Here is a 72,089-nt window from a genome sequence, read left to right as displayed (position 1 = left end):
GGGTAAAGGCCCTGATCCGGGGTCTGTGCTGATTCACTGATAGTTTACTGGGTAAAGGCCCTGATCCCCGGTCTGTGCTGATTCACTGATAGTTTACTCGGTAAAGGCCCTGATCCCTGGTCTGTGCTGATTCACTGATAGATTACTGGGTAAAGGCCCTGATCCCTGGTCTGTGCTGATTCACTGATAGTTTACTGGGTAAAGGCCCTGATCCCCGGTCTGTGCTGATTCACTGATAGTTTACTGGGTAAAGGCCCTGATCCCCGGTCTCTGCTGATTCTCTGATAGTTTACTGGGTAAAGGCCCTGATCCCTGGTCTGTGCTGATTCACTGACAGAATACTGTGAAAAGGCCCTGATCCCTGGTCTGTGCTGATTCAATGATAGTTTACTGGGTAAAGGCCCTGATCCCTGGTCTGTGCTGATTCTCTGATAGTTTGCTCGGTAAAGGCCCTGATCCCCGGTCTGTGCTGATTCTCTGATAGTTTCCTGGGAAATGGCCCAGATCCCCGGTCTGTGCTGATTCACTGATAGTTTACTGGGTAAAGGCCCTGATCCCCGGTCTGTGCTGATTCACTGATAGTTTACTGGGTAAAGGCCCTGAACCCTAGTCTGTGCTGATTATCTGATAGTTTACTGGGGAAAGGCCCTGATGCCCTGTCTGTGCTGATTCACTGATAGTTTACTGGGTAAAGGCCCTGATCACTGGTCTGTGCTGATTCACTGTTAGTTTACTGGGTAAAGGCCCTGATCCCTGGTCTGTGCTGATTCACTGATAGTTCACTGGGTAAAGGCCCTGATCCCCGGTCAGTGCTGATTCACTGATAGTTTACTGGGTAAAGGCCCTGATCCCTGATCAGTGCTGATTTTCTGATAGATGATTGGGTAAAGGCCCTGATCCCTGGTCTGTGCTGATTCACTGATAGTTTGCTGGGAAAAGGCCCTGATCCCCGGTCTGTGCTGATTCACTGATAGTTTGCTGGGAAAAGGCCCTGATCCCAGGTCTGTGCTGATTCACTGATAGATTACTCGGTAAAGGCCCTGATCCCCGGTCTGTGCTGATTCACTGATAGTTTGCTGGGAAAAGGCCCTGATCCCAGGTCTGTGCTGATTCACTGATAGATTACTCGGTAAAGGCCCTGATCCCTGGTCTGTGCTGATTCACTGATAGTTTGCTGGGAAAAGGCCCTGATCCCCGGTCTCAGCTGATTCTCTGATAGATTACTGGGTAAAGGCCCTGATCCCTGGTCTGTGTTGATTCACTGATAGTTTACTGGGTAAAGGCCCTGATCCCTGGTCTGTGCTGATTCACTGATAGTTTACTGGGGAAAGGCCATGATCCCTGGTCTGTGCTGATTCTCTGATAGTTTACTGTGAAAAGGCCCTGATCCCTGGTCTGTGCTGATTCACTAATAGTTTAATGTGCAAAGGCCCTGATCCCTGGTCTGTGCTGATTCACTGATAGTTTACTGGGTAAAGGCCCTGATCCCTGGTCTGTGCTGATTCTCTGATAGTTTACTGGGTAAAGGCCCTGATCCCTGGTCTGTGCTGATTCACTAATAGTTTAATGTGCAAAGGCCCTGATCCCTGGTCTGTGCTGATTCACTGATAGTTTACTGGGTAAAGGCCCTGATCCCTGGTCTGTGCTGATTCTCTGATAGTTTACTGGGTTAAGGCCCTGATCCCTGGTCTGTGCTGATTCTCTGATAGTTTACTGGGTAAAGGCCCTGATCCCTGGTCTGTGCTGATTCTCTGATAGTTTACTGGGTAAAGGCCCTGATCCCTGGTCTGTGCTGATTCTCTGATAGTTTACTGTGAAAAGGCCCTGATCCCTGGTCTGTGCTGATTCACTAATAGTTTACTGGGTAAAGGCCCTGATCCCTGGTCTGTGCTGATTCACTGATAGTTTACTGGGTAAAGGCCCTGATCCCCGGTCTGTGCTGATTCACTGATAGTTTACTGGGTAAAGGCCCTGATCCCCGGTCTGTGCTGATTCACTGATCGTTTACTCGGTCAAGGCCCTGATCCCTGTTCTGTGCTGATTCTCTGATAGTTTACTGGGTAAAGGCCATGATCCCTGGTCTGTGCTGATTCACTGATAGTTTACTGGGTAAAGGCCATGAAACCTGGTCTGTGCTGATTCACTGATAGTTTACTGGGTAAAGGCCATGATCCCTGGTCTGTGCTGATTCTCTGATAGTTTACTGGGTAAAGGCCCTGAACCCCGGTCTGTGCTGATTCTCTGATAGTTTACTGTGTCAAGGCTCTGATCCCTGGTCTGTGCTGATTCACTGATCGTTTAGTCGGTAAAGGCCCTGATCCCTGCTCTGTGCTGATTCAATGATAGTTTACTGGGTAAAGGCCCTGATCCCGCGTCTGTGATGATTCACTGATAGTTTACTGGGGAAAGGCCCTGATTCCTGGTCTGTGCTGATTCACTGATAGTTTACTGGGGAAAGGCCCTGATCCCTGGTCTGTGATGATTCACTGATAGTTTACTGGGTAAAGGCCCTGATCCCGCGTCTGTGATGATTCACTGATAGTTTACTGGGTAAAGGCCCTGATCCCTGGTCTGTGCTGATTCACTGATAGTTCACTGGGTAAAGGCCCTGTTCCCTGGTCTGTGCTGATTCTCTGATATTTTACTGGGTAAAGGACCTGATCCCCGGCCTGTGCTGATTCTCTGATAGTTTACTGTGTAAAGGCGCTGATCCCCAGTCTGTGCTGATTCTCTGATAGTTTACTGGGTGAAGGCCCTGATCCGTGGTCTGTGCTGATTCACTGATAGTTTACTGGGTAAAGGCCCTGATCGCTGGTCTGTGCTGATTCTCTGATAGTTTACTTGGTAAAGACACTGATCCCTGGTCTGTGCTGATTCTCTGATAGTTTACTGGGTAAAGGCCCTGATCCCTGGTCTGTGCTGATTCTCTGATTGTTTACTGGATAAAGGCCCTGATCGCTGGTCTGTGCTGATTCTCTGATAGTTTACTGGGTAAAGGCCCTGATCCCTGGTCCGTGCTGATTCTCTGACAGTTTGCTGGGTAAAGGCCCTGATCCCTGGTCTGTGCTGATTATCTGCAAGTTTACTGGGTAAAGGCCCTGATCCCTGGTCTGTGCTCATTCTCCGATAGTTTACTGGGGAAAGGCCCTGGTCCCTGGTCTGTGCTGATTCACTGATAGTTTACTGGGTGAAGGCCCTGATCACTGGTCTGCGCTGATTCACTGATAGTTTACTGGGTAAAGGCCCTGATCCCTGGTCTGTGCTGATTCACTGATAGTTTACTGGGTGAAGGCCCTGATCACTGGTCTGTGCTGATTCACTGATAGTTTACTGGGTAAAGGCCCTGACCCGTGATCTGTGCTGATTTTCTGATCGTTGACTGGGTAAAGGCCCTGATCCCTGGTCTGTGCTGATTCACTGATAGTTTACTGGGTAAAGGCCCTAATCCCCAGTCTGTGCTGATTATCTGACAGTTTACTGGGTAAAGGCCCTGAACCCTGGTCTGTGTTGATTCTCCGATAGTTTACTGGGTAAAGGCCCTGATCCCTGGTCTGTGCTGATTCACTGATAGTTTACTGGGTAAAGGCCCTGATCCCTGGTCTGTGCTGATTCACTGATAGTTTACTGGGTGAAGGCCCTGATCACTGGTCTGTGATGATTCACTGATAGTTTACTGGGTAAAGGCCCTGATCCCGGGTCTGTGCTGATTCACTGATAGTTCACTGGGTCAAGGTACTGACCCCTGATCTGTGCTGATTTTCTGATAGTTTACTCGGTAAAGGCCCTGATCCCCGGTCTGTGCTGATTCACTGATAGTTTACTCGGTAAAGGCCCTGATCCCTGGTCTGTGCTGATTCACTGATAGATTACTGGGTAAAGGCCCTGATCCCTGGTCTGTGCTGATTCACTGATAGATTACTCGGTAAAGGCCCTGATCCCTGGTCTGTGCTGATTCACTGATAGATTACTGGGTAAAGGCCCTGATCCCCGGTCTGTGCTGATTCACTGATAGTTTACTCGGTAAAGGCCCTGATCCCTGGTCTGTGCTGATTCACTGATAGATTACTGGGTAAAGGCCCTGATCCCCGGTCTGTGCTGATTCACTGATAGTTTACTCGGTAAAGGCCCTGATCCCTGGTCTGTGCTGATTCACTGATAGATTACTGGGTAAAGGCCCTGATCCGGGGTCTGTGCTGATTCACTGATAGTTTACTGGGTAAAGGCCCTGATCCCCGGTCTGTGCTGATTCACTGATAGTTTACTCGGTAAAGGCCCTGATCCCTGGTCTGTGCTGATTCACTGATAGATTACTGGGTAAAGGCCCTGATCCCTGGTCTGTGCTGATTCACTGATAGTTTACTGGGTAAAGGCCCTGATCCCTGGTCTGTGCTGATTCACTGATAGTTTACTGGGAAAAGGCCCTGATCCCCGGTCTGTGCTGATTCACTGATAGTTTACTGGGTAAAGGCCCTGATCCCCGGTCTCTGCTGATTCTCTGATAGTTTACTGGGTAAAGGCCCTGATCCCTGGTCTGTGCTGATTCACTGACAGAATACTGTGAAAAGGCCCTGATCCCTGGTCTGTGCTGATTCAATGATAGTTTACTGGGTAAAGGCCCTGATCCCTGGTCTGTGCTGATTCTCTGATAGTTTGCTCGGTAAAGGCCCTGATCCCCGGTCTGTGCTGATTCTCTGATAGTTTCCTGGGAAATGGCCCAGATCCCCGGTCTGTGCTAATTCACTGATAGTTTACTGGGTAAAGGCCCTGATCCCCGGTCTGTGCTGATTCACTGATAGTTTACTGGGTAAAGGCCCTGAACCCTAGTCTGTGCTGATTATCTGATAGTTTACTGGGGAAAGGCCCTGATGCCCTGTCTGTGCTGATTCACTGATAGTTTACTGGGTAAAGGCCCTGATCACTGGTCTGTGCTGATTCACTGTTAGTTTACTGGGTAAAGGCCCTGATCCCTGGTCTGTGCTGATTCACTGATAGTTCACTGGGTAAAGGCCCTGATCCCCGGTCAGTGCTGATTCACTGATAGTTTACTGGGTAAAGGCCCTGATCCCTGATCAGTGCTGATTTTCTGATAGTTGATTGGGTAAAGGCCCTGATCCCTGGTCTGTGCTGATTCACTGATAGTTTGCTGGGAAAAGGCCCTGATCCCCGGTCTGTGCTGATTCACTGATAGTTTGCTGGGAAAAGGCCCTGATCCCAGGTCTGTGCTGATTCACTGATAGATTACTCGGTAAAGGCCCTGATCCCCGGTCTGTGCTGATTCACTGATAGTTTGCTGGGAAAAGGCCCTGATCCCAGGTCTGTGCTGATTCACTGATAGATTACTCGGTAAAGGCCCTGATCCCTGGTCTGTGCTGATTCACTGATAGTTTGCTGGGAAAAGGCCCTGATTCCCGGTCTCAGCTGATTCTCTGATAGATTACTGGGTAAAGGCCCTGATCCCTGGTCTGTGTTGATTCACTGATAGTTTACTGGGTAAAGGCCCTGATCCCTGGTCTGTGCTGATTCACTGATAGTTTACTGGGGAAAGGCCATGATCCCTGGTCTGTGCTGATTCTCTGATAGTTTACTGTGAAAAGGCCCTGATCCCTGGTCTGTGCTGATTCACTAATAGTTTAATGTGCAAAGGCCCTGATCCCTGGTCTGTGCTGATTCACTGATAGTTTACTGGGTAAAGGCCCTGATCCCTGGTCTGTGCTGATTCTCTGATAGTTTACTGGGTAAAGGCCCTGATCCCTGGTCTGTGCTGATTCACTAATAGTTTAATGTGCAAAGGCCCTGATCCCTGGTCTGTGCTGATTCACTGATAGTTTACTGGGTAAAGGCCCTGATCCCTGGTCTGTGCTGATTCTCTGATAGTTTACTGGGTTAAGGCCCTGATCCCTGGTCTGTGCTGATTCTCTGATAGTTTACTGGGTAAAGGCCCTGATCCCTGGTCTGTGCTGATTCTCTGATAGTTTACTGGGTAAAGGCCCTGATCCCTGGTCTGTGCTGATTCTCTGATAGTTTACTGTGAAAAGGCCCTGATCCCTGGTCTGTGCTGATTCACTAATAGTTTACTGGGTAAAGGCCCTGATCCCTGGTCTGTGCTGATTCACTGATAGTTTACTGGGTAAAGGCCCTGATCCCCGGTCTGTGCTGATTCACTGATAGTTTACTGGGTAAAGGCCCTGATCCCCGGTCTGTGCTGATTCACTGATCGTTTACTCGGTCAAGGCCCTGATCCCTGTTCTGTGCTGATTCTCTGATAGTTTACTGGGTAAAGGCCATGATCCCTGGTCTGTGCTGATTCACTGATAGTTTACTGGGTAAAGGCCATGATACCTGGTCTGTGCTGATTCACTGATAGTTTACTGGGTAAAGGCCATGATCCCTGGTCTGTGCTGATTCTCTGATAGTTTACTGGGTAAAGGCCCTGAACCCCGGTCTGTGCTGATTCTCTGATAGTTTACTGTGTCAAGGCTCTGATCCCTGGTCTGTGCTGATTCACTGATCGTTTAGTCGGTAAAGGCACTGATCCCTGCTCTGTGCTGATTCAATGATAGTTTACTGGGTAAATGCCCTGATCCCCGGTCTGTGATGATTCACTGATAGTTTACTGGGTAAAGGCCCTGATCCCGCGTCTGTGATGATTCACTGATAGTTTACTGGGTAAAGGCCCTGTTCCCTGGTCTGTGCTGATTCACTGATAGTTCACTGGGTAAAGGCCCTGTTCCCTGGTCTGTGCTGATTCTCTGATATTTTACTGGGTAAAGGACCTGATCCCCGGCCTGTGCTGATTCTCTGATAGTTTACTGTGTAAAGGCGCTGATCCCCAGTCTGTGCTGATTCTCTGATAGTTTACTGGGTGAAGGCCCTGATCCGTGGTCTGTGCTGATTCACTGATAGTTTACTGGGTAAAGGCCCTGATCGCTGGTTTGTGCTGATTCTCTGATAGTTTACTTGGTAAAGACACTGATCCCTGGTCTGTGCTGATTCTCTGATAGTTTACTGGGTAAAGGCCCTGATCCCTGGTCTGTGCTGATTCTCTGATTGTTTACTGGATAAAGGCCCTGATCGCTGGTCTGTGCTGATTCTCTGATAGTTTACTGGGTAAAGGCCCTGATCCCTGGTCCGTGCTGATTCTCTGATAGTTTACTGGGTAAAGGCCCTGATCCCTGGTCTGTGCTGATTCTCTGATAGTTTACTGGCTGAAGGCCCTGATCCCTGGTCTCTGCTGATTCACTGATAGTTTACTGGGTAAAGGCCCTGATCCCTGGTCTGTGCTGATTCACTGATAGTTTACTGGGTAAATGCAATGCTCCCTGGCCAGTGCTGATTCACTGATAGTTTACTGGGTAAAGGCCCTGATCCCTGGTCTGTGCTAATTCACTGATAGTTTACTGGGTAAAGGCCCTGATCCCTGGTCTGTGCTGAGTCTCTGTATAGTTTATGGGTAAAGGCCCTGATCCCCAGTCTGTGCTGATTCACCGATAGTTGACTGGCTAAATGCCCTGATACGTGGTCTGTGCTGATTCACTGATAGTTTACTGGGTAAAGGCCCTGATCCCCGGTCTGTGGTGATTCACTGATAGTTTATTGGGTAAAGGCCCTAATCCCCGATCTGTGCTGATTCTCTGACAGTTTACTGGGTAAAGGCCCTGATCCATGGTCTGTGCTGATTCACTGATAGTTTACTGGGTAAAGGCCCTGATCCCTGGTCTGTGCTGATTATCTGCAAGTTTACTGGTTAAAGGCCCTGATCCCTGGTCTGTGTTGATTCTCCGATAGTTTACTGGGTAAAGGCCCTAATCCCCGGTCTGTGCTGATTATCTGACAGTTTACTGGGTAAAGGCCCTGATCCCTGGTCTGTGTTGATTCTCCGATAGTTTACTGTGTAAAGGCCCTGATCCCTGGTCTGTGCTGATTCTCTGATAGTTTACTGGGTAAAGGCCCTTATCCCCGGTCTGTGCTGATTATCTGACAGTTTACTGGGAAAAGGCCCTGAACCCTGGTCTGTGTTGATTCTCCGATAGTTTACTGGGTAAAGGCCCTGATCCCTGGTCTGTGCTGATTCACTGATAGTTTACTGGGTAAAGGCCCTGATCCCTGGTCTGTGCTGATTCACTGATAGTTTACTGGGTGAAGTCCCTGATCCCTGGTCTGTGCTGATTCACTGATAGTTTACTGGGTGAAGGCCCTGATCACTGGTCTGTGCTGATTCACTGATAGTTTACTGGGTAAAGGCCCTGACCCGTGATCTGTGCTGATTTTCTGATAGTTGACTGGGTAAAGGCCCTGATCCCTGGTCTGTGCTGATTCACTGATAGTTTACTGGGTAAAGGCCCTAATCCCCGGTCTGTGCTGATTATCTGACAGTTTACTGGGTAAAGGCCCTGATCCCTGGTCTGTGCTGATTCACTGATAGTTTACTGGGGAAAGGCCCTGATTCCGGGTCTGTGATGATTCACTGATAGTTTACTGGGTAAAGGCCCTGATCCCGGGTCTGTGCTGATTCACTGATAGTTCACTGGGTCAAGGTACTGACCCCTGATCTGTGCTGATTTTCTGATAGTTTACTGGGTAAAGGCCCTGATCCCTGGTCTGTGCTGATTCACTGATAGATTACTGGGTAAAGGCCCTGATCCCTGGTCTGTGCTGATTCACTGATAGATTACTCGGTAAAGGCCCTGATCCCCGGTCTGTGCTGATTCACTGAGAGTTTACTGGGTAAAGGCCCTGATCCGTGGTCTGTGCTGATTCTCTGATAGTTTACTGGGTAAAGGCCCTGATCCCTGGTCTGTGCTGATTCTCTGATTGTTTACTGGATAAAGGCTCTGATCGCTGGTCTGTGCTGATTCTCTGATAGTTTACTGGGTAAAGGCCCTGATCCCTGGTCCGTGCTGATTCTCTGATAGTTTACTGGGTAAAGGCCCTGATCCCTGGTCTGTGCTGATTCTCTGATAGTTTATTGCTGACGGCCCTGATCCCTGGTCTCTGCTGATTCACTGATAGTTTACTGGGTAAAGGCCCTGATCCCTGGTCTGTGCTGATTCACTGATCGTTTGCTGGGTAAATGCAATGCTCCCTGGCCAGTGCTGATTCACTGATAGTTTACTGGGTAAAGGCCCTGATCCCTGGTCTGTGCTAATTCACTGATAGTTTACTGGGTAAAGGCCCTGATCCCTGGTCTGTGCTGATTCACTGATAGTTTACTGGGTAAAGGCCCTAATCCCCGGTCTGTGCTGATTATCTGACAGTTTACTGGGTAAAGGCCCTGATCCCTGGTCTGTGTTGATTCTCCGATAGTTTACTGTGTAAAGGCCCTGATCCCTGGTCTGTGCTGATTCTCTGATAGTTTACTGGGTAAAGGCCCTTATCCACGGTCTGTGCTGATTATCTGACAGTTTACTGGGAAAAAGGCCATGAACCCTGGTCTGTGTTGATTCTCCGATAGTTTACTGGGTAAAGGCCCTGATCCCTGGTCTGTGCTGATTCACTGATAGTTTACTGGGTTAAGGCCCTGATCCCTGGTCTGTGCTGATTCTCTGATAGTTTACTGGGTAAAGGCCCTGATCCCTGGTCTGTGCTGATTCTCTGATAGTTTACTGGGTAAAGGCCCTGATCCCTGGTCTGTGCTGATTCTCTGATAGTTTACTGTGAAAAGGCCCTGATCCCTGGTCTGTGCTGATTCACTAATAGTTTACTGGGTAAAGGCCCTGATCACTGGTCTGTGCTGATTCACTGATAGTTTACTGGGTAAAGGCCCTGATCCCCGGTCTGTGCTGATTCACTGATAGTTTACTGGGTAAAGGCCCTGATCCCCGGTCTGTGCTGATTCACTGATCGTTTACTCGGTCAAGGCCCTGATCCCTGTTCTGTGCTGATTCTCTGATAGTTTACTGGGTAAAGGCCATGATCCCTGGTCTGTGCTGATTCACTGATAGTTTACTGGGTAAAGGCCATGATACCTGGTCTGTGCTGATTCACTGATAGTTTACTGGGTAAAGGCCATGATCCCTGGTCTGTGCTGATTCTCTGATAGTTTACTGGGTAAAGGCCCTGAACCCCGGTCTGTGCTGATTCTCTGATAGTTTACTGTGTCAAGGCTCTGATCCCTGGTCTGTGCTGATTCACTGATCGTTTACTCGGTAAAGGCCCTGATCCCTGCTCTGTGCTGATTCAATGATAGTTTACTGGGTAAAGGCCCTGATCCCCGGTCTGTGATGATTCACTGATAGTTTACTGGGTAAAGGCCCTGATCCCGCGTCTGTGATGATTCACTGATAGTTTACTGGGTAAAGGCCCTGATCCCTGGTCTGTGCTGATTCACTGATAGTTCACTGGGTAAAGGCCCTGTTCCCTGGTCTGTGCTGATTCTCTGATATTTTACTGGGTAAAGGACCTGATCCCCGGCCTGTGCTGATTCTCTGATAGTTTACTGTGTAAAGGCGCTGATCCCCAGTCTGTGCTGATTCTCTGATAGTTTACTGGGTGAAGGCCCTGATCCGTGGTCTGTGCTGATTCACTGATAGTTTACTGGGTAAAGGCCCTGATCGCTGGTCTGTGCTGATTCTCTGATAGTTTACTTGGTAAAGACACTGATCCCTGGTCTGTGCTGATTCTCTGATTGTTTACTGGATAAAGGCCCTGATCGCTGGTCTGTGCTGATTCTCTGATAGTTTACTGGGTAAAGGCCCTGATCCCTGGTCCGTGCTGATTCTCTGATAGTTTACTGGGTAAAGGCCCTGATCCCTGGTCTGTGCTGATTCTCTGATAGTTTACTGGGTAAAGGCCCTGATCCCTGGTCTGTGCTGATTCACTGATTGTTTACTGGGTAAAGGCCCTGATCCCCGGTCTGTGCTGATTTTCTGATAGTTTACTGGGTAAATGCAATGCTCCCTGGCCAGTGCTGATTCACTGATAGTTTACTGGGTAAAGGCCCTGATCCCTGGTCTGTGCTAATTCACTGATAGTTTACTGGGTAAAGGCCCTGATCCCTGGTCTGTGCTGAGTCTCTGTATAGTTTATGGGTAAAGGCCCTGATCCCCAGTCTGTGCTGATTCACCGATAGTTGACTGGCTAAATGCCCTGATACGTGGTCTGTGCTGATTCACTGATAGTTTACTGGGTAAAGGCCCTGATCCCCGGTCTGTGGTGATTCACTGATAGTTTATTGGGTAAAGGCCCTAATCCCCGATCTGTGCTGATTCTCTGACAGTTTACTGGGTAAAGGCCCTGATCCATGGTCTGTGCTGATTCACTGATAGTTTACTGGGTAAAGGCCCTGATCCCTGGTCTGTGCTGATTATCTGCAAGTTTACTGGTTAAAGGCCCTGATCCCTGGTCTGTGTTGATTCTCCGATAGTTTACTGCGTAAAGGCCCTGATCCCTGGTCTGTGCTGATTCACTGATAGTTTACTGGGTGAAGGCCCTGATCCCTGGTCTGTGCTGATTCACTGATAGTTTACTGGGTGAAGGCCCTGATCACTGGTCTGTGCTGATTCACTGATAGTTTACTGGGTAAAGGCCCTGACCCGTGATCTGTGCTGATTTTCTGATAGTTGACTGGGTAAAGGCCCTGATCCCTGGTCTGTGCTGATTCACTGATAGTTTACTGGGTAAAGGCCCTAATCCCCGGTCTGTGCTGATTATCTGACAGTTTACTGGGTAAAGGCCCTGATCCCTGGTCTGTGTTGATTCTCCGATAGTTTACTGTGTAAAGGCCCTGATCCCTGGTCTGTGCTGATTCTCTGATAGTTTACTGGGTAAAGGCCCTTATCCCCGGTCTGTGCTGATTATCTGACAGTTTACTGGGAAAAGGCCCTGAACCCTGGTCTGTGTTGATTCTCCGATAGTTTACTGGGTAAAGGCCCTGATCCCTGGTCTGTGCTGATTCACTGATAGTTTACTGGGTAAAGGCCCTGATCCCTGGTCTGTGCTGATTCACTGATAGTTTACTGGGTGAAGTCCCTGATCCCTGGTCTGTGCTGATTCACTGATAGTTTACTGGGTGAAGGCCCTGATCACTGGTCTGTGCTGATTCACTGATAGTTTACTGGGTAAAGGCCCTGACCCGTGATCTGTGCTGATTTTCTGATAGTTGACTGGGTAAAGGCCCTGATCCCTGGTCTGTGCTGATTCACTGATAGTTTACTGGGTAAAGGCCCTAATCCCCGGTCTGTGCTGATTATCTGACAGTTTACTGGGTAAAGGCCCTGATCCCTGGTCTGTGCTGATTCACTGATAGTTTACTGGGGAAAGGCCCTGATTCCGGGTCTGTGATGATTCACTGATAGTTTACTGGGTAAAGGCCCTGATCCCGGGTCTGTGCTGATTCACTGATAGTTCACTGGGTCAAGGTACTGACCCCTGATCTGTGCTGATTTTCTGATAGTTTACTGCGTAAAGGCCCTGATCCCTGGTCTGTGCTGATTCACTGATAGATTACTGGGTAAAGGCCCTGATCCCTGGTCTGTGCTGATTCACTGATAGATTACTCGGTAAAGGCCCTGATCCCCGGTCTGTGCTGATTCACTGATAGTTTACTGGGTAAAGGCCCTGATCCGTGGTCTGTGCTGATTCTCTGATAGTTTACTGGGTAAAGGCCCTGATCCCTGGTCTGTGCTGATTCTCTGATTGTTTACTGGATAAAGGCCCTGATCGCTGGTCTGTGCTGATTCTCTGATAGTTTACTGGGTAAAGGCCCTGATCCCTGGTCCGTGCTGATTCTCTGATAGTTTACTGGGTAAAGGCCCTGATCCCTGGTCTGTGCTGATTCTCTGATAGTTTATTGCTGAAGGCCCTGATCCCTGGTCTCTGCTGATTCACTGATAGTTTACTGGGTAAAGGCCCTGATCCCTGGTCTGTGCTGATTCACTGATCGTTTGCTGGGTAAATGCAATGCTCCCTGGCCAGTGCTGATTCACTGATAGTTTACTGGGTAAAGGCCCTGATCCCTGGTCTGTGCTAATTCACTGATAGTTTACTGGGTAAAGGCCCTGATCCCTGGTCTGTGCTGATTCACTGATAGTTTACTGGGGAAAGGCCCTGATTCCGGGTCTGTGATGATTCACTGATAGTTTACTGGGTAAAGGCCCTGATCCCGGGTCTGTGCTGATTCACTGATAGTTCACTGGGTCAAGGTACTGACCCCTGATCTGTGCTGATTTTCTGATAGTTTACTGGGTAAAGGCCCTGATCCCTGGTCTGTGCTGATTCACTGATAGATTACTGGGTAAAGGCCCTGATCCCTGGTCTGTGCTGATTCACTGATAGATTACTCGGTAAAGGCCCTGATCCCCGGTCTGTGCTGATTCACTGATAGTTTACTGGGTAAAGGCCCTGATCCGTGGTCTGTGCTGATTCTCTGATAGTTTACTGGGTAAAGGCCCTGATCCCTGGTCTGTGCTGATTCTCTGATTGTTTACTGGATAAAGGCCCTGATCGCTGGTCTGTGCTGATTCTCTGATAGTTTACTGGGTAAAGGCCCTGATCCCTGGTCCGTGCTGATTCTCTGATAGTTTACTGGGTAAAGGCCCTGATCCCTGGTCTGTGCTGATTCTCTGATAGTTTATTGCTGAAGGCCCTGATCCCTGGTCTCTGCTGATTCACTGATAGTTTACTGGGTAAAGGCCCTGATCCCTGGTCTGTGCTGATTCACTGATCGTTTGCTGGGTAAATGCAATGCTCCCTGGCCAGTGCTGATTCACTGATAGTTTACTGGGTAAAGGCCCTGATCCCTGGTCTGTGCTAATTCACTGATAGTTTACTGGGTAAAGGCCCTGATCCCTGGTCTGTGCTGATTCACTGATAGTTTACTGGGTAAAGGCCCTAATCCCCGGTCTGTGCTGATTATCTGACAGTTTACTGGGTAAAGGCCCTGATCCCTGGTCTGTGTTGATTCTCCGATAGTTTACTGTGTAAAGGCCCTGATCCCAGGTCTGTGCTGATTCTCTGATAGTTTACTGGGTAAAGGCCCTTATCCCCGGTCTGTGCTGATTATCTGACAGTTTACTGGGAAAAAGGCCATGAACCCTGGTCTGTGTTGATTCTCCGATAGTTTACTGGGTAAAGGCCCTGATCCCTGGTCTGTGCTGATTCACTGATAGTTTACTGGGTAAAGGCCCTGATCCCTGGTCTGTGCTGATTCACTGATAGTTTACTGGGTGAAGTCCCTGAACACTCGTCAGTGCTGATTCACTGATAGTTTACTGGGGAAAGGCCCTGATCCCGGGTCTGTGATGATTCACTGATAGTTTACTGGGTAAAGGCCCTGATCCCGGGTCTGTGCTGATTCACTGATAGTTCACTGGGTCAAGGTACTGACACCTGATCTGTGCTGATTTTCTGATAGTTTACTGGGTAAAGGCCCTGATCCCTGGTCTGTGCTGATTCACTGATAGTTTACTGGGTAAAGGCCCTGATCCCTGGTCTGTGCTGATTCACTGATAGATTACTGGGTAAAGGCCCTGAACCCCGGTCTGTGCTGATTCTCTGATAGTTTACTGTGTCAAGGCTCTGATCCCTGGTCTGTGCTGATTCACTGATCGTTTACTCGGTAAAGGCCCTGATCCCTGCTCTGTGCTGATTCAATGATAGTTTACTGGGGAAAGGCCCTGATCCCGCGTCTGTGATGATTCACTGATAGTTTACTGGGTAAAGGCACTGATCCCTGGTCTGTGCTGATTCACTGATAGTTTAATGGGTAAAGGCCCTGATCCCCGGTCTGTGCTGATTCTCTGATAGTTTACTGGGTAAAGGCCCTGATCCCCGGTCTGTGCTGATTCACTGATAGTTTACTGGGTAAAGGCCCTTATCCCCGGTCTGTGCTGATTATCTGACAGTTTACTGGGTGAAGGCCCTGATCCCTGGTCTTTGCTGATTCTCTGATAGTTTACTGGGTAAAGGCCCTGATCCCTGGTCTGTGCTGATTCACTGATAGTTTACTGGGTAAAGGCCCTGATCCCGCGTCTGTGATGATTCACTGATATTTTACTGGGTAAAGGCACTGATCCCTGGTCTGTGCTGATTCTCTGATAGTTTACTGGGTAAAGGCCCTGATCCCGGGTCTGTGATGATTCACTGATAGTTCACTGGGTAAAGGCCCTGATCCCTGGTCTGTGCTGATTCTCTGATAGTTTACTGGGTAAAGGCCCTGATCCCGGGTCTGTGATGATTCACTGATAGTACACTGGGTAAAGGCCCTGATCCCTGGTCTGTGCTGATTCTCTGATAGTTCACTGGGTAAAGGCCCTGATCCCTGGTCTGTGCTGATTCTCTGATAGTTTACTGGGTAAAGGACCTGATCCCCAGCCTGTGCTGATTCTCTGATAGTTTACTGGGTAAAGACACTGATCCCTGGTCTGTGCTAATTCTCTGATAGTTTACTTGGGAAAGACACTGATCCCTGGTCTGTGCTGATTCTCTGACAGTTTACTGGGTAAAGGCCCTGATCGCTGGTCTGTGCTGATTCACTGATAGTTTACTGGGTAAAGGCCCTGATCGCTGGTCTGTGCTGATTCTCTGATAGTTTACTGGGTAAAGGACCTGATCCCCGGCCTGTGCTGATTCTCTGATAGTTTACTGTGTAAAGGCCCTGATCCCTGGTCTGTGCTGATTCTCTGATAGTTTACTTGGTAAAGACACTGATCCCTGGTCTGTGGTGATTCTCTGATAGTTTACTGGGTAAAGGCCCTGATCCCTGGTCTGTGCTGATTCTCTGATTGTTTACTGGATAAAGGCCCTGATCGCTGGTCTGTGCTGATTCTCTGATAGTTTACTGGGTAAAGGCCCTGATCCCTGGTCCGTGCTGATTCTCTGATAGTTTACTGGGTAAAGGCCCTGATCCCTGGTCTGTGCTGATTATCTGCAAGTTCACTGGGTAAAGGCCCTGATCCCTGGTCTGTGCTGATTCTCTGATAGTTCACTGGGTAAAGGCCCTGATCCCTGGTCTGTGCTGATTCTCTGATAGTTTACTGGGTAAAGGACCTGATCCCCAGCCTGTGCTGATTCTCTGATAGTTTACTGGGTAAAGACACTGATCCCTGGTCTGTGCTAATTCTCTGATAGTTTACTTGGTAAAGACACTGATCCCTGGTCTGTGCTGATTCTCTGACAGTTCACTGGGTAAAGGCCCTGATCGCTGGTCTGTGCTGATTCTCTGATAGTTTACTGGGTAAAGGCCCTGATCGCTGGTCTGTGCTGATTCTCTGATAGTTTACTGGGGAAAGGACCTGATCCCCGGCCTGTGCTGATTCTCTGATAGTTTACTGTGTAAAGGCCCTGATCCCTGGTCTGTGCTGATTCTCTGATAGTTTACTTGGTAAAGACACTGATCCCTGGTCTGTGGTGATTCTCTGATAGTTTACTGGGTAAAGGCCCTGATCCCTGGTCTGTGCTGATTCTCTGATTGTTTACTGGATAAAGGCCCTGATCGCTGGTCTGTGCTGATTCTCTGATAGTTTACTGGGTAAAGGCCCTGATCCCTGGTCCGTGCTGATTCTCTGATAGTTTAATGGGTAAAGGCCCTGATCCCTGGTCTGTGCTGATTATCTGCAAGTTTACTGGTTAAAGGCCCTGATCCCTGGTCTGTGCTGATTCACTGATAGTTTACTGCGTAAAGGCCCTGATCCCTGGTCTGTGCTGATTATCTGATAGTTTACTGGGTAAAGGCCCTGATCCCCGGTCTGTGCTGATTCACTGATAGTTTGCTGGGTAAAGGCCCTGATCCCTGGTCTGTGCTGATTATCTGCAAGTTTCCTGGGTAAAGGCCCTGATCCCTGGTCTGTGCTGATTCTCTGATAGTTTACTGGGTAAAGGCCCTGATCCCGGGTCTGTGATGATTCACTGATAGTTCACTGGGTAAAGGCCCTGATCCCTGGTCTGTGCTGATTCTCTGATAGTTTACTGGGTGAAGGCCCTGATCCCGGGTCTGTGATGATTCACTGATAGTTCACTGGGGAAAGGCCCTGATCCCTGGTCTGTGCTGATTCTCTGATAGTTTACTGGGTAAAGGACCTGATCCCCGGCCTGTGCTGATTCTCTGATAGTTTACTGGGTAAAGACACTGATCCCTGGTCTGTGCTGATTCTCTGATTGTTTACTTGGTAAAGACACTGATCCCTGGTCTGTGCTGATTCTCTGACAGTTTACTGGGTAAAGGCCCTGATCGCTGGTCTGTGCTGATTCTCTGATAGTTTACTGGGTAAAGGCCCTGATCGCTGGTCTGTGCTGATTCTCTGATTGTTTACTGGATAAAGGCCCTGATCGCTGGTCTGTGCTGATTCTCTGATAGTTTACTGGGTAAAGGCCCTGATCCCTGGTCCGTGCTGATTCTCTGATAGTTTACTGGGTAAAGGCCCTGATCCCTGGTCTGTGCTGATTATCTGCAAGTTTACTGGTTAAAGGCCCTGATCCCTGGTCTGTGTTGATTCTCCGATAGTTTACTGCGTAAAGGCCCTGATCCCTGGTCTGTGCTGATTATCTGATAGTTTATTGGGTAAAGGCCCTGATCCCCGGTCTGTGCTGATTCACTGATATTTTGCTGGGTAAAGGCCCTGATCCCTGGTCTGTGCTGATGATCTGCAAGTTTGCTGGGTAAAGGCCCTGATCCCTGGTCTGTGCTGATTATCTGCAAGTTTACTGGGTAAAGGCCCTGATCCCTGGTCTGTGCTGATTCTCTGATAGTTTACTGGGGAAAGGCCCTGGTCCCTGGTCTGTGCTGATTCACTGATAGTTTACTGGGTGAAGGCCCTGATCACTGGTCTGTGCTGATTCACTGATAGTTTACTGGATAAAGACCCTGATCCCTGGTCTGTGCTGATTCACTGAAAGTTTACTGTGTGAAGGCCCTGATCACTGGTCTGTGCTGATTCACTGTTAGTTTACTGGGTAAAGGCCCTGACCCGTGATCTGTGCTGATTTTCTGATAGTTGACTGGGTAAAGGCCCTGATCCCTGGTCTGTGCTGATTCACTGATAGTTTACTGGGTAAAGGCCCTAATCCCCGGTCTGTGCTGATTATCTGACAGTTTACTGGGTAAAGGCCCTGATCCCTGGTCTGTGTTGATTCTCCGATAGTTTCCTGGGTAAAGGCCCTGATCGCTGGTCTGTGCTGATTCTCTGATAGTTTACTGGGTAAAGGCCCTTATCCCCGGTCTGTGCTGATTATCTGACAGTTTACTGGGTAAAGGACCTGCACCCTGGTCTGTGTTGATTCTCCGATAGTTTACTGGGTAAAGGCCCTGATCCCTGGTCTGTGCTGATTCACTGATAGTTTACTGGGTGAAGGCCCTGATCACTGGTCTGTGCTGATTCACTAATAGTTTACTGGGGAAAGGCCCTGATCCCGGGTCTGTGATGATTCACTGATAGTTGACTGGGTAAAGGCCCTGATCCCGGGTCTGTGCTAATTCACTGATAGTTCACTGGGTCAAGGTACTGACCCCTGATCTGTGCTGATTTTCTGATAGTTTACTCGGTAAAGGCCATGATCCCCGGTCTGTGCTGATTCACTGATAGTTTACTGGGAAAAGGCCCTGATCCCCGGTCTCTGCTGATTCACTGATAGAATACTGTGAAAAGGCCCTGATCCCTGGTCTGTTCTGATTCACCAATAGTTTAATGTGTAAAGGCCCTGATCCCTGGTCTGTGCTGATTCACTGATAGTTTAATGTGTAAAGGCCCTGATCCCTGGTCTGTGCTGATTCACTGATAGTTTACTGGGTAAAGGCCCTGATCCATGGTCTGTGCTGATTCACTGATAGTTTACTGGGTAAAGGCCCTGATCCCCGGTCTGTGCTGATTCACTGATAGTTTCCTGGGTAAAGGCCCTGAACCCCGGTCTGTGCTGATTCTCTGATAGTTTACTGGGTAAAGGCCCTGATCCCCGGTCTGTGCTGATTCACTGATCGTTTACTCGGTCAAGGCCCTGATCCCTGTTCTGTGCTGATTCTCTGATAGTTTACTGGGTAAAGGCCATGATCCCTGGTCTGTGCTGATTCACTGATCGTTTACTGGGTAAAAGCCATGATACCTGGTCTGTGCTGATTCACTGATAGTTTACTGGGTAAAGGCCATGATCCCTGGTCTGTGCTGATTCTCTGATAGTTTATTGGGTAAAGGCCCTGAACCCCGGTCTGTGCTGATTCTCTGATAGTTTACTGTGTCAAGGCTCTGATCCCTGGTCTGTGCTGATTCACTGATCGTTTACTCGGTAAAGGCCCTGATCCCTGCTCTGTGCTGATTCACTGATAGGTTAGTGGGTAAACGCCCTGATCCCTGGTCTGTGCTGATTCACTGATGGTTTACTGGGTAAAGGCCCTGATCCGTGGTCTGTGCTGATTATCTGATAGTTTACTGGGTAAAGGCCCTGATCCCTGGTCTGTGCTGATTCTCTGATAATTTACTGGGTAAAGGCCCTGATCCCCGGTCTGTGCTGATTCTCTGATAGTTTCCTGGGTAAAGGCCCTGATCCCCGGTCTGTGCTGATTATCTGATAGTTTACTGGGTAAAGGCCCTGATCCCTGGTCTGTGCTGATTCTCTGATAATTTAGTGGATAAAGGCCCTGATCCCCGTTCTGTGCTGATTCACTGATAGTTTACTGGGTAAAGACCCTGATCCCTGCTCAGTGCTGATTCACTGATAGTTTACTGGGTAAAGGCCCTGATCCCCGTTCTGTGCTGATTCACTGATAGTTTACTGGGTAAAGGCCCTGATCCCTGGTCTGTGCTGATTCTCTGATAGTTTACTGGGTGAAGGCTCTGATCCCTGGTCTGTGCCGATTCTCTGATAGTTTACTGGGTAAAGGCCCTGATCCCTGTTCTGAACTGATTCTATGATTATTTCCCCAATTGTACAATTTTAAAGTGATTGCAGGAGCTGAGACACCTTGGTGTGTCTGTGCAAAGATGTTTGAAGCTGGCACCTGTTAAAAAGCATCAGGGATCCTGGTCTCGTTTAAAAGTGACGTTGAATGCAAAAGCAAGGTCGTTATGCTATCGTTTAGGAAACACTGGTTATTCCTCAGCTGGAGTATTGCGTTCAATTTTGGGCATTGTACTTTAGGAAGGTTGCCAAGGTCTTGGAGAGGCTGCAGAATATATTTACTTGGATGGTACCAGGGATGAGGGACTTCATTTATGTGGAGAGACGGGACAAGCTAAGGTGGTTCTCCTTAGACCAGAGAAGGTTAAGGGGAGATTTGATCGAGGTGTTCAAAATCATTAATGTTATGATAGAGTAAAGAAGAAGGATCTGTTTCCAGTTGCAGACGGGTCGGTAACCAAAGGACACAGTTTTAAGGTAATTGGCAGAAGAACCAAAGGCGACATGAGGAAATATTTTTTAAGCAGCGAGTTGTGATGATCTGGAATTCACTGCCTGAAAGGACGTTGGAAGCAGATTCAATAATAACTTTCAAAGGTGATTGGATAAATACTTGAAGGGAAAACGTTTACAGGGCTATCCTTGAAAGATCCATCCAATTGGAATCATCAAACCTTGCAGCACAGAAGGAGGGCGTTCGACCCATCGTGCTTGTGCTGGCTCTTTGAAAGAGCTATCCAATTAGTCCCACTCCACCACTCCCACCCCTCTTTCCCCATCGCCCTGAAAATTATTCAAATTTAACTCGATATCCAGTTCCCTACGGAAAGTTACCATTGAATCTGAATCCACCACCTCTTTCAAGCAATGCATTCCAGATCATAACATCTCCATGTGTAAAAATAAATTCTCCTCATTTCCCCGCTGGTTCCTTTGCCAATTACTTAAAGCTGTGTCATTTGGTTACCTACCCTCCTGAGAGGTGAAATGTTTCTCTTTATTTACAATGTCAATGCCCCTCAAAATTTTTGAACTCCTCTATTAAATCTCCGCATAACCTTTGCTTCTCGAAGGAGAATAATCCCAGCTTCACAAACCTCTCTCCATAACTGAAGTCCCTCATTCCAGGTATCAATCCGGCAAATCTCCTCTGCACCTTCTCCAAAGCCTTGATATTCTTCCTAAAGTTTGGGCACACTATTCAACCTGAGGACGAACCAGTGATTTATAAAAGTTTAACCATAAGAACATAGGAATTAAGAGCAGGAGTAGGCCATTCGGCCCCTCGAGCCTGCTCTGCCATTTGATAAGATCATGGCTGATCTGATTGTGACCTCAATCCTACTTTCCCGTCTACCCACTAAAAGCTTTGACTCCCTTGTTAATCAGGAATCTATCTAACTCAGCCTTAAAAATATTCACTGACCCGGCCTCCACCACTCTCTGGGGAAGGGAGTTCCGCAGACTCACGACCCTCTGAGAGAAAAAAAAATCTCCTCATTTCCGTCTTGAACAGGGGACCATTTATTTTTAAACTGTGGCCCTCAGTTCTAGTCTCGCCCACAAGGGGAAACATAATCTCAGCATCTGCCCCTTCAAGTCCCATCGGGATCTTACATGTTTCAATAAGATCACCTCTCATTCTTCTAAACTCCAGTGTATACAGGCCCAACTTGTCCAGCCTTTCCTCAGAAGATAACCCCCTCATCCCAGGAATCAGTCGAATGAACCTTCTCTGAACCACCTCCAAAGCATTTATGTCCTTTCCTCAATAAGGAGACCAAAACTGCACACAGTATTCTCGATGTGGTCTCACCAATGCCCTGTACAACTGTAGCAAAACATCTAAACTTTTATATTCCATTCCCCTTGCAATAAATGACAACATTAAACTTGCTTTCCTAATCAATTATGTGCCTGCAGTCAAACCTTTTTGATTGCTGTACTAGGACACCCAAATCCCTCTGTACCCCAGAATTCTGTCATCTTTCTTCATTTAAGAAATGTACTGCTTTTCTATTCCTCCTGCCAAATTGGACAAGTTTACATTTTCCCGTATTATACTCCATCTGCCAAATGCCAAATTTTTGCCCAGTCACTTAACCTATCTATATCCCTTTGCAGTCTCCTCTTCACAACTTACTTTCCTACCGACCTTTGTGTCATCAGCAAAATTAACAACCATACGTTCGGTCCCTTCATCCAAGTCATTGATTTAGATTGTAAATAGTTGAGGCCCAAACACTGATCCCTGTTGCACTCCACTAGTTACACCTTGCCAACCTGAAAATGACCAATTTATACCTACGCTCTGTTTCCTGTTAGCTAACCAATCCTTTATCCATGCTAATATGTTACCCCCTGCGCCATGAGCTCTTATTTTGTGTAGTAGCCTTTCATGTGGCACTTTTTCAAAAGCCTTCTGGAAATCCAATTACACCACATCCACATGATCCCCTTGATCCACATTGCTTGTTATTTCCTCAAAGGACTCTAATAAATTAGTCAAACACGATTTCCCTTTCACAAAGCCTTGTTGACTCTCCCTGATTTCACTGAGATTTTATAAGTGCCCTGCTATAACCTCCTTAATAATGGATTCTAGCATTTTCCCTGTGACAGATGTTAAGCTAACTGGCCTGCAGTTTCCTGGTTTCTGTGTCCCTCCTTTATTGAATAGAGGAATTACATTCGCTATTTTCCAATCTGATGGGACCCTACCAGAATCTAAGGAATTTTGGAAAATTAACACCAATGCATTGACTATCTCTGCAACCACTTCTTTTAGGGCCCAAGGATGAAGTCCGTCAGGTCCTGTGGACTTGTCAGCTTTTAGTTCTGATATTTTTTCTGAACCCTTTCCCTGGTGATTGTAAATGTTTGAAGTTCCTCCTTCCCTTTCACTAAAAATCACTTCCTAGCTTTTGTACTCTATGCCTCTATTTATAAAGCCCAGGATCCCATATGCCTTTTTAACAGCCTCACCAACTTGTCCTGACACCTTCAAAGATTTACGTATATGAACCCTCTCTGTTCCTGCACACCTTCCCTCATTTTTTTTTTTTTTATTTTACCGCAGATCCTCTCGCAAAACCAAAGTCGATCCTTAATGTCCAGTTGGTCAAGTATTGGAAAGGACAAGTCATGACCATGACATGCCAGGGAGATGTGTGGGAGCAGAACAGTTACTTCTATTTTTACAGAGATGGGCGACTGGCATAAGTTGGGGAGTCCTACAGCTTTCAAACTGTCTGCATTCTGGGTCCAAACAGAACGGGAATCTCCCAGTATAAGTTCATAATGGATGACCCTGGAAATGGTTCGAGTCCCTTTCAGTGATGGTGTGAGAGTGACTGAGATAGGTCAGTGATCATGAGAGAATCAATCCCCAACCTGTTCAACTGTTGGGAAAGAATATATATATATATATATATATATATATATATATATATATATATATATTATTATCAATAATCTTCTGATTCAACCTTGTCCTGCTTTTGTTCCAATTTTTGGTCACACTTTTCAATCACAATTGACCACTGTAAATTGCCTTATCACCATTTTTGGTCACGTTTTTACGTGGGATTACCTAGAATTTGCAGCACAGAAATAGGCCATTCAGCCCAACATGTCCATGCCAGTGTTTATGCTCGACACGAGCAGACTTCGTTCCTGACCTACTTCATCTAACCCGAGCAAGGCACCATTCTATTATTTTCTCCAGGTCGAATTTTGTAAAATTCACTCTGGGGATATGGGCGTCACCTACAAGGCCGGCATTTATTGCCCATCACCTAGTCAAGGTGGTGGTGAGGGGGCCTTCTTTTTGAACCGCTGCAGTCCTGTGTGGTGAAAGTTCTCCCACTGTGCTGTTAGGTCCAGGATTTTGACCCAGCGACAATGAATGAACGGCCGATATATCTCCGAGTCGGGTTCGTGCGAGGCTTGAAGATGGAAATTTGAGGTGATGGTGTTGGAGGAGAGAGTTCAGAGGGAGCTTTACTCTGTATCTAACCCGTGCTGTATCTGCCCTGGGAGTGTTTGATGGGACAGTGTAGAGGGAGTTTTACTCTGTATCTAACCCGTGCTGTATCTGCCCTGGGAGTGTTTGATGGGACAGTGCAGAGGGAGCTTTACTCTGTATCTAACCCGTGCTGTACCTGCCCTGGGAGTGTTTGATGGGACAGTGTAGAGGGAGCTTTACTCTGTATCTAACCCGTGCTGTATCTGCCCTGGGAGTGTTTGATGGGACAGTGCAGAGGGAGCTTTACTCTGTATCTAACCCGTGCTGTATCTGCCCTGGGAGTGTTTGATGGGACAGTGTAGAGGGAGTTTTACTCTGTATCTAACCCGTGCTGTATCTGCCCTGGGAGTGTTTGATGGGACAGTGCAGAGGGAGCTTTACTCTGTATCTAACCCGTGCTGTACCTGCCCTGGGAGTGTTTGATGGGACAGTGTAGAGGGAGCTTTACTCTGTATCTAACCCGTGCTGTATCTGCCCTGGGAGTGTTTGATGGGACAGTGCAGAGGGAGCTTTACTCTGTATCTAACCCGTGCTGGACCTGCCATGGGAGTGTTTGATGGGACAGTGTAGAGGGAGCTTTACTCTGTATCTAACCCGTGCTGGACCTGCCCTGGGAGTGTTTGATGGGACAGTGCAGAGGGAGCTTTACTCTGTATCTAACCCGTGCTGGACCTGCCCTGGGAGTGTTTGATGGGACAATGTAGAGGGAGCTTTACTCTGTATCTAACCCGTGCTGTACCTGCCCTGGGAGTGTTTGATGGGACAGTGTAGAGGGAGCTTTACTCTGTATCTAACCCGTGTTGTACCTGCCCTGGGAGTGTTTGATGGGACAGTGCAGAGGGAGCTTTACTCTGTAGAAACCCGTGGTGTACCTGTCCTGGGAGTGTTTGATGGGACAGTGTAGTGGGAGCTTGATGACCATGTGCAGAAATCACTAAAAGCTAGTGCACAGATACAAAAATGAATCACAGCCTAGTGGAATATTGGTCTTTATCTCGAGGGCTGGAATAGAGAGGAGAAGAAGTGATGCTTCAGTTATACAGAGCCTTCGTCAGAGCCCGTCAGGAGTACTGATCCTCACTAAGGATATATTGGCCTTGAAGGGGGGACGATGCAGATTCATCAGAATGATACTGGGGCTTGAAGGGTTCATTTATGAGGACCGGTTGCATAAACTTGGTTTGCATTCCCTTGAGTTCAGAAGGTTGAGGGATGATCTGATCCAGATATTTAAAATGATAAAGGGATTCGATATAGTAGAAATATAAACTATTTTCTCTGGTGGGGGAATCCAGAACAAGAGGACATAACCTTAAATTTACAGCTGGGGTGTCTCGGATTGAAATCAGGAAGCTCTTTTTCAGACAAGGGTCGTGGAAATCTGCTCAGGCTGATTGAAGTGGACCCTGTGATATAATAGAATTTTCTGTCCTGTCAGACTTGGTCATCTTGTAGATCCATCTTTTAAAAAGGTGGAGGAACTAAGATGGATTCCACTCACTTCATTATAATTCCTCGATCAGCTTCTCTTATCATCGAGATATCAAGGACTAGAAACACTGTGTTTTAAAGAAAGCTGATTTATTTGACACTTGTACAGAATATTAAACTCCAGCCCAGTGATTGGGGTTATTAACATCAGAAACAAACCCCAACTGTCAGAATGAGCATGGTTCAGTCCTGGATGTGATTAACAACAGCAATAACAGCAGAATCCAACCCCTGCAGTCACATGTGAACTCGCTGGTGACTCAGCAGGTGAGATGACCGAGTAAATCCCTTCCCACACACGGAGCAGGTGAATGGCCTCTCCCCAGTGTGAACTCGCTGGTGACTCAGCAGGTGTGATGACTGAGTGAATCCCTTCCCACACACGGAGCAGGTGAATGGCCTCTCCCCAGTGTGAACTCGCTGGTGACTCAGCAGGTGTGATGACTGAGTGAATCCCTTCCCACACACGGAGCAGGTGAACGGCCTCTCCCCAGTTTGAACTCGCTGGTGACTCAGCAGGTGTGATGACCGAGTGAATCCCTTCCCACACACGGAGCAGGTGAATGGCCTCTCCCCAGTGTGAACTCGCTGATGTCTCAGCAGGTGAGGTGACCGAGTGAATCCCATCCCACACACGGAGCAGGTGAACGGCCTCTCCCCAGTGTAAACTCGCTGGTGACTCAGCAGGTGTGATGACCGAGTGAATCCCTTCCCACACACGGAGCAGGTGAGCGGCCTCTCCCCAGTGTGAATACGTTCGTGTCTCAGCAGATCCCCCGTTCTTTTAAAGCTCTTCTCACAGACAGAACATTTAAAGACTCTCTTATCAATGTGAACAATTTGATGTTCAATGAGTTGGGATGACTGAGCGAATCCCTTCCCACACACGGAGAAGTTGAACGGCCTCTCCCCAGTGTGAGTGCTTTGGTGTTTCAGCAGCTCATTTTTGCTTTTAAAATTCTTGTCACAGTCAAAATATTTGAAACATCTCTTATCAGTGTGAACACGTTGATATTCAATGAGGCTGGATGAACAAGTGAATTCCTTCCCACACACGGAGCAGGTGAATGGCCTCTCCCCAGTGTGAACTCGCTGGTGTCTCAGCAGGTGAGATGACTGAGTGAATCCCTTCCCACACACGGAGCAGGTGAACGGCCTCTCCCAAGTGTGTCTGCGTCGATGAGTTTCCAGCTGGGATGGGTAACTGAATCCCTTCCCACAGTCCCTACATTTCCACGGTTTCTCCATGGTGCGGGTGTCCTTGTGTCTCTTCAGGTTGGATGATCAGTTGAAGCCTCGTCCACACACAGAACACGTGTACGGTTTCTCCCCGCTGTGAATGATGCGATGTTTTTTCAGGTTGTGGAACTGGTTAAAGCTCCTTCCACAGTCAGTGCACTGGAACACTCTCACTCGGGTGTGTGTGTCTCGGTGCTTTTCCAGTTACACTGATGTTTGAGATCTTTTCCCACAGACAGAACCGATGAACATTTCTCCTTCTATGTTCAAAGGCCGATGATCTTCAGGTGCTGGTGAATTGAGTGACTGTCAGATCTTGATGTGATGTTTGGTCTGAGTTTCCTGTCTGCAAATCCTCCCCTTGTAATACCCTGTAAAATAGATAACAAAAGTCCTCATTGTGAATACAGGATAGAAATTCAGAACAGGCAAATTGAATTTCTATGGAACATTCTTCCTGCTCATTCCCCCAGACTGTAAATCCCCGTCCCACACATTCACCCTCCTCTCTCTGCTGAAATCCAAACCCATCGCACCATCTCCAACATTTGGGTTGGTTTGGAGGCCTTGAATCTGAGTTGGGAAATACAATTGGAGAAACATGATACAAATTAGAATCGAAACTATTTAAAATCAAAAGCATGGATTGTTGTTTCGCGCCAAGTGGGAAACAAATTGTGTTTGGGCTGTGGGTGAGTGTTTGCAACCGGTTACACAGCGTGTCCCTCTCTCTCCGCTTCAAATGTGCTTCTTTCGGCTCACAGTCTCTTTTACACATCAAACTGACTGGAACCATTTAAAGCTCTTCTCGACCCATCTTTTGTTTCTTTACTTGATCCATTACCACCCTCCTCCCCTTGCACCATCATCCCTTTTGTCGCTTTATCACTCCTGCCCTCCACCCTATCACAGATCTTCCCTTTTGTTCTTTCCCTCCCCCCACCTTTCCCTGGCTCTCTCCTTGCTTAAAACTGTTAAAACTTTAACTTCTTCCAGTTCTGACGATACCTTATCTCTAACCTGAAGCGTTAACTCTGTTTCTTTCTGCACGGACGCTGCCTCACTTGCTGAGGATTTCCAGCATTTTCTCTTTATATTTCACATTTCCAACATCCGCATTATTTTGCTTTTGATTTGACAAACCTCGCCAATCACAGAATTATCAGCAAGAGGGATTTACAATGGCGGATGAGATAACCCAGAATGCCCCGCGCGGTAGAATACAGTCTATCTCCATTCGAAGGGGCGCAATGCGCAGGCGCGGCAAGGGCTGCTGGCCGGTGCAATCAGCGCCTTGGAGAGATAGAGGGGTTTCTGGGGCGCGGTGGATCGTGGGGCCTCCGGCCGCCATTAGTCGCAGGTTGTGGGTCAGTGTTCTATTGCGCGCGTCGCCCACAGAACCGTTTCTGGAAACACAGACTGAGGAATTCAGAGCGGGTTTGCTGAACAGACACTGACCGTACAATGTAGAACAGAGTTTCTCAAACTATTTTTCTCGTGACATAATGGAAGAAAAACACTTCCCCCAGGGACCCCAAACAATAATAACTTCAGACTGGAGTTTTCATCAAATCCCAATAAAGGTCAGTCCATGTTCGCTCTTCACTTCACTTCAAGTAATAACTAAAATTAGACACCGACGTTGCTTGAAAACCATTTTAAATGCAGTATAAATACAGTAAAAGATCAGGTTGAGTTTCACTTCCTTAATGTGAGGGGTGGGTCTGTCAGTTGGTCATGATCTCGTTCCAATCTGGATCACAGGATGAAAGTGCTTCACGCATATCAGGTGCGCTGTTGCGTTTCTTTCTCTTGTTTTTAACCTTGTCAAAGTCGAAAATCCCAGTTCGCACATGTAGGTTGTTGTGAACGGCAGCAACAACAGAGCAGTATTCATAACAGAGGATATTCTTTGAAAGCACTGATCCAAAAAGATGACAAACTGAATGACTTGTGGCCTGTTTTCAGTGTGCTCACAGGTGAGTCGCACCGGCTCGTGCTCTTGCTCAGGCATCAAGTTTAGCCTCATTATTGATTCAGGGTTTTCGAAAGCAAAACGATCTTTCACCCAACGTTTTTCCTTCAAATTTTCAAATCCCTCTGAATGGAAGTAGCGACTAAAATGGTCAGACAGAGCAGCGAGATGTTACTGTGTGACACATTTCATTTCATTCCCTTTTTCTTCATTGATGCTGTTCTCCTCAATGTGTTGTAACAGTGTGAAGCAGTAAATGAGCTCCGCTCCCATTCCTGAGCGTAACTCTTCAAAAACCCTGCAGTTCAGTGAGCTTCCTTTAATGAAAAACCCCTTCTCGTTCCAAGCCATTATAGAGAGTGCGGTGCCCAGAACTGAGCACTGTACTCTAAATGATGTCGAACCAGAGCTCTGTATAACTATGACATAACTTCCACTGCTTTTTATTCCAATTCCCTTGAGATAAAGATCAAAATGTAACCTCCATTTTAACACTTTTTTAGTGATTTAGTAATCACTTTTCGTGATTTCTGGACATGGACCCCTAAATCTCTCTCCTCCCCCACAGTTCCCAGCCTCTTGCCATTTAGAAAATACACTGACCTATCGTTTTATGGTCCAAAGGGATGACCTCACACTTCCCCACGTTGAACTCCATCTGCAACAGTTTCACCCACTCACTTAATCTATCAATGTCACTTTGCAAATTTCTGCTCCCATCTACAATGTTTACTGTGCTACCTAAATTATTGTCAACAATTTTACAACACCAAGTTATAGTCCAGCAATTTTATTTTAAATTCACAAGCTTTCGGAGGCTTCCTCCTTCCTCAGGTGAACGTTGTTGGAAATTTCCAACAACGTTCACCTGAGGAAGGAGGAAGCCTCCGAAAGCTTGTGAATTTAAAATAAAATTGCTGGACTATAACTTGGTGTTGTAAAATTGTTTACAATTGTCAACCCCAGTCCATCAGCGGCATCTCCACATCATAAATTATTGTCATCAGCGCACTTGGAAATAAAGCTCTTTCCATAAGAACATAAGAAATAGCAGCAGAATAGGCCATATGGCCCATCGAGCCTGCTCCGCCATTCAATAAGATCATGGCTGATCTTCGATCTCAACTCCACTTTCCCGCCCGATCCCCATATCCATTGATTCCCCAAGAGTCCAAAAATCTATCGATCTCAGCTTTGAATATAACTCAACGACTGAGCATCCACAGCCCTCTGGGGTGTAGAGAATTCCAAAGATTCACAATCCTTTGAGTGAAGAAATGTTTCCTCATGTCGGTCCGAAATGGCCGACCCCTTATCTTGAGACGATGAGCTCTCGTTCTTGACTCTCCAGCCAGGGGAATCAGACTCTCAGCATCGACCCTGTCAAGCCGTCTAAGAATTTTATACAATTCAATGCGATCACCTCTCATTCATCTAAACTCCACCGAAAATTGGCCAATTTTACACAATATTTCCTCATACTACAATTGCAGCAAGACCTCCTTACTCTTATATTCCAACACCCTGACAATAAAGGCAATCATATCATTTCCCTTCCTCACTCTCATTAGACCCGTGGTAACTCAGTATTTCCAGCATGTTTTTCCTCTTTTCCTTCTATGGGGAAAAGAAATGAAGGTTGAAAACATTTTACTATAATTACACCCGATTATGTTTTGGAAACAATATCCAACTGAACTGCATCAAATTCGATTATAAACTTCAGAGTTTCTGATGGAAATAAACTAATAAGCACACTTAATTGCGATGGCCGGGAATCGAACCTGGGTCAACTGCTTGGAAGGCAGCTATGCTCACCACTATACCACCATCGCTGAAAACAATCAACAATAAAATAGTTCCCAAGCATCAGATCCTGACCAGACACTGCAGGCTGTTGGATTTTGTTCTTCATTTTCACTGGTTTCTGACGGATCCTTTCTCGCTCTGTTGCAGTTCCTGTTTCCGCCCAGTAGATTTAACCAACCCCCAATCAATGGAAATTCCACACCAGCCAGTAATTCTTCACCTGATATCGGACTGAAGAGACAGTCGATCCCTGCAATACTTGACCAGCTGGAAATACATTTTACCACAGCTCACATCAGCCGTTGAGTAAAGTTAAATAATTACATTAAATCATTACAGAGACCTGACTACCAACTGGACAGGAATGGCAGCTTAATATTCAAGTCTATAAGATGTTTAGAAAGGACAGGGAAATAGGGAAAGGAGGAGGAGCAGCAATATTACTAAAGGACAATATTACAGCAGTTCAAAGATAGAATATCAGTGAGGGTGAGCGGGCAGTGTAAACACTCTGAGAGAGACCCATCACAAGTGCCCCCACTGTAATCCTCCAGAAGGTATAAGAAGGGCGAGTGCGGGAGGATTTCTTCATTCTTTGTGAAAGTGTTTGTGAGATTGTGGAAATGTCTGGAAGAGGAAAAACCGGCGGTAAAGCTCTGTCCAAGGCCAAGTCTCGCTCATCCCGGGGCGGACTGCAGTTCCCTGTTACCCGTGTTCACAGGCTCCTGCGAAAGGGGAACTATGCTGAACGTGTGGGTGCCGGAGCCCCGGTCTATCTGGCTGCTGTGCATCGAGTATCTGACGGCTGAAATCCTCGAGCTGCCCGGCAAAGCGGCCCGGGACAACAAGAAGACCCGCATCATCCCCAGACACCTGCAGCTGGCCATCCGCAACGACGAGGAGCTCAACAAGCTGCTGGGACGGGTGACCATCGCTCAGGGTGTTGTCCGATATCCAGGCCGTGCTGCTGCCGGAGAAAACCAGCATTGTGAGCTCCAAGAGCAAGTAAACCGGCCAAGGCTTAATCTGATAACCCAAAGGACAGGACCAACCTTATTGAAATCTTTGAAGAAGGAACAGAAAGTGTAGACAAGTTTAATGCAGTAGATGTGATATATTTGGGTTTTCCGAAGGCCTTCTATAATGTACCACATTGTAGACTCATGGCTAAGTTCGGAGCACGTGGAGTCAGGTCAGTTGGGTACAAAATTGAAAGCCGAGAATAGATGTTAAGGGTCGCTACTCAGAGTGGCAAAACGTGGGAAGTGGAGTTCCAGGTGATGGGACCACTGTTCTTCACAATTTACATTAACGATTTGGATTCGGGAATCGGAAGTACAATTCCAAAATTTGTGGACGACACCAACTTGGGGGATTTAGTTAATACAAAGGAAGAAAGCATCAAAATGCAAGAGGGCATTAATAAACTTGCAGAATGAAGAATCAGGAGGTCACACACTGCTTGGATAATAAGAGTCTAAACGGGATAGAGGAGCAAAGGGATCTAGTGGTACAGATACACAAATTACTAAAAGTAACGACCCAGGTTAATCAGGTCATAAAAAGACAAATCAAACACTAGGATTCATTTCTAGAGGGATAGAGTTGAAAAGCAAAGAAGTCATGTTAAACTTGTATATAACCTTGTTTAGACCAGACTTGGAATACTGCGAACAGGTCTCGTCTCCATATTATAGACATAGGGGCATTGGAGAAGGTGCAAACAAGATTCACAAGGATGATACCAGAAATGAGAGGATATTCTTATCAGGAAAGGCTGAACAGACTGGGTCTCGTTTCACAAGAAAAGAGAAGGCTGAGGGTTGATCTGATCGAGGTTTTTAAGATAATGATAGGGTTTGTTCGGATAGATGTAGAGAAAATGTTTACACTTGTGGGGAGTCCAAAACTTCAGGTAATAAATATAAAATATTCACTAATAAATCAAATAGGGAATTCAGGAGAAATTGCTTTACCCAGAGAGTGGTTAGAATGTGGAACTTGCAACTACGAGGTTGTATCTGAGGCAAATAACATAGGGACATTTAAGGGGAAGATAGATCAGCACATGAGGGAGAAAGGAACAGAAGGATATGCCGATAGGGTTAGATGAAGTAAGGAAGGAGGAGGCTCATGAGCAGCATAAACGCTGGCATAGATTAGTTGGGCAGAATGGCCTGTTTCTGTGCTGTAGGTTCAATGTAACTCGATGTAAAGGCTCTTTTCAGAGCCACCCTCTGTATCTGTGAAAGGACTGGTGACTGTCTGAAGGGAAACGCGAATATCATGCTACCAGTGTGGCTTTGAGCTGCTTTTGTTTCGTTGTGGACGAGATGAGGAATTAATGGGACTGGAGTCGGGGCAGTGACCACAGTCCGGTACTTTAAACGGTGACTTATAGATCCCAGCCCACACATCACCAGGTTTCTTGTATTTATTTAAACTACTTGCCATGCTGGGCTCGTAAAGAATCACCAGAACTGCTCGAATAACCTTTCTACATCTGTGGAATTCAGCGCTTCGCTCCGTTTCTGTTCTATTTTGTTGGATTATTTACATAACGCATCAAACTCACTGGGGAATCACTGAAATGTAACTCTGTACAGAAACAAATAACAGTGAATTGCCTGGTGCCCAGGAGATCAGGAACATGACTCGCCTTTCGTCCTGTTAACGAGTAAACCGTGTTTAGAGTCCACCGACCCGCTTTGGTTCCATATGGGGGATTAAACAGAGAAATCGGGAGGGGAGGAGACAGTCAGAGTGACAGAGCGGAGAGTGGCCTCTGATCTTCCAGCTCCACCTCCAGTTCTCTCCATTCGACAGTTTCAAACCGTTTATCGATAATAGAACCGAACCTCAGCGCTCCGCACAAACCCTGACAGACCCGGGCTTCATATTCAAGGATTCCCAAAAACCAGAAGCTTTCAAATAATCCCCGTTACAATGAGAAATCGTTAATATTCCTGCCTAAATACAGTCCATTCAACAACAAGTCAACTCGGCTCCTCCATTTCAGTCTGTTTCCCTGTTCTATCTCCCCACACATCCCCTCCCAGACGGGTTCAGCGTTTCACAAACACCTTATTGCAGCTTATTTGGAGAATCTCATGTGTTGGGGTTTGAGTTATGACGCGGAGTTTCTCCGCCAGTGTTACCGTCTCACAGAGACTCTCGACCTGAATCTGTGAAAGGATTATGACCATGAACTGGGACTGGAGCCGAAACATCCCCAGTTACAGTGAGGCCCGGCCCGGACATCTCATTCTCTCTATTTTATATCAGACGGTATCCCACTTTCATGTCCAGCAATAGAGAGAGAGAGAGACAGTATCAGTCTTACACTTCCGATCTGTGTCCAAATCACGCTCAATAACAGTATCCACCTTCATATACAGCACCAGAGAGAGAGAGGGAGGCAGACACGGTGAGAGAGACAGAGAGAGCGGTGAGACACAGTGACAGACAGACGTTAACAGTATTAGTTCCAGACTGACCGGGAAAGTGCGATTTTATCCAGAAAGATCGCGTTGGAGAGACAGAAGATGCAATCACATCTCTCACTGATATTGTACAAGGATCAGAAACACTATTAATCCCACACTCAGGGACAGTACAGAGAGGGACAGAAACAATGGGTCACATTTAACCCTCTAATGCCTGTTGTACTATCTGCAGTTTTACAGCTCAGGGCTGTTCGATATTACTCTCAGTGACCTACAGTTTCACTCCGGTTAAATTAATCTGCGACTGTTGCTGCCTGATATTAACCCTACACGGTCCCAGCAAATACACCGACTCCCACTTTCCTCCCATGTTTCTCCAGGATTGGTTTGAGAAATCCTCTCTCAGTCACACATTATCGGGGCCATTAATGAAGAGAATCCATTGGCTTATTTCACAGCCGCTCACTTTATCTCTGAAAGGCTCTTTACCATCAAAAGACCCCTAGAGAAACAGCAGGGATGGAAACATCTAGTTTAATAGTTGGAGATTGTAAAGTCAGTCTGGATTCCAGCGTTAGGCACTGGTGGAATCCCATCTGTTTCCCATTCGGGTTCCTGTTCCTGCACTGCCTGTGGACCCCATTCCCTCTGACCTTTCCCCCAGTCCCACTTCCTTTGCTCAGACTCGGAAAAATTCCAATTGGGGAAAGTTTCCATCGATTTTTGGATTGGGAATTGTGGGCGCCATTCCCTCAGTGAGCGGAAGAAGATGGTTTAAAACAGCCGGGAATGGAGAGATCACGGCCCCCGGGGGAAGGGAGCAAAGAGCAGCCTCGTTACAGCAGATCATCGCTTCGGGACCGTGTCCGCAGATGGGCTCACACATCGGCATTGAATCCGGGGGAAGGTCAGGGGGAGTCCGGGGGCTGTTTGTAAGAGGCGGAGTGGATCAGGAACTGGTCCCTGAACATGGATTGAGAGGGGGGAAGGGAGAGGTCATTCTCGGGCTGTGTGTGTACAGGGTGTGTCCAGGGGAAGGGAGAGAGAATGGGAAGAACCTGCTATTAAAATCATTGCTGCTTTCTCTCCCCAAACCAGTAATGAATGGCCCTGGTTTATTTCCAGCCTCACCCTATTTATTGTGATTGGATAGTGAAGAGTGGAAACAGAGCCGGACAGTAAGGATGTGGGGAGTTATACAAAGAGCATCTATTGCAGGCTTCAGCTGAGAAGTGTGAAGCTCACATTTTAAACAGCGGCTGTTTGGTTTCCGTTGAACGGTTAGTCCCATGGGAGAGGGGATTAGAAACCTGACCTGGACAAACGTCCCTGCCCCATCGGGTCGTCCCATTCATGGATCGGTGCAGGGGTTGGGCCGTGTCTGGATGTCATTAAATTGTTGTAAAACAGCCCAACACATCTGGTATGCAGAAGCTGAGTGCTGCAGTAATGCAGTGGAGTCAGACACTGACACTGTTTGTATCACTGGATTTCATTTGTGGATATTCAAAATGATCATTAACAGAGATATTAAACTGATCACTTCTGTATTTTCTACCTCACGTGTTCCTGAGTAACAAGAGATAGTTTTCTTTCTCCAGGCAAACCCTTGAACGATCCAGAATAAATGTGATGCTTCCTCCGCCCGAGGCAGAAGGAACAGTGCAGCCAGCTCCTTCTCACACACAGTCGGTATATTATCACTCACAGAGCACAGAGACACAGACAGGTCATCAGTTCCACAGTCTCAGACAGCAGAAGTAGTCAGTCCCACACTGATCACAATTTCCAGAGACACATTTTCAATCCAACAGTCAAGCAGAGTAGGTGAGGCTGGCACTGTTCCATTCCCCCTAACTCAGTCCCGCTGACAGGTAGATACAAAAATCCCAGTCCAAAATCACACTCTCAGAGTGAAAGGCACTGTGTCAATCTCACAATAGAGCAAAATTAGCTACGAATTAAATACCAGATAGAAATCACACATGGTACCCGATTCAAAGGTACAGAATGAATCCCAATAATGTACCCCGAGATTCAAATTGAATACTGGCCCAGAACTCTCACACATGACTTTAATACATGCAATATCCATTCGAAAAGTGTATCATATGATACAAATTGCACACAAGTCCAAAACTCAGGTAGAGTATCAGATTGAGAAATATTGAAAGATAGTAAACCTGAGAAACAAATTAGATACTTGTTCAGAATGTACTCGTAGAATGAGATTTAAAGATAGATTGTCAATTCTATTAGTGCAGACTGAGATACACATTACATACCAGTCCAAAAATCTCATACAATATTAGATTGAAAGATACGGTGTCAATTCTATTTCTACAGACTGATCTACACATTACATACCAATTCAAAAATGTCACCTTCTCAGTTTGAAAGATACATTAATATCCACAACAGTACTCACAGAGATACAGATTTAATAGTACTCTAAAAAGCACACAAATTATCGGATTAAAACCTGCAGCATCATATCCTAAAGTATGTCCATATTTACCAATTAAACAATGAGTAAAACTATTTAAACATCGAGATATTAAAGCTACAATATTGAACGCCATAATGTAATCTGTACAGAATAATTACGTACAGATACAGAATGAATCTCACACTCAGAGACAGTACCAGAGACACAGAGACACAGAATGACTCCAACTCTCACAGATGCAGAAGGAATCCCAAACTCACATACAGTACAAGAGACTGACAGACACACAGTTAATCCCACACTCACACACAGTGCCAGAGACTGACAGGTACAGTATGAATCCCACACTAACATGCATTATGAGTAACTGCATATTTAGGATGAATTCAACTCCCACATACAGTACTGGAGACTGTATATACAGAATGAATCCCACAATCACATGCAGTATGAGTAACTGCATATCTAGGATGAATTCAACTCCCACATACAGTACTGGAGACTGTATATACAGAATGAATCCCACACACACATGGAGTACCAGAGACTGACAGATACCGAAAGATTCCCACACTAACACACAGTTTTATATAAGGAATTAATCACAAACTCTCACACACACTGCTGACAAGATACAGAATCAATTCCAAACTCACACACAGTATCAGAGAGTGACAGATACAGATGAATCCCACACTCACACACAGTACCAGAGACTGACAGATACAGAATGAATCCCACACTCACACACAGTACCAGAGACTGACAGATACAGAATGAATCCCACACTCACACACAGTACCAGAGACTGACAGATACAGAATGAATCCCACACTCACACACAGTACCAGAGACTGACAGATACAGAATGAATCCCACACTCACACACAGTACCAGAGACTGACAGATGCAGAATGAACCCCACACTCACACACAGTACGAGAGACAGACAGATACAGAATGAATCCCACACTCACACACAGTACCAGAGACTGACAGATACAGAATGAATCCCACACTCACACACAGTACCAGAGACTGACAGATACAGAATGAATCCCACACTCACACACAGTACCAGAGACTGACAGATACAGAATGACTCCCACACTCACACACAGTACCAGAGACTGACAGATACAGAATGAATCCCGCACTCACACACAGTACCAGAGACAGACAGATACAGAATGAATCCCACACTCACACACAGTACCAGCATGAAATGGTCCTTATCAAAGTCACAATTGATACCCTATGTGACTAACACCATGATAAACTATCCCTCCTTATCCTTCTCAAATACAATATCTCAACGTGCTGTTTTGCTGTTAGTCTAGTTTCCTCTCTCTGCTCTTATTTGGAATGTGTTGCTTTTCCATCTGATAACACTTGGTATCATCGTATTATGTTAGTCCACAAGAGGAGATCATTCGGCCCATCGTGCCTGTGCCGGGTCAAACACACGTATTCGTTCAAGATTCGTTCAGAGATAGATTGAGTGCTTTGTTATCAGAAAATTGCCTGAACCCCCACAGTCTACAGCTTTCCTCCTCGCTATCAACCACACGGCCTATTTTTGTGTCACCCGCAAATGTCTTTATCATGCCTCCGACTTTTAAGTCCAAATCGTTCATGGATACCACAAAAATCAAAGGACCAAGTACCGAGCCCTGCGGCACCCCACTGGAAACAGCCTTCCATCCGCAAAAACACCCGTCGGCCATTAACTTCCTGCCACTGAGCCAATTTTGGATCCAACAAGCCGCATTCCCTTGTATCCCATGGGCCTTTACTTTTTTGACCAATCTGCCATGTGGGAACTTTTCAAAAGGCTTGCTAAAATCCACGTAGACTGCATCAATTGCGCTACCGTCATTGATCCTGCTTGTCACCTCCTCGAAAAATTCAATCAGGTTCGTCAGACACGACCTCCCCTTGACAAATCCATGTTGACTGCCCTTGATTCATCCGTGACTTTCGAAGTGACAGTTCATCCGATCCCTCAGAATTGATTGCAATAATTCGAAATGGAGTCTTTCTCCTGCTTGCTGCAATGACAGATCAGGCGGTGAACTGTGCTCAGGCCCGGCTTGCTCAGTCGGACAGAGCACGAAGCTCTTAATCGTGGGTTCGAGCCCCACGTTGGGTGAGTAACATTTTAAACTTTTATGATGCTTTCACTGGCCAACAGTGCAGAAATTATGCAGAATGAAACATGAAATCGGTCGTCAGGATGGCCGAGCGGTCTAAGGCGCTGCGTTCAGGTCGCAGTCTCTTCTGGAGGCGTGGGTTCGAATCCCACTTCTGACATTTGTTATCTTTACTGTTACGTGGAAATATTTTATTTGTGGATTGGGCTGCAGCTGATTTTACTGCCAAGTCGATTTGCTCCTCCCACAAAAGCAACTGGCTTTGTCATGGATATGTGACTTGAGAAGTTTCGAACGGTGAAATGTTTGACATATTAATGACCTGGACAAAGAAATAGAACAGCAGTGGGAAACATTTAAAACGGTGATCAATAGAGTCCAGAAGAAATATCTCCCACTAAAAAGCAAGAACAAACGAGCCAGAAATGACACACCAGGGATGAATAAAGAAATAAGGGTAAAATTGAAACGAAAGAAAAAGGCCCACACTGGACAATAAAGGAGAGAGGGGAATGTGAAAAGAATGGGAAAGAAGTCGAAAGAACTATTAGAAAGGCAAAAAGGAATATCAAAAAAAGCAAAGTATTCTGGACACATCAACAGCCAAAGAAAGTTTAGGATAGCAATAGGGCCACTGAGGGATACACACGACAAACTCACAGGCAATGACAGCGAAATGGCAGAAATATTAAATAATCACTTTGCTTCAGTATTTACCAGGGAGACTAATATTGTGGGCATGACAGCAGAAGAAGAGATCAAAAAATATGTAAAGACATTTAAGATCGAAAGTGGGGAGATAATTGATAAACTAATCAAACTTAGAGAGGAAATTTCCTGCCAGGAGCCGAACCAGAGTTTCAAACCGCTCAGCCACGCTAATTTCCGTATTACTGTTCAGGAGCTCATTTCACAGGGACACGATTACTGCGCTCCATTTAGGGAGGCTCAGTGAAAGGAGGAAATTGATCTATTAATCGAATCATAGAATAAGACAGCGCCATACGGATGCCATTCGGCCCATCGTGCCTGTGCCAGCTCTCTGAAAGAGCTGTCCAGTTCGTCTCACTCGCCTGCTGTTTCCCCACAGCCCTGAAAATGTTTCCATCCAATCGTTTATCCAATTCCCCTTTGAAAACTGTGAGTTAAGAAAAACAATATTGAAAGGGGTGCTGGGGCCTCTGCAGCGTCGATGTAGAGTGTGTGATGATTGAAGTTATCAAGATGGTTGCTTTACACATGGTATGTTGTGCAATCATCCTGAAATATCTTCAATATCCAATACAAATTGAATTGCAAACCTGAAGGACAAACACTGGAAAACAAGTCACGAGTGAACGCAAATCATCTGGGACCCGTTTTTAGCCTCACGGCACTTTAAATAAAGTGAAATAACTTTGCATTGAAAATATTTGGAACTTGCATCTGTGCCTTTATCTGTTCCATTTGTAAAAGTTGCTGGTGTCTGATGATGTACACGCCTCTGCTCCCTCCATTGAACAAGAAAGGAGGTGTTTGACGTTGACTGGACCTGTTGCTTATGAGCTCATCCTTTGCATTGAGTGGGTTCGCGTCTTTTTAACGGCGTCAGCTTTAGCCCAGCGGTGAACTTCACAACAAACAAGTTCGACACCGTCTCACCGCGGGCATTGACTGACACGTTTATTGTTATTTCTTTCAGGCCAAAATGAATAGTGACCGTGATTTTAAATTTGCACTAAGTGATTTTTAGGTAGTCGCCTTTAAATGTTTCAAAGGCGACTCCTAATTTATGATAGTCCGGCCATTTCACCAGCCGTGTTGAAAACAAAACATGTCTCTGCTTTTCGCGTCTTTTTTCGAAAGGCAAAAAATATATTTCCCCTGGCCTCTGAAGGATGGACAAGTACATTTCAGAAAGCTGAAGCAAGTTCACCGAGCTTAAATCGTCTGACCACGTTAAAGGCAATGTATACAGATATATATGCAAGTCGTTGCTGCCTGTTTCTGTGGTTCTCTTTTTTCTGTGTGTGTCCATCTGCAAGTCGATTTTGAATCAATACCAGTGTTCGTGTCAGTTTGTTGCATGAAATAAATGAGGGTATCAGGCGCTCCCCTCCCTGCCACTGGGTCGGTGCTGAGTCAGGGTTTAGGCGAAACACCTGTTTCTTTTCTGTGAAAAAGCAATTAAAACCTTCATTCGGGAATTATCCAGTCTCATGTGAGCGGTGAAAGAAACAGTGACCCCGATGTGATGTGAACACGCAGACTTTTGATCTGGAGTCAGACCTTTGCGCCACGCACTCTGAATACAGGATCCAGGATGTTATTCGAAATATGAATGTTTCTCAAACACCGTTTCATTTATCCCACCTTGGTTGAACAGACAGGACTTACCAAATTTCCACCAGGTCCCACCGGGTGTGGGACAGTATTGGAAGCAGCCTTCACCCCCAATATCACAGGTCTTTCATCGCCTGCTCTCAGCGGGCTGCAAGTTATGGACTTTGTTCACATTTAATCAGCAGTGTGAATCGTTAAATATTTATTCATTTTTAATGGGAACAAAGTTTCCGCCCGGTTTCGAACTGGGGACCTTTCGCGTGTTCGGCGAAAGTGATAACCAGGACACGACGGAAACCTGAAGCTTGCAGTCCAGTGTTCGGGACATAACGCCTCAGCCAAGCTGATTGCACAGGGATACATTTACTGCGCTGTATTTCGGAAGGCTGCAGAGAAGGATCGGTGGCGATGATCAGGCAGGGAATCCCAGAGCATCGCGCCCACACAATCATTTCACTGTTTTTCATGTGCCTGATATCCGACGGCAGTGTAAATTATGGCGAATCAGGCATGCTCAGATGACATTGTTCACAGAGTGTTTTCTTGCAGCCAAATCACACATTCGAAAACTTGAAATGAGATTACGAGATCGGAGCCATTTAAAGTGCTCCCAGTGACTGCAGATCAGGAATTAAAACCTGGCACCGGCTTCAGGGCGATCAGAATGAGGCAATGAATCCGAAAGTGGGAAGAAAAAGGTGCAATTTTCGTCCATGGGTGGGCTCAAACCACCAAAGCTTTTGGTTAATAACCGAACGCGCTAACCGATTGCGCCACAGAGACCACCCAATGCATGTGTTTGCAAGATACACTAAAACAGTGTGTCACCTAGCCAAAGTTACAAGTTGCAGCCACAGAAATGCAATTGTCCACTATCAGTGTTAATTTTCCAGAAACAAAGGATGGGACATTGTTTGTGGAAACATGGGAACGGTCTGGTCTCACTCACAGCATCGATATCACCGCCAACCAGCTCTCCTGCAACCGGCGCGCCCACCGGTGCTTTGTCTGTCACTCAGTAGCACTGTGGGAAAACCTTCGCCACACTGACTGCAGCGGTTCAAGGAGGCGGCTCATCACCACCTTCTCAAGGGCAATTAGGGATGGGCAATAAATGCAGGCCTCGCCAGCGACGCCCACATCCCATGAACAAATAAAGAAAAAGTATTCTAAGCGTCCTGATGCTGATGTCAGGTTTTGATCCCTGATCTGCAGTCACTGGGAGCGCTTTAAATGGCTCCGACCTTTGAATTTCATCAGAGTAACTGTTCCAGGGGGACATGCCGACTCAGCTGCGTCTTGGCCGCCTGTCTGGTCAGTCTTTTATTCGCCTCCAATTCCGTTTCCCAAAGCGTATCTACAGATTCACAAAGCTGTTTGTCATTTCGGTTCCTTTCGATTTGTCCAGCTCCCGACTGGCAATAATTTGCAAACCTGGTTGCAAACCTCCGCCTTGCATCCTGTCCAGGGATGGGTTTTGTGGAGAGACTGGACAATCTGGGATTGTTCTCCTTAGAGCAAAAAAAGGTTAAGGGGAGATTTAATAGAGGTATTCAAAATTATGAGGGGATTTTGATAGAATGGATGGGGAGAAGCTGTTTCCATTGGCAGGAGGGTCGATAACCAGAGGACACAGCCTGCATTTGTCGAGCGCCTTTAACGTAGTAAAACGTCACAAGGTGCTTCACGGGAGCGTTATTAAACAAAATTTGACACTAAGCCACATAAGGAGATATTGGGACAGGTGACCAAAAGCTTAGTCGAAGAGGTAGGTTTTAAGGTATGTGTTAAAGGAGAGAGAGGCGGAGAGGTTTAAGGAGGCATTTCCAGAGCGTAGGTAGCTGAAGGCACAGCCGCCAATGGTGGAGCGATTTAAATCGGGGATGCGCAAGAGGCCAGAATTGGAGGAGCACAGAGATTTTTTACATTCGTTCATGGGATGTGGGTGTCGCTGGCAAGGCCAGAATTTATTGCCCAAACCTAATTGCCCTTGAGAAGGTGGTGGTGAGCCGTCTTCTTGAACCGCTGCATTCCGTGTGGTGAAGGTTCTCCCTCAGTGTTGTTCGGTAGGGAGTTCCAGGATCCAACGGCGATGAAGGAACGGCCGATATATTTCCAAGTCGGGATGGTGTGTGACTTGGAGGGGAACGTGCAGGTGGTGTTATTCCCATGTACTTGCTGCCTTTGTCCTTCTAGGTGGTTGAGGTCACGGGTTTGTGAGGTGCTGTGCAAGAAGGCAATCGAGTAACAAGTCGAGCAATGTATTCCGCTCAATCATTGATCATTCCATTCAGATCTTCTGCTTTTCAGCTGCACTTCCCCCCAAACATTGCAAATAATTTTGCTCAGTATTTGTTTCGCTTGTTTAATATTTTGTTCTCCGGCTTAGCTAGATTAATATTTCATTTCAATTATCAATGACAGAGAGCAATGAACAATGAACTGGTGAGCAAAGTTTCGTTTATTATTAAAAAGCAGTGATTCCGAAATTATCCAGGCTGATATGAATGGTATAAGAAGTAGTGATTTCGACATGATTTAAATACGCAGCCTTCAGAATCCAGAGTCAGACGCGCTACCGTTTCACCACGAGGTCCACTGATGGCATAGATTATATATATGTAGATATATATATATATATATATATATACTTATTATATACTTAAATATATATGTTTGATGCAGTGTTCCCTTGTGGTTGGGAATAGTTCATTGCACAAAAATAATTCAAGTCTGTGAGACATTTAATGTTTTTTTAATCGCCATTAATACGTTCTGTTGCACACTGAAGGAAATGCTAACTTGTTTGCCAAGTGACAATTAAAACGTCAATAAATCTTTGTGTTTTGTATGTCATGAACTTTTATCCCTTCCCGTTTTACATACTGTATTTTAGGAGTCTGCTTAAAAGTGTTTAGTGCTTATTATACCAGGAATCTGGTGTAGCCGTTGTTAAATTTAAAAAGGTTTGTCGCCCCTTTCATGCATGAACAAACTCGACCCTGGAGGTTTATGGGGAGCAAGTCCCAACAACATGCTTCCCTCCGAGGTTAAATCGGGGACTTTCTGCGTGTAACTGGTGAACATGATAACCGCTGCACTATGGAAATGAGAAACTTTTCGTTCTTAGCTCTGAAGGAAGTGTCTCGGGAAAACATGAACTGTTGACTCTCTTTGCACTGACTCTTTTCACGAATATTTCATCGATCGAAACTGTCCAAGTCACAGGGAAAAAATGTCAAAGTCATTAAACTCCCGAATTAGCCCCAAAATCTATCAATCTCAGTTTTTAAATTTTCAATTGACCCCCAGCCTCAACTGCTTTTTGAGGGAGAGAGTTCCAGAATTCCACTCCCCTTTGTGTGAAGAAGTGCTTCCTGTCATCAACCCTGAACGGCCCAGCTCTAATTTTAAGGTTATGCCCCCTTGTTCTGGACTCTCCCCACCAGAGGAAATAGTCTCTATCTGCCCTGTCAAATCCTTTAATAATCCAAACACCTCAATTAGATCACCCCTTAATATTCTGCACTCAAGGGAATGCAAGTCTGGTCTTTGCAACCTGTCCTCATAATTGCTTATCAAGGATAGCCAACAAAAAGGGTTTTACGACGGCTGGCTCTTTAATGCGTTGGGTTTTGTCAACGGGCTCGTTGGTCTAGGGGTATGATTCTCGCTTCGGGGTTGTCTGTCCAAATATGTGAGAGGTCCCGGGTTCAAATCCCGGACGAGCCCTTATTTTACTCTTCAACTTCCAAAGACAGAAAAGTACCCAAATCAACCCACATGAGTGAAACAATTCCAATGTTTCATACTGTTACCTAACACAACTGCCCAACGTGGTTCTGATGAAAGGTCATTGACCTGAAACATTAACTCTGTTTCTCTCTCCACAGATTCTGCCTGACCTGCTGAGGGTTTCCAGCATTTTCTGTGTTATCAGAGTATCACTTCCCTCATCACCGAACTACACTCCTCCACTAGATGCAGCCTTGTGGTGCAAACAGGCTCCTTCGGCACAGCCAGGTGTTCTGCTTTAGGCATTAATTATAACTATAACTTTGGAACTTGTTAGTTAAAACATATGGCCTTGCCCATTGACCAGAGAGCAGAATGGTGTTTGTCTCTCACCAGTACAGCCCTTTCCTGCTGCGTCAGCTTGGAACGATACGTAGCAATCATACATATCTCACACCTCTCCTGCTTCCCTGTGAAGCTGGTAAGACGAATAGCACACAATGCTGTCTGACACACATACACACCAGCTCTGAATGATTTAAAGGCCTTGTTATGATTGTCAGAGAATTGTTTATATCAAAAGGATAATTAAACTTATGAGTATTATGATATCAGCTCCGATCCAAGAGTTTCTGGACTTCAGAATCTACTCGTCTCTATATTAAACATATGCATGCATATAAAATGAAGCAAATCTGTCTGATGATTGTAGTTTCATTCTCCCAACAGAGATTTATACTTCCTTACTTAAGAGGCAAATGGTAAAGGTTAATATTAATTCAATATAAAGACTAACTCTTTCCTTACAATACAGATACCCCAAACTAATATAACACCTCAAACTGATAGAGCTTCTCAAATTAAAACAGTACCTCAAACTAATACGGTACCTCAAGCTAATACAATACCTGAAACGGATAGAGAATCTGAAACTAATATAATACCTCAAGCTAATACATCATCTCAAACTAATAAAGAACCTCAAACTAATACAGTACCTCAATCAAATACAACACCTTAAACTAATACAGTACCTCAAACCGATACAGAACCTGAAACATAAATTAATACCTCAAACTAATACAGCATCTCAATCTAATACAGTATCTCAAAGCAATAAAGTACCTCAAACAAATACAACAGCTTTATCCAATACAGCACCTCAAACTGATGCAGAATCTGAAATTAATATTTTTTTTAATTCGTTAATGGGATGTGGGTGTCGCTGGCGAGGCCAGTATTTATTGCCCATCCCTAATTACCCTTGAGAAGGTGGTGGTGAGCCGCCTTGTTGAACCGCTGCAATCCGTGTGACGAATGCTCTCCCGCAGTGCTAACAAGTAACAAACAAAGCAGCGATTAGCGCGCCGGTTGCAGGAGAGCTGGTTGGCGGTGATATCAATGCTGTGAGCGAGATCAGACCGTTTCCATGTTTCCACAAACAATGTTCCTTCCTTTATTTCTGGAAAAGTAACACTGATAATGGACAACTACATTTCTGTGGCTGCAACATGAAACTTTGGCCAGGTGACACGCTGCTTTCGTGTATCTTGCAAGAAACCGCACCGGTTGGTCTCTGTGGCGCAATCGGTTAGCGCGTTCGGCTGTTAACCGTAAAGGCTGATGTTTCGAGCAAGAAAACACTCAATGAACAATATCATCTGCGCATGCCATTCGCAATAGTTTAAACTGCGGTCGGATAACAGGTACATGAAAAAAACAGTGAAATGTTTGTGTCGGCGCGATGCTCTGGGATTCCCTGCCTGACCATCGCTACCTGTCCTTCTCTGCAGCCTTCCTAAATACAGCGCAGTAAATGTATCCCTGTGAAATGAGCTCCTGGACAGTAATACGGAAATTAGTTTGGCTGAGGGGTTATATCCATATCACAGAGCTTGAAGCATCAGTTTTCCGTAGTATAGTGGTTATCACGTTTGCCGAGAAAGCGAAAGGTCCCCGGTTCGAAACCGGGCGGGAGCATTTTGAAACCTTGTCCCCATTAAAAATGATTAAATATTTAACGATTCACATTGCTGAATAATGTGAACAAAGTCCATATCTCCCAGCCCTGTTCATGCAGTCCGTTGGGAGCAGGCGATGAATGCCAGCGTGGCATTGGGGGTGAAGGCTGCTTCCAAGACTGTCTCACACCCGGTGGGATCTGGCGGAGATTTGATAAGTCCTTTCTATTTAACCAATATATGAAACGGTGTTTGAGAAACATTCAAAAAATATAATAACATCCAGGATCCTGTCTTCAGAGTACGTGGCGCAAAGGTCTGACTCCAGATCAAAAGGCTGCGTGTTCACATCACATCGGGGTCATTGTTTCTTTCACCACTCACATGAGACTGGATAATTCCCGAATGAAGGTTTCAATTGCTTTTTCACACAAAACAAAACAGAAGTTTTGTCTAAACCCTGACTCAGTCCCTACCCAGTGGCAGGGAGGGGAGCGCCTGATACCCTCATTTATTTCATGCAACAAACTGACACGAATACTGGTATTGATTCAAAATCGACCTGCAGATGGACACACACAGAAAAAAGACAACCACAGAAACAGACAGCAACTACTTGTAGATATATATATATATATAAAAATATATATCTGTATATATCGCCTTTAACGTGGTCAGACGATTTAAGCTCGGTGAAATTGCTTCTGCTTTCTGAACTGTACTTGTCCATCCTTCAGAGGTCACGGGAAATATATTTTTTGCCTTTCGAAAAAAGACGCGAAAAGCAGAGACATGTTTTGTTTTCAACACGGCTGGTGAAATGGCCGGACGATCATAAATTAGGGGTCGCCTTTGAAACACTGAAAGGAGACTACCTAAAAATCACTGAGTGCAAATTTAAAATCACGGTCACTATTTATTTAGGGCTGAAAGAAATAACAATAAACATGGCATGATGTGGAGATGCCGGGGATGGACTGGGGTTGACAATTGTAAACAATTTTACAACACCAAGTTATATTCCAGCAATTTTATTTTAAATTCACAAGCTTTCGGAGGCTTCCTCCTTCCTCAGGTGAACGTTTGTTGGAAACGTTTGTCATTTCCAACAAACGTTCACCTGAGGAAGGAGGAAGCCTCCGAAAGCTTGTGAATTTAAAATAAAATTGCTGGACTATAACTTGGTGTTGTAAAATTGTTTACAATAAACATGGCAGTCAGTGCCCGCGGTGAGACGGTGTCGAACTTGTTTGCTGCGAAGTTCACCGCTGGGCTAAAGTTGAAGGACGCGAACCCACTCAATGTAAAGAATGAGCTCAGAACCAACAGGTCCCGTCAACGTCAAACACCTCCTTTCTTGTTCAATGGAGGGAGCAGAGGCGTGTACATCATCAGACGCCAGCAACTTTAAGAAATGGAACAGATAAAGGCACAGATGCAAGTTCCAAATCTTTTCAATGCAAAGTTATTTCACTTTATTTAAAGTGCGGTGAGGCTGAAAACGGCTCCCAAATGATTTGCGTTCACTCGTGACTTGTTTTCCAGTGTTTGTCCGTCAGATTTGCAATTCAATTTGTATTGGATATTGAAGATATTTCAGGATGATTGCACAACATACCATGTGTAAAGCAACCATCTTGATAACTTCAATCATCACACACTCTACATCGACTCTGCAGAGGCCCCAGCACCCCTTTCAATATTGTTTTTCTTAACTCACAGTTTTCAAAACGGAACTGGATAAACGCTTGAATGGAAACTTTTTTCTGGTCTATGGGGAAACAGCAGGCGAGTGGGACGAACTGGGCAGCACTTTCAGAGAGCTGGCACAGGCACGATGGGCCGATTGGCATCCGAATGGCGCCGTCCTATTCTATGATTCTATTAATAGGTCAATTTCCACCTGTCAATAAGCCTCTCTAAATGGAGCGCAGTCATCGTGTCCCTGTGAACTGAGCTCCTGAACCGTAATACGGAAATTAGCGTGGCTGAGCGGTTTGAAACTGTCGTTCGGTTCCTAACAGGAAATTTCCTCTCTAGCTTTGATTAGTTTATGAATTATCTCCCCCCTTTCGATCTTAAATGTCTTTATATTTTTTTTGATCTCTTCTTCTCCTGTCATGCCCACAATATTAGTCTCCCTGGTAAATACTGAAGCAAAGTGATTATTTAATATTTGTGCCATTTCGCTGTAATTGCCTGTGAGTTTGTCATGTGTATCCCTTAGTGGCCCTATTTCAATCCTAAATTTTCTTTGGCTGTTGATGTGTCCAGAATACTTCGCTTTTTTGATATTCCTTTTTGCCTTTCCAATAGTTCTTTAGACTTCTTTCCCAGTCTTTTCACATTCCCCTCTCTCCTTTATTGTCTCGTGTGTGCCTTTTTCTTTAGTTTCAATTTTGTCCTTATTTCTTTATTCATCCCTGTTGTATCATTTCTGGCTAGTTTTTTCTTGCTTTGTCGTGGGATATATTTCTCCTGGACTCTATCGATCATTGTTTTAAATGTTTCCCACTGCTGTTCTACTTCTTTGTCCCGGTCATTAATATGTCAAACATTTCACCATTCAAAACTTCTCAAGTCACATATGCATGACAAAGCCAGTTGCTTTTGTGGGAGGAGCAAATCAACTTGGCAGAAACATCAGCTGCAGCCCAATCCACAAATAAAATATTTCCACGTCTTGGTAAAAATGAGCAAGGTCAGAAGTGGGATTCGAACCCACGCCTCCAGAAGAGACTGCGACCTGAACGCAGCGCCTTGGACCGCTCGGCCATTCTGACTACCAATACCATGCTTTATTCTGCATTATTTCTGCACTGTTGGCCAGTGATAGCAGCATGAAACTTAAAAATGGTCCTCGCCTAATGTGGGGCTCGAACCTACGATCCTGAGATTAATAATCTCATGTTCTACCAACTGAGCTAGCCAGGCCTGATCTGTTATTGCAGCAAGCAGGAGAAAGACTCCATTTCAAATGAGGGACAGGATCAACTGTCACTTCGAAAGGCACGGACCAATCAAGGGCAGTCAGCATGGATTTGTTGAGGGGAGGTCGTGTCCAACGAACCTGATTGAATTTTTCGAGGAGGTGACAAGGAGGATCGATGAGGGTAGCGCAATTGATGTAGTCTACATGGATTGTAGCAAGGCTTTTGAAAAATTCCCACATGGCAGATTGGTCGAAAAAGTAAAGGCCCATGGGCTCCAAGGGAATGTGGCTTATTGGATCCAAAATTAGCTGAGTGGTAGAAAGCAATGTGTAATGGTCAACGGGTGTTTTTGCGGCTGGAAGGCTGTTTCCAGTGGGGTGTCGCAGGGCTCGGTACTTGGTCCTTTGCTTTTTGTGGTATAAATTAACGATTTGGACTTAAGCGTAGGGGGCATGATTGAGCAATTTGCGGTTGACATAAAAGTAGGCCGTGTGGTTGATAGCGAGGAGGAAAGCTGTGGACTGTGGGGGTTCAGGCAATTTTCTGATAAAAAAAACACTCAATCTGTCTCTGAACTTATTTTGAACGAATACGTGTGTTTGACCCGGCACAGGCACGATGGGCCGAATGATCTCCTCTTGTGGACTAACATAATACCATGATACTAAGTGTTGTCAGATGGAAAAGTAACACATTCCAAATAAGAGCAGAGAGAGGAAACTAGTCTAACAGCATAACAGCACGGTGAGATATTGTATTTGAGAAGGATGAGGAGGGATAGTTTATCATGGTTGGAGTCACATAGGGCATCATTTGTGACTTTGATAAGGACCATTTCATGCTGCGACAGCGGCGGAAACCTGATTGGAGAGATTCAGCCCGGGCGTGGCCCCATCGTGTGCGGTGAGACGGAGGGGGGCGGGTGGAAGCAGCATAAAAGTTTAAAACGGTACTCGCCCAACGTGGGGCTCAAACCCACTACCCTGAGAGTTTTTAAAGATAAGGGGGAGCAGCCACTGTCTGTGTCTCCAGCTGCAATGGAAAGAACACATTCCAAGTCCGAGCAGAGAGAGCACACCATTCAGCTACCCATTGTGTTACATACCATGCCATCGGTTTCCGTAGTGTAGTGGTTATCACGTTCGCTTTACACGCGAAAGGTCCCCAGTTCGATCCCGGGTGGAAACATTATGTTGGAACTTGGTCTCCACAAACAGACAGATCGATTTTCTTCTCCTGCCAATAAGGGAGACAGTGGCTGTTGCCGTATTCTTTGTCACCTGCATATTTTACTTCATTAAACAGATAATTTTGAGTGAGAGAAAACTGATCCACAGTGACGCTCTTTTCAAGTTTTATTCCCTTCTCATCTGGAAGGATATATTGGCTTTGGAAATAGTGGCTTTTGAAAGGAGTTAGTCGGGTGGGATGGACAAACCTTTTCCAATGGTGGGGGACAATGGAATACGAACCAACCATCCACCAAGTTCTCCCGAATTCTCCGGTTCAATGGGAAACCGGCCAACAAAAGCCCTTTCATTGACCGTGGAGGTTCAGACAATTTTCTGATAACAAAGCGCTCAATCTATTTCTCTTGTCTCTTTCCCGATGTTTCCGGATACTGTCTGCATATCTGCCCTGTGTTTATCTCACTATGTGTCCACCTGCAGGGTGGTTTTTGAACGAAGATGTGTGTTTGTCTTCTGTTATTTGCATTAAATAAATGAGGTCATCAGGTGCTTCCCTCCCGGCCAGAGGCAGACTTTCGAGCAGGGTTCTGTTAATTGTGAAGACGCAAAGAAAACTTGAACTGCAGAATTGTTCAAACCGGCTCTCAGGGAAAAAACTGCGACCCCGACATGATTTGAACACGCAACCTTCTGATCTGGAGTCAGACGCGCTATCGTTGCTCGACGAGGCCTGGATGCTACATTGCGTGTTTGTTTCTATCAATGTTTGTCAAGCACCGCTTTAGAGCTCCGAGATTGGTGGAATGGGTTGGCTTTCAAATCCCCGCCCACTCCCACCGGATGTCAGGCAGCATCAGAAGTCGCCGTCACCTGTCAGCGGCAGCATGGCGCTCGCTTCCATCGCCTGCTGTCAGCGGACTGCAGCAAATCCAATTCCATTCATCCTGCACCCAGAATTATCACATCACAGGAAATGGATGTGGGAAACTGCTCAAGGTACGTAACAGGAGGGGATCTTCTGAAAAACATTTAGACTTTCCGTGTTTAGACTTCGATTAGAACTGCAAAAAAGAACGTGTGAAAATATAAACTATGGGTGTGATGTTTATACATGTAGGAAACTGCTCAAAATACATAACAGGATGGGAATCTTCTGAAAAACACGTGGACGTTCGATGTTTGGACTTTGGTGAGAACTGCAAAAATGAACGTGTGAAAATATAAATTATGGGTGTGATGCTTCTATTTAAAGTGAATGTTTGTTTGCGGATTTCTCCTGTTACTGTGGCAACTATGGGTTGTTAATTCATCAACAATAACTTCCGCTTGAAATTAGCCTGAGTGGTTACAAAATAGCAATTTTAATAGAGTGATTACAACAGAGTTGCACTACAGGTGTCTTCAACATTACATTCAACAGTATTATTATTATAATACAACTGTCTACAGATTACATTAATGACAAGCAATCAACACAACCTGGACTGTCTGCGAATCCAGATATATCAGACCTGACCTTTGCGGACTGCCTGTGGCAATGGACTTCTGACTGACCCCTATTGAGAGCTCTAACATTTGAGAAGGGAGCATGCCCTATCTTTATACGATTCGGCTGCATTGTTCTGTACGTAAGCACCACTGATCTTAACTCATGGTCGTAAACCATCCCACTTTGCTGACTCTCAGAAACCTCCAACGGTTGTTTATTGTCTGAGTTTTTTTTAGACTTTCTCCGTCATCAGGTTTTGGATGATTATACTAGGTTAGCACAACCTGGAGTTCAGGTGTCCAGGACACCCAAGTTTCTCTGGACATCAACATTTAATAGTTTCTCACCATTTCAAAAATATTCAGTTCTCTGTTCTTCCTACCAAAGTGAATAACCTTACATTTCCCCACATTATACTCCATCTGCCACATTCTTGCCCACACGCTTAACCTGTCTGTATCCCTTTGTAGACTCTTTGTGTCCTCTTCACAGCTTACTTTCCCACCGAGATTTGTATCTTCAACAAACTTGGAGACATTACACTCGATCCCTTCATCAAGTCATTACAAGTCGTCTATAGGCATATAAATAGCAAACGGGTAGTGAGAGGAGGGGTAATAACGATTAGGGACCAAAAAGGAGATCTACACATGAAGGCATAGGGCATGGCTGAGGTTCTAAATGAGTATTTTGCATCTGTCTTTACCGAGGTAGAAAATGCTGCCTAATCACAGTAAATCACATTAAATGGGGAGGTAGTTGAGATACTGGATGGGGTGAAAATTGATAAAGAGGAGATCGTAGAAAGGCTGGCTGTACTTAAAGTAGATAAGTCACCTGGTCCGAATGGGATGCATGCTAGGTTGCTGAGGGAAGTAAGGGTGTAAATTGCAGAGGTCCTGGCCATAATCTTTCAATCCTCCTTAGATACAGGGTTTGCTGCCACAGAACTGGAGAATTGCAGATGTTACACCCTTGTTCAAAAAAGGGTGTAAGGATCAACCCAACAACGAGAGGCCAGTCAGTTTCACCACGATGGTGGGAAGGTTTTAGAAATGATAATCTGGGACAAAATTAATAGTCATTTGGACAGGAAAGCCACTTTGGATTTATTAAAGGCAAATCGTGATTGAGTTTCGTGATGAATTGACAGAGAGGGCTGATGAGGGCAATGTGGTTGATGTTGTGTAAATGGCCTTTCAAAAGACGGTTGATAAAGTGCCACAAAATAGACTTGTCAAAATGGGCGATAGTGGATGCTTCCTTATTCTTTAAAAGCGCTTTCTTTTATTTCACTCAACAGATAACTTTGAATGAGCGAACACTGATCCACAGTGAGGCTTATTTCAAGTTTATACCCTTTTAATCTGAAAGGATATATTGGCCTTGGAAGGATGGCAGCAAAAATTCACCAGATTGTTACCAGGGTGCAATAAGTTAAATTATGAGAAGATGTTGTATAAATTAGGTTTAAAATCACACAAGTCACACTGCAAAACGTTTTCATTTTTGATACATACATTAATGACCTGGACATGAGTATACAGGGTATAATTTGAAAGATTGCAGATGACACGAATCTCGGGAATGTAGTAAACAATGTGGTGGATCGTATCAGACTTCAGGAGGACATAGAAAGCCTGGTGAAATGGACTTTAATAATAGAGGCATAGAGTACAAAAGCAGCACAGTTATGCTAAACGTTTATAAAACACTGGTTAGACTGCAGCTGGAGCATTGTATTCAATTCTGAGCACCGCACTTTAGGAAAGATGTCAAGGCCTTGTAGAGGGTGCAGAGGAGATTTACTGGAATGGTAACAGGGATGAGGCACTTTAGTTATGTTGTGAGACTGGAGAATCTGGGATTATCCCCTGAAAGCGCAGAAGATTAAGGGGAGATTTGAAAGAGTTGTTCAAAATAATGAAAGGTTTTGACAGAGCAAATAAGGAGAAACTGTTTTCAGTTGCAGAAGGGTCGGTAACCAGAGGACACAGATTTAAGGTAATTGGCAAAAGAGCCTGAGGCGACATGAGGGAACATAATTTACACAGCGAGTTGTTATGATCTGGAATGCGCTGCCTGAAAGACAATAGTAATTTTCAAAACGGGATTGGATAAATACTTGAAAAGGAAAACAATTTGCAGGGCTTATGAGGAAAAAGCTTATGGTGGTGAGACATCTTGGATAGCTCTTTCAAAGAACTAGCACAGGCACGATGGGCCGAATGATCTCCTTCTGTGTTGTAACATATTAAGTTTTGCTGGACGGAGAAGCAACGCATTCCAAGTCAGAACAGAGATAGGAGACTAAGTCAGTTCCCCATTGTTTTTAATGAGATAGCAGCGCTTTCCGTAGTGTCGTGGTTATCGCGTTTGCTTCACATGCGAAAAGCTCCCGAGTGTAAACATTGTTTTGAAACTTGCTCTCCATAAACATCCACGGAGGAGATTTTTTCTCGTGCCAAAAAGGGCGACAGTGGCTGCTCCCTTATTCTTGAAAAGCTGCATCTTTTAATTCACGAAACAGATAACTTTGAGTGAGAGAAAACTGATCCTCAGTGACGCTCATTTCAAGTTTGATTCCCTTTTACTCTAAAAGGGTATATTGGCCTTGGAAGGAGCGCAGCTCAGATTCACCAGAATGTTAGCAGAGCACGAAGGGTTAAATTATGAGGAGCGGTTACATACTTGTATCCCCTGGAATATAGAAGTCTTTTTATGATTTTGAAAGGTAGATAGACAAACCCTTTCCGCTGGTGAGGGAGTCTAAGACAATATCACAATATGACAATAGCTGTTTTACGAGTGAAAACGGCCCTACGCATCACTGTGAGTGTAAGAGACGAGCCTCTTGGTGCTGCGTCCTGTGCAGTGAATGTCAAAATTTTTAAAAGGTGAAGAAAGTGTTTGGGGTTCAGATACACAAATCTCTAATGGGAATGAGATTTTGTCAGAGGTTGCAGCCTTCCCCAGTTTTCTTGCGCTTTGCGAGACACCAGTTCCGGTTTAAATTTACAAACTGGGTGAGTTGGTGATCACGGTCCACCAGACTCAGCGGTCCCGGGTGAGAGAGCGAGAAATCAGCCCGGGCGCGGCCACAATGTGCGCGGTGACACTGCACGGGAGGTCGGGGGGAGTCAGAGCTTGGGTTCACCCCTGAAAGCAACATTAAAAGTTTAAAAGCGAATTCGCCCAACGGGGAGCTCGAATCCACGATTCTGAGATTAAGAGTGTTATGTTCCACCGACTGAGCGAGCCGGGCCTGAGAAACCCAACCACTCTTGTCTGTCATTGCAGTAAACTCGCCCCTGGGTGTCCATGTGCAGCAATCCCAAGATAACGTCCATATCATTGGCTGTGTTTATCTGTGTGTGTGTGTCCATCTGCAGGTTGATTTTGAACGAATACGAGTGTTTGTCTTCTGTTAGTAACATTAAATAAAAGAGCGCATCAGACACTTTCCTCCCTGACACTGGGGAACCAGTGAAAACGCAACTAAAGCATGAATTGCGGAATTATACAGACTCTTATCAGCGCCAAAAGTAGCTTTAGTATATATGCACCCCAATAAATAAATAAATAATACAGGTATATGTAAATACATTTGCAACGAACAGAGTCACAAAACCAGAAATATTATTTGAACCTAATACAAACACTCCCAGATATATTTAAAAACCTGACATGTGTTTTCTGGTGGTGTCGTGGTTAGGATTCGGCATTCTCACTGCCACAGCCTTGATTCGATTCCTGATCAGAGGACTTGCTGTTACAAAAAACAAATGCCAATTTTGGAGAATCACAGCAAATGTTCAACACAGAAGGAGGCCATTCGGCCCATCATGTCCGCGCCGGCCGAAAATGCGCCACTCAGCCGAATCCTACTTTCCAGCGCTCGGTCCGGAGCCTTTTTGGTTACGCCAATTCAGGTGCATATCCAAGTATTATTTAAATGTAACGAGGGATTCTGCCTCTACCATCCTTTCAGGCAGTCAGTTCCAGACTCCTGCCACCCTCTGGGCAAAAATAATTCTCCTCAGCTCCCCTCTAATCCTTCCACCAATCACTTTAAATCTATGCCGCCTGGTTATTGACCTCCCTGCTAAGGTAAATAGGTCCATCCCATCCACTCTATCTCGGCCCTTCATAATTTTGTACACCTCAATTAAATCACACAACTCCCTCTGAATACCAACATATATTGGACTCTCACCTTTTAAAAAGTATTCTGCTTTCGATTCTTCCTACCAAAGTGGACAATTTCACATTTTCCCACCTTATACCACAACTGCCACCCTCTTACCCAATCACTTAACCTGTCCACCTCCCTTTGCGTCCTCCTCACGGCTTACTTTCCCACCTACCTTTGTATCGTCAGCAAACTTGGATACATTACACTCGGTCCCCTCATCTCAGTCATTAATATAGAATGTAAACAGCAATTGCAACATAAATTGCAAGGGCCGTTCACGTGTAACGCGAACTGGTAACCACTACACCACAAAAAACCGCTGGTGACTTATACTGGACAGAGGGGAACCGACCAGTCATCTCTCTCTGCTCTGATTCGGACAGATTTACTTCTCTTTAAACAACACCTGTCCTGTCCCACACTAAAATCATGGAATGGAATCGTAGAATATTACAGCACAGAAGGAGGCCATTCGGCCGTGTTGCCCTGCCTCATCTTTGAAAGAGCTGTCCAATTTAATCCAAAAAACCCAGCCTTTTCCCCGTAACCTTGCAAATCAGTCCTCTTCAAGTACCTGTCCAATTGCCTTTTGAAAGTTCCTATGAAAGCTGCTTCCACCACCCTTTCAGGGAGTGGCTACCAGATCGGAACAACCCTCGGTGTGAAAAAAAAATCTCCTCTGTTTCCCCTCTAGTCCTAAAAGCTCTCAATCCTTCTCTACGGATGCCTTTATACAAAAATGTCATTCATCAAAACAACACAAGTTACACAGGAAAACGTCTTCATTTTCAAATAATTAACGTTCCGAAGGAGCTCCCTAATTTCCCTCCCCTAACCTGATGAATCAGATCATTCTCGTCCGCATCCTTTTCCACGTGAATCGGCTCTCCCCCACCCTCAGGAAGTAGCCATTCTGATTCTGTGACTGTGACCAGCTTTGTTCGGGCAGTTGGTTTGACAGGGACCTCACACCGCACCCTCCTCCCGTGTTTGCTTCCACATCCGCAGATTGGGGCCGGGCCTGGACTGATTTTTTTCTCTGTCTCACCCGGGGCCGTTGAGTCTCCTGCTCAGATCACAAACCAGCTCTCCTACACCCGATCACCAACTCACCCAGTTTGTAAATTGAAACCGGAGCAAGTGCCTCGTAAGAGAGCAAGAGATGTAGGGGAGGCAGCAACCTCTGACAAAATCTCAGGCTCATCAGAGAGGTTTGTGTATCTGAACCCGGAATAACCTTCTGCTCCTTTTAATGTTTTGACCATTGCACACTGCGCGGCACTCACAGACTCGTCTCTTGCACTGACAGTCAAGCAAGCGGAGGGTTCACTCACGAAAGCAGCGTAAAAGTTTAAAACAGAATTCGCCCAACGTGGGATTCGAACCCACAACCATGTGTTACCGACTGAATTCGCCGGGCCTGCAAAAATGTTTCCATTTGGTCCATTATTGCAGCGAGGCAGCTGCTGGCTTCGCCCCAGGCGCTGAGTTTCGAATCGTGGAAGGATACAGCTCAGAAGCAGGCCATTCGGGCCATCGCGCCCGTGCCTTGTCCGACAAACCATGTACCAGATTCTCCTGAATTCCAAGGTGTGGAACGAAAGCGAACAACAAAAGCCCTTACATTCGACCGTGGAGGTACAGGCAATTTTCTGAGAAACAGGTTTGTCTATTTCCCGGTGTTTGCCTGTCTCTCTGGCTGTGTTTATCTCTCTGCGTGTGGAGCTGCAGGCTGATTTTGAATTAATAAGCATGTTTGCGCATGTTTCTTACAAAAAATAAATGAGGGAATCAGACGCTTCTCTCCCTGACACTGGGGAACGAGGGAGGCAGAATTCAGAGCAGGGATCTGTTTATTGCGAAAAAGGCAATGCAATATGAATTCCCTAATTATTCAGACTCCAAACAGCGCGAAGAACATGTGTGACCCCGACGTGATTTGAACACGCAGCCTTCTGATTTCGAGTTAGATGCGTTGCCGTTTCCTGAGCCTATTGTAATTTACTCCTATTTAATCACGGGAATATCCGCAATCAAGAGCGAAAACAAATTAAAAGCTGAATCACAGAGAAAGGGAAATCCATGCTACATCTGATAAGGCTGTTAAAACAGTTGCCTGGTGGTCTAGTGGTTAGGATTCGGCGCTCTCACCGCCGCGGACCGGGTTCGATTCCCTTTCAGGGAAGTAAATTTTGAACACTTGTTATGTAAATCGCATGAACTGACTCAAGGTCTGTGAGAAGAAAAAAAAACAATCATTGTTTTCATCACCATTAATTAACCGATAACGTTATTTTGCAGAATGAAAGGCGACTGAAGGAAGTTGGAAAAGTTTAATAATTTATTTTGTGCGATGAACTTTTTATCCCTTCTCATTTGACACAGTGTATTTTTAAGGGGTTGGTTTAAAATGTTCAATGCTCGTGAGACCACGAATTTGTGTTAAATTTAACAGGACCGGCTATTTCACAGAGAAAAAATAAATTTGCTCCAACATAATGTTTCTGCCCGGGATTGAACCGGGGACCTTTCGCGTGTAAAGCGAACGTGATAACCACTACACTACAGAAACTTCTGCTTCAGTCATTAGCCAGAAGTTCGAATGACTGCATTGACTCTCTCATAACTATTCAATTGATCGAAGTTGCACAAGTCACAAAAGAAAAATGTTCATTTCAAAGTTATTAAACTCCCAAATGTGGCCTGCCTTGTTTGGACAGGGGTTGACCCTGACGTCACAGCCTCAACAAAGCATATTCTCAACATTTCCACAGGGAACAGGAGGAGGCCATTAAGCCCCTTGAAGCTGTTCCGCCCTTCAATTCGATCACAGGTGATCTGTAACTGAAATCCATTTACCCGCCTTTGCTCCCTATCCCTCGATACCCTAACCCAACAAAAATCGATCGATCTCAGTCTTGAAAGCTTCAATTGACCCCCAGCATCCACAACCTTTTGGGGGACAGAATTTCAGACTTCAACTGCCCTTTGTGTAAAAAAGTGCTTCCTGATTTCGAACCTGAATGGCATGGTTCTAATTTTAAGGTTATGTCCCCCTCGTTCTTGATTCCACAGAGGAAATTGATTCTCTCTCTCTATTCTATCGAATCATTTCAACATGTTAAACACCTCGCTCAGACCGCCCCTCAATCTTCGAGACTCGAGGGAATACGAGCCGAGTCGATGCAGCCTGTCCTCATAATTTAACCTTTTTAGCCCCGGTAACATTCTGGTGAATCTGCTCTGCACTCCCTCCAAGGCCAATCTATCCTTCCTGAGGTGCAGTGTCCAAAACTGAACGCAGTTACACCAGACGCAGTCTAACCAGAGCTTTATATAACTGGAACATAACTTCAACTTCTTTATATTCCAGCCCCCTGAGATAAAGGCTAACATTCCGTTAGCCTTTAAATTATTTTTGGACCCGTCCGTTAGCTTTTACTGATTTATGTAAATGAACCGTTAATTCTCTCTGCTTCTCCACAGTTCCGAGCTTCTTACCATTTGGAAAATACCATGACCATAGGTCCAAAGTGGATTACCCCACATTGAACTCCATCTGCCATAGTTTTGCCCACTCACTTAATCTATCAATGTCCCTTTTCAACTTTCCAATCGCATTCCACACTACTTACTCTACCACCTAACTTAGTGTCATCAGAAAACTTGGATATACGACTCTCTGTTCCTTCATCTAAGTCATTGATAAATATGGTGACAAGCTGAGACCCAAGTTACAGATCCCTGGGGGACACCACTAGTCGCATCCTGCCAATTGGAGTATGTGCCCATTATCCCCAAAATCGGTCTCCTATCTCCGAACCAATTCTCTACCCATGTCAATACGTTGCCTCAAGTTCCATGCACTTTCATTTTTGCCAACAGTCTCTTGTGTAGAACCTTATCAAATGCCTTTCGGAATTCCATATAAATAATATCATAGGAACATAGGAACAGGAGAAGGCCATTCAGCCCCTCGTTCCTGCTCCGCCATTTGATAAGATCATGGCTGATCTGTGATCTAACTCCATATACCCGCCTTTGGCCCATATCCCTGAATACCTTTGATTGCCAAAAAGCTATCTATCTCAGATTTAAATTTAGCAATTGAGCTGGTATCAATTGCCGTTTGCGGAAGAGAGTTCCAAACTTCTACCACCCTTTGTGTGTAGAAATGTTTTCTAATCTCGCTCCTGAAAGGTCCGGCTCGAATGTTCAGACAAAATGGTGGCAAGTTCGCCGGACATCTTGGACAAAATGTCTGTAAGCACGGCGGCCATCTTGGACAAAATGGCGGCAAGTCCTTCACGGCTGTTCGACAGGAACAGAAAGAGGCTATTGAGCTCCTCAAGCCCGTTACATCGTTACTGGAAGCCGATCATCTCTTCAAGCCTGTTACATAGAATCAGGAGGAGGCCATACAGCCCTTCGAGCCTGTTATACAGGAACTTGAGGCCAATCAACCCCTCAAGCCTGTCAAATAGCAAAAGGAGGAGGCCATTCAGCCCCTCAAGCCCGTTACATCGTTGCTGGAAGCCGATCATCTCCTCAAGCCTGTTACATAGAATCAGGAGGAGGCCATACAGCCCTTCGAGCCTGTTATACAGGAACTTGAGGCCAATCAACCCCTCAAGCCTGTCAAATAGCAAAAGGAGGAGGCCATTCAGCCCCTCGAGCCTATTATCTGGGAACTGAAGGCCATTCAGCCCTTCGAGCCCCTTACACCAGATCTGGTGGCCAATCAGCCCCTCAAGCCTGTTACATAGGAACAGGAGGAGGCCATTCAGCCCCTCGAGCGTGTTATACGGGAACTGAAGGCCATTCAGCACCGTGAGCTTATTACACTGGAATAGGACTCGGCCATTAAGCCCCTCGAGCTTGTTGCACTGGAACAGGAAAAGGCCATTCAGCCCTTCGAGACTGTTATACAGGATCTGGACGTCATTCAGCCCCTCGGGCATGTTACATAGGAACAAGAGGAGTCCATTCAGCCCCTCGAGCATGTTAATATAGGAACAGGATGAGTCCATTCAGCCCCTCAAGCATGTTCCATAGGAACAAGATGAGTCCATTCAGCCCCTCGAGCATGTTACATAGGAACAAGAGGAGTCCATTCAGCCCCTCGAGCATGTTACATAGGAACAAGAGGAGTCCATTCAGCCCCTCGAGCATGTTACATAGGAACAAGATGAGTCCATTCAGCCCCTCGAGCATGTTACATAGGAACAAGAGGAGTCCATTCAGCCCCTCGAGCATGTTACATAGGAACAAGATGAGTCCATTCAGCCACTCGAGCATGTTACATAGGAACAGGAGTGGACAATTCAGCTTCTCAACCTGTTCCGCCATTCAATTAGATCATGGCTGATCTGTAGCTTAACTCCATCTACCCGCCTTGGTTCCTTAATACTTAATACCCTTGCCTAACAAAAGTCTATCAATCTCCGTTTTGAAATTTTGTATTGACCCCCAGCCTCAACAGACTTTTGTGGGAGAGAGTTCCAGATTTCCACTACCCTTTGTGTGAAGAAGTGCTTCCTGACATCACCCCTGGACGGCCGAGCTCTAATTTTAAGGTTATGGCCCTTTGTTCTGGACTCCCCCAACAGAGGAAGTAATTTCTCTCTATCTACCCTATCAACTCCTTTCATCATCTTCAAAACCTCAATTCAATCACGCCATAATCTTCTTTATTCAGGGGAATACAAGGCTAGTCTATGCAACCTGTCCTCATAATTTAACCCTTTTAGCCCCGATATCATTCCGGTGAATCTGCGCTGCAGCCCTTCCAAGGCCAATATATCCTTCCTGAGGGTCAGTGCCCAGAACAGAATGCAGTCCTCCAGATGGGCTCTAACCAGAGCTCTGTACAGCTGGAACATAACTTCCACCCCTTTATATTCCAGCCCTCGAGAAATAAAGGCCGACATTCTATTCGCCTTTTTAATTATTTTTGTAACTGTCCACTAGCTTTTAATGATTTCTGTACTTGGACCCTAAATCTCTCTGCTCCCCCACAGTTCCGAGCTCCTCACCATTTAGAAAACTCTCTGATCTGTCTTTCTTAGATCCGAAGTGGATGATCTCACATTTCCCCACATTGAACTCCATTTGCCACAGATTTGCCCACTCACATAATCTCTCAATGTCCTGGGAATGCTCAGTGCTTTTGTTTGGTTGGAGAATGCTTTAAATCAGTTCGTTATTTTAAAAAGATTAGAATTGATTTTTAATTTGTATTTTTTGAACAAGATCATTATTCCCCGATCAGTAAAATGTCCGTGTTTTTCAGATAATGGAGACAGTTCAGAGATAGTTGCCTTTTTGTCTACTTTAATGAAGTGAAATTTTGCTAATTTAAAATCAGCTGTATTTCTAAGCTTGAAAAAGCAGCTCCTCTGTTAGGTGAGACTTCAATCCCAGTGTCTCAGTGTTTCCGCTTGTCCTGATATCAATGTAATATTTGAAGGGCTCCAGGTAATGAACAGTGAAACCCCTTCAGATTATCTCAGCCCACTCGTTCTATCCAGTGCCTAACAGTGCCTGCTCTTCAGAGGGTGACAGAGTCACACTACACTCGATCTTGTTTTAGATTTTAACTGCCGAACAAATTGATGAAACAGTAAGAGAACAAACAAATAGTAGCAGTAAGACAACAGTTTTACTGTAAAGCTCAACCAGATCCTTATTGGAACAGAAAATAATAAATAATTCACAAATACTACACGAAACTGTAACCGAACTTTCGAACATCCTGGTTCTTTGTTGTCTTTTTCTCACAAACTATGGAAACTGTCGACTTGATTAACATTCTCAGAGATTCCAAACAGACTGACCAGTTTGAAAAAGACAGGCTGATAAATGGCTTCAAAACAGTGACTGGGAGCCAGTCATTTTAAGCAATGGTCTGTTTTATTCAAAAGAAGCTACCAATCAAAACTATACGAGATGAAATGACGCCGGACGTTTGTATCTGAATCAAATGTTTGACTTTGTGAGGTGCGGTCTGTCTTTAAGAGGTGCAGCCTGCCTTTAAGAGGTACAGCCTGCCTTTAAGCGGTGCAGCCTGACTTTAAGAGGTGCAGCCGGTCTTTCAGAGGTGGAGGCTGCCTTTAACAGGTGCAACCTCCCTTTCAGAGGTGCTCACCACTCACGAAATATCGGGGCCCCTCTGCTGGTGAGAAGCCGCTCAACTGCGCAGCGAGGCCTGACTGCTCGCAGGAATCAGGGAAATCACCAGGCAGCACCAATCTGACGGACTCTCTGCATCTCAACGACCGGGTGCAGGTTAATCATGTGGGGGTTAATCGACCCCCGCGCCCGGATTCGGGGGTTATCGAATTTAATATATATTTTACATAGAATACAGCACGGCACAGAAACAGGCCATTCAGCCCATCTGGATAAAGAAGTTCCCCTGAATTTCTTACTTGACAACAACAACTCCTGGAGTAGAAGATATAATAAAGTTTCTCATCTAATAATATATTTATATATATTTAACTTCGAATGTACAGTACAGAACAGTACAGAGGCCATTCGGCCCGACTGCTATTTCTATTTTCTAACAACTACTTCTTGTACGTATTACACAATATAATATATCTTCACATAAATATTACGTAGAATACAGCACGTCACAGATACAGGCCATTCGGCCCATCTGGGTAACGATTGTCCCCATAATTCCTCATTTGACTACAACAACAAATTCTTGAAAATGTAGTATAACATAATATATGATATAATTGTATAGTTATATATATTTTACATTGAATGTACAGTACAGCACAATATAGCACGGAGGCCATTCGGCCAAACAGCTATTTCTATTTTACAACAACATGTTCTTGTACATATAATGTATTTATCTATCTATAGATATATATATATATAGCATAGACTACAGCACGGCACAGAAAGAGGCCATTCGGCCCATCTGGGTAAAGAAGTCTCTCCGGGGTTCCCTGCTTCACGACAACAACAACAACATTATATATATTTGTAGACTACATAGAATTACATCGAATGTACAGCAGAGAAACAGGGGCCATTCCGCCCAACTGGGTAAATAAATATCCCACAGTGTTCCCACAGTGACCAACTGATCCCACAGTGCCATCAGTGATAGTGCCCCAGACATGCAAACTGTCCCAGTGATCCACCGTGCACCCAATGATCCCAGAGTCACCGCAGAGTGACCCAGTGATCCTACAGTGCACCCAGTGATATTGCCTCAGTGATGAAAAGTGTCGCAGTAATCGTAGAGTGTCCCAGTGCTCTCAAAGTGATCCCAGTGATCCCACAGTGCACCCAGTGTTCCTACAGTGCTCCCAGTGATCCCACAGTGACCCAAACACAGCTCACGTGAGCCCAATTGGGTGCAGCCTGTGGTGAAGGCCTCGGTCAGTCCCCTGTGGAGAGAAAGCTTCTTGTCCAAGGAATCCTCCTCCTCCCAAAAAATCTCTTTCCACATCTTCATGTTACAGCATTTCCACTAAAAAAAGTCCTCTGGAGGGAGAGTGAGATAGTGAAAGGGAATTGATTAAAAACAAAGCCAGCGATTAAAACTCCTCAGCTAGAGCCTCGAGCTCCCTCACACTCACTCACTCACACACTTTCACACTCACTCACCCACTCTTTCCATTACACAGGGAGCACTCCCTCAGCAAATACCACTGACAAACAAACTCCCCAGTTACAAAGCAGAAAATCTAAAGAAAAGAGAGAAAAGTTGGGAGAAAGAGAGAGACACAAATACACTCAGGGCAGACTGAAGAGCACAAGTTGCCTCTCTCTCTCCATTACAAGTTTGCAGGGTTTTCTCTCCTGTTTTCCCTCACTCACCACCCCCACCCCCACCCCCAGCCTTCACCACCCCTCCCCTAAAAGGTGCTGGTCTGTCTGCCTGTGTTTGCTGCAGTGTCCAAATTGCCCCGTGCTCATTTTCTCTTCTGTTCCTGGAACAGGGGACAAAACGCCTGGCCTTATTTTGCTACTTGACCCTTTATGTTGCAGTTTGCAAAGGTGAACGAACTTTACCTTTGCTCTTTTCTCTTGTTTTAATTAGCAGTGGATAAAAAGCCTGTAGTTTGTGGTCAACTTACAGTTTGTGGATTTTTCCAATTAGCCAAAGAGTTCAAACAAATTCATGACATTCAAAACAGCCAAAGTAAAAATGTTTTTTAAAAAACCAAACACACAGCGAGATCCCTCCCTCAGTTACAGGGACAATCTCTCGGCAACATTCATTTACACAGAAACAAAGCCCAGTTTATAAAGGAGAAGAATTTAAAGAGTAAAAGATTGAGAGACAATCTATCGACAACAACAACTTGTATATATATATATATATTACAGCAACGACTACAACATCAATTTGCATATATACATATATATGTATTTCCACAATACAACTACTATTACAAAGCCTCCATAAAGGCTGTAGTGAAAGAGCAGAGGGGGAACTGGGACCAATTTGACTGCCCTTTCGAAGAGCTGGCACATGCACAGTGGGCCGAATGGCCTCCTCTTGTGCTGTACCTGCTATGAAACAATGAATCTATGAACAACTTCAATGTCATGAACCTGAAACAAAATTGACACCAGCAATGCAGTCATCTTACTGAGGGGCAAGGCGGCCATTTAACTGAGGGCCAAGGTGGCCATATTGAATAAATTGGCCGTCATGAAGCTTAAACAAAATGGCAGCCCTGATCCTGAAACATAATGGCCGCCAATAATGCAGCAATCTTACTGAGGGACAAGGAGAAGCTTGTTATGGTGAGAGACACGGACAGGGTGCATTTTCTGTTCCTGTTAAATCACTGTTGCACTATAGTTAAAGATACAAACTGAGTGAGTCTGGCACTAGCTGGTGTTTAACACAAAGGCAGCAGTGCAGTGAGGGAATTAAACATCAAAATGTGAACTTCTGCAAAACAAAATGGATTAATATTTGGTTATTTGGACTTACTTCTTCCAGAGAAGGAGAGACCGGACATTCGGAGGAAAGGTCAAATGAGCCATTTGGTGTAGAGTTTGTAATTCTAGTTTCTATTAAATAAATCAGAGTAAAATTGGACTCAATCTAAATGTAGTTCTGATCTGGGATTTTGTTTATTTCTCCATTATTCATATTTTTCTTTAATCTGAAACAATAACAGTATTTGTAACAGTAACAGAGCAGGAGAGTGCTGCGGGACACTGTCCAGATTAATAACACAGCAGAAGGGGTAAGAGTGCAATGTGATTTATTACAGAATCCAGCAGCTCACTGGGAAAGTTACACATGGTCCAGATGGAGGAGCAAAAAGTTGCAAAGTGACTTTACACTTTAATTTGGGGCAATGACTTTTTATCCCCACAAGGTTTAATTTAAAATTTAAATAATTGTCCCTTTGTCGTAAAGATACTTCAGGCACAAACCATGGCTTTATGAACAAAACAATCATTTATTATTATTAATAAACTAGAAAAAAATACATTAGAATTTAATCAACACGTTGGATTTATGCCCGATTTAGAATTGCTTTAACAACAATAAAACAACACATTCTGAATTCCCAAAATGCACAACCATTTGCAAATCCAATGTCTATCTTAGACGAAGCCCATAACGAAAGTTATATCCTTATGGTTGGCTCAAGCTTGCCAGGAAGATTCCAGGTACATTGATGGACACCGTTGTAGTGTAGCCTGACTTTCTCTTGTATCCAGGTCATCTGCTTCACAGGCAATCTGTAAACCAGCATCGAGGCATCAAGCTGGGAGGTCGTGACCAGGCATGATGCTGCCAGGTGAGATTGTGTTGCCAGGAAGTGAAAGGTGAGGTTGCAGCAGGAATGGTGGATCGGTGTCTCTCTCCATTCAACTTCTGTCCGGCTTCTAAAAACCTTTTTAACTCCTCTAGGATTGTGGCTTATCAACACTAGGTTCCCACAAATACAACCCACGATTGATTGACATTTCACTTGTTTTCTCTCAATGTCCGCTTCGTAACCAAGTCAAGCCGGCAGGAGTTCAAACGACCTCTAGCCCTCCTGGAATCGTTATTATTGGCATGGTGATCTATCCTCTCCTGTGTGTGTCTTTCACAACGTGCCATAAATTGTCCTTTTAACAGCCCTTCTTCCTTTTAAGAATCATTTTCCTTCAGACATGCTGAAGGCGACTTAATCTCAGGCTTTCGTTTATCAGATGATTTTTCACTACACAGAGCAGCTGGGAAACTCCTGCAGTAAGTAATGGTCAGGGTCAGGTACACAAGGCTGAGTGACTTTATTGTGCAGCCTCCAGGCATCACCTCTCTCTTTGTTTCTCTCTGTGGATCTACTTTTTCCTTTTCCTTCTTTCTATCTGTCTCTTACTCCTTCCCTTTCCATCTGTCTTCATTTCATTATGTTTGCTTCATTCTCTCTCCAGCTCTAGTTCTGTCTACTTCTTTCTCTCTGTTTCTATTTGACTTCTCGAACTCTTCTTTGCATCTGTTTCTGTATTTCATTCCGTCTTTCTCAGTCTCTGTTTTAATATTTGTATTTCTCCTCCTCTCTCCTGTTTTCTATTTTCTCCCTGCTTTCTGTTCCTCTTTCTCTCTTTCTCTTTGTCTTTTTATGGCTGACACTCTCCTGCTCTGACTCCCTCTCAGTCTCTAGTTATTTTGAATTGATTTCTTCTGTCTATTAACCTCTCCTCTCCTATCACTTTGTAATTATTTGGCAGTGTCTCTCTCTCTCATTATATATATATATATATACATATACTTTCTTTCTCTCTTTATTTTTCTCTCTTGTCTTATTAATTTACTCTTTATTTCTGTCCGTCTCTGAGTAACTCTCTCTGCCCTTCTTTATTTCTGCACTTTTCTAATTGTTACATATATTTTGTCGTTATGTTCTCTCTCTGCGTGTTCCCCTCTCTAGCTCTCGTCTCTCTCGCACTGCCTCTCTATCTATCAATTTCTCTCCCTCTCTCTGCCCTCTCTGTCTCTCACTCTCTCTGTGTCTCTCTCTCCCTGCCTCTCTCTTTGTCTTTCTCCTGATCTCCAGCTCTGTCTCTCTCTGAGCCACTCTCTCTCTGTCTCTCTCTTTCCCTCGCTTCCCCATCTCTGTATCTCCCTCTCTGTGTCTCTGCCTCTCCGTCTTTCTCTCCCTCTCTCTCTCCCACTCTCTCTCCCTCTCTTGCCTTTTCCCTCTCTCTTCCCCTTTGTCTCTCTTTATCTGTCTCTCTCTCCCTGTCTCTCTCCAACTCTCTCTTTGTCTCTGCCTCTCCCTCTCTCATTCTCTCTGTCTCCCTCCCTATGTCTCTGTCTCTCTCTAATTGCCTCTCCCTTCCTCTCCCTCTTTCTCGCGACCTCACTCCCTCTTTCTCTGTCTCTCTCTGTTTCCCGTCCTCCCCTCCCTCTCTCTCTCATTCCCCCTCTCTCTGCCTGTCTCCCTTCCTCTCTCCCGTCCTCTCTCCCTCTCTCTCACCATTTATGTGAAGTACACACATCCTGATCAGGTCCACAGAAGTGACTTTGATTTCCAGCTTTGCACATTTTGCTTTGCGGTCAGTTAATTAAAGTCCAGCTGAGCTCTTTAGTGCTGACATTTTGAACAAAAATTCACGGATCATCTGCAAAGCAAATACTGCCTCAATAGGTCAGATTATCAATAAAATATAACATCAGAATTAGATTTAAATTCATTTCATATTTCTGTGCTGCTAATATAAAATGTACTTTCCATCCCCCGGGTAGTGTAGGGGATGGAGAATGAAATGGGATTTAGTTCGAGTCCTTGAAACCCTTCAGCTCTTTCTATGATTTCATTAATTTAATAATTAGATTGAATGGGTATTTCGCCCCGTTCTTCAGCTCCTCTCTGAATTTAGTCTGTGTCAGGACATAAATACACGTGTTTGTGCAGGAACTGAGAAGCTGCAGCATCTTTGATGAGTGTAGCGTGATATAATTAGGGTCGGTGTCAGAGTAAAAATACCGAATGTCTGCAATTCGCATATAAATGTAATATACAACCTGTGTCATCCACAACAGTATAAAACTGCCCGAGAAACTGAAGAGTAAAATGATGGATTTCTTTCGGTTCTCCATCTCTGGATCACTCTGATTCTCTCCATTGCTGCGGCCCCGGAGTCCCCTGCGGACTCGACTGGACATTAAAATACGCCTGACAGTCAGAACATTGAGCAGTAAAATCAGACAGAACGGGAGACAAGGTGTTAAAATGAGGTGAAACATGTCAAATGCGGCCCATGCGGGGGAAGTCCGGAAGCTCGTTTTACCCTCACAAAACCAGGGAACATTATCAATTATAACGTTAGGTTCATACATAAAGTACGTGGGGACACTCGCTAAACAGCCCAGCACACTCACTGTCCCCAGAACCACAGCCGCCGTTCTCTCGGTGCAATATTTAATTTTCAGCTTCTCACAACAAATCGCCACAAATCGATCAAAGGTGAAAGCAACCGTTAGCCAGACAGAAACATCCGTGGCTGCAAAACCCAAGAAGCCAATAAAACTACACACGGGAGTAATGTCCAGGAATGACAGTGGGAGATATATCTCATTAATCACCGTCAATATCGGATCAGCGATAACGACCAGGAGATCGGCCACTGCCATTCCCACCAGGTAGCGACTGATACATTTGGAGAGACCGCACTTTCCTCGGGACAGGATCACAATCGCCACCAAGTTAACTGTAAGACAGAGAAAAGAAAGCTGAGAAATTACTCATCAGACGTGGAGACAAATCAGCAGTTTGAGAGGATCTGGGGTAAAATTTCCAGCTTTGTTGCTGCATCGAAGGGTGGAAAGTGATTGATTGACCTGGGCAGCACTTTCCGGCAGAGAGGTATTTTTAAACACATTGATCAATAATCATAGAATCATAGAATCATAGAATCATAGAAGTTTACAACATGGAAACAGGCCCTTCGGCCCAACATGTCCATGTCGCCCAGTTTATGCCACTAAGCTAGTCCCAATTGCCTGCACTTGGCCCATATCCCTCTATACGCATCTTACCCATGTAACTGTCCAAATGCTTTTTAAAAGACAAAATTGTACCCGCCTCTACTACTGCCTCTGGCACCTCGTTCCAGACACTCACCACCCTTTGAGTGAAAAAAATTGCCCCTCTGGACCCTTTTGTATCTCTCCCCTCTCACCTTAAATCTATGTCCCCTCGTTATAGACTCCCCTACCTTTGGGAAAAGATTTTGACTATCTACCTTATCTATGCCCCTCATTATTTTATAGACTTGTATAAGATCACTCCTCAACCTCCTACTCTCCAGGGAAAAAAGTCCCAGTCTATCTAACCTCTCCCTATAAGTCAAACCATCAAGTCCCCGCAGCATCCTAGTAAATCTTTTCTGCACTCTTTCTAGTTTAATAATATCCTTTCTATAATAGGGTGACCAGAACTGTACACAGTATTCCAAGTGTGGCCTAACTAATGTCTTGTACAACTTCAACAAGACATCCCAACTCCTGTATTCAATGTTCTGACCAATGAAACCAAGCAAGCTGAATGCCTTCTTCACCACCCTATCCACCTGTGACTCCACTTTCAAGGAGCTATGAACCTGTACTCCGAGATCTCTTTGTTCTATAACTCTCCCCAACGCCCTACCATTAACGGAGTAGGTCCTGGCCCGATTCGATCTCCCAAAATGCATCACCTCACATTTATCGAAATTAAACTCCATCTGCCATTCATCGGCCCACTGGCCCAATTTATCAAGATCCCGTTGCAATCCTAGATAACCTTCTTCAATGTCCACGATGCCACCAATCTTGGTGTCATCTGCAAACTTACTAACCATGCCTCCTAAATTCTCATCCAAATCATTAATATAAATAACAAATAACAGCGCACCCAGCACCGATCCCTGAGGCACACCGCTGGTCACAGGCCTCCAATTTGAAAAACAACCCTCGACACCCACCCTCTGTCTTCTGTCGTCAAGCCAATGTTGTGTCCAATTGGCTACCTCACCTTGGATCCCGTGAGATTTAACCTTATGTAACAACCTACCATGAATTGGGAGATGGATACTGAAAGTGAATAAAGTGAGCATCGGATCCACTGGAAGGGCTGGGTGAGGACACAGTGCCGGTGGGGAAGGGAGAAGGGGTTTTACACTCCGATAATCCAGCGGATCAAAGCCGGATTTGGGCTCCAGACTGAAGGGAAAGAGAGAGAAGGGTCGGGAAGGTGAGGGGATAGTAGAAGGTGCAACTGGTTTTTTGAATTGTGTAACGAAAGCCCACAGGGGCAGGCAGTAAACAGGAAAGGCAGCTGGAGCCCGAGCCAGTGAGTGAGATTGGGAGGGAGACAAGGAAAAGATCATGTCGGAGCTGGAGGGGAGTCAGGAGTGGATGGTTTGGGAAAGTGGACAAAATGAAGGAAGGGATGAGGAGACAGAGTATTCAATGCAGTGAGCGGAGAGGCTGGTATTCACAGGGAGAGACTGCAGCAGAGTGTTAGAGGAAATCTAATCTATAGGTCCAACGAACACAATCCAAGTATTACATTCAACAGTTCATTTCTGTGGTTATTGGTGTCAGGGAACCTGTGTTGGGTATAAAATGTGTTCAATAGATTTACTTTGTACATTCAATGAAAATTTAATTTAAAAGTATTAATTAAATCAACCTCGTTGTTTATTGAAGTCAGCCGAGTTTTAACGTACAGTATACGCATAATTCATTACGATCAAGAAATTACTGATTCTATTCTTGAATTATAATTTTGTTTAGTGTTAAGTTGGAAAACAAGGAACATTCACAAAAACAGACTGAGGACCTGACACGGATATAAACATGAGGAGCGAGTCCCACG

At 45.3% G+C, this 72,089-nt stretch overlaps 7 non-coding genes across 7 annotated transcripts; 3 read left to right on the top strand and 4 right to left on the bottom strand.

Moving 5' to 3' along the window:
- Positions 1-30,316: 30,316 nt before the first annotated feature.
- trnag-ucc (transfer RNA glycine (anticodon UCC)) lies at positions 30,317-30,388 on the bottom strand. Its single transcript has one exon. It is a non-coding gene; the product is annotated as a tRNA-Gly (tRNA).
- An 8,099-nt stretch (positions 30,389-38,487) lies between these two features.
- trnal-cag (transfer RNA leucine (anticodon CAG)) lies at positions 38,488-38,570 on the top strand. Its single transcript has one exon. It is a non-coding gene; the product is annotated as a tRNA-Leu (tRNA).
- Positions 38,571-44,376: 5,806 nt separating this feature from the next.
- trnap-cgg (transfer RNA proline (anticodon CGG)) lies at positions 44,377-44,464 on the top strand. The gene is given in 2 exon segments: positions 44,377-44,412; positions 44,429-44,464. It is a non-coding gene; the product is annotated as a tRNA-Pro (tRNA).
- Positions 44,465-49,128: 4,664 nt separating this feature from the next.
- trnal-cag (transfer RNA leucine (anticodon CAG)) lies at positions 49,129-49,211 on the bottom strand. The gene has a single exon. It is a non-coding gene; the product is annotated as a tRNA-Leu (tRNA).
- A 78-nt stretch (positions 49,212-49,289) lies between these two features.
- On the bottom strand, positions 49,290-49,362 carry trnan-auu (transfer RNA asparagine (anticodon AUU)). Its single transcript has one exon. It is a non-coding gene; the product is annotated as a tRNA-Asn (tRNA).
- Positions 49,363-50,476: 1,114 nt separating this feature from the next.
- On the top strand, positions 50,477-50,549 carry trnav-uac (transfer RNA valine (anticodon UAC)). The gene has a single exon. It is a non-coding gene; the product is annotated as a tRNA-Val (tRNA).
- An 8,185-nt stretch (positions 50,550-58,734) lies between these two features.
- On the bottom strand, positions 58,735-58,807 carry trnav-uac (transfer RNA valine (anticodon UAC)). The gene has a single exon. It is a non-coding gene; the product is annotated as a tRNA-Val (tRNA).
- Between the last annotated feature and the right edge of the window lie 13,282 nt (positions 58,808-72,089).

This window comes from Heptranchias perlo, unplaced genomic scaffold, assembly GCF_035084215.1.
Source record: "Heptranchias perlo isolate sHepPer1 unplaced genomic scaffold, sHepPer1.hap1 HAP1_SCAFFOLD_59, whole genome shotgun sequence".
In the NCBI taxonomy this organism is placed as follows: domain Eukaryota; kingdom Metazoa; phylum Chordata; class Chondrichthyes; order Hexanchiformes; family Hexanchidae; genus Heptranchias; species Heptranchias perlo.
This window is presented reverse-complemented; position numbering and strand designations above follow the sequence as displayed.